Genomic DNA, 72,089 nt, shown 5'->3' on the forward strand with positions numbered 1-72,089 from the left:
AACCTCATGCAAGGCACAAGTTTCTGGTTCAACACTTGCAAATACAGAAAACAAAAATTCTCTCAAGTGCTCAAAAACCTCTCTCAAGAATAAAGCTGTTGCAACCTCAAGGACCTGATCCAAGATTGATGATATCTTAAGTCCTTAGGGTTGTTGAGCCTTTGTTATATGTTCTTCATTGTAACTCCTATCCGGCTTTCTTAGAAACATTGATTAGGAACCCTTTGTAAATTCGTAAACTCCCTGAGTTTATGTTGTGGATAGGTTTAGTCATAAACAAAAGCCTTTGTAACTGTAGTGTGACAAAGTGGCTTGTGGTGGAAACATCACAAGTTAGTCAAAGCCTTTGTAACTATGATAGTTATAGAGTAGCTTGTGATGAGAGCATCACAAGTTAGTTGAAGTCTTTGCAATAGGGTTATTGTAAAGTGGCTTGTAATAGGGAGATTGCAAGTTAGTGAAGTTAAAAGCCTACAGGTGTAGGTCATGGTTTTTTGATCCCCTTATGTGGGATTTTTCCACGTAAAAATCCTTTGCCTTATTTACATACAACTTTACTAGCATTTACAGCAGAACCCCATAAAGGACCAAGTACTCTACTATTTGGTGGACTCACACAAACTTAGCACTATTCCAAACTGATATAGGACCAGATCGCTATATAGTTTGGTTCATCAGTATTTTCAGAGGAAACACATAAAGAACCCAGTTCTCTATACATTCTGGTGGACACACACTTTCTAACAATGCCTAATGTGGATGGACTTCGAGAGTTGATTCTAGAGGAGGCCCATAGTTCCCGGTACTCTATCCATCCGGGAGCCGCTAAGATGTATCAGGACTTGAGACAACATTATTGGTGGAGGAGAATGAAGAAAGATATTGTTGCATATGTATCTTGGTGTTTGAATTTTTAGCAGATAAAGTACGAGCATTAGAGACTCGGTGGTTTGTTTAAGAGGATTGAGATTCTCGAGTGGAAGTGGGAGCATATCACTATGGACTTCATTGTTAGACTCCCACAGACTTAGAGAAATTTCGATGCAGTGTGGGTTATTGTAGATAGGCTGACCAAGTCACCGCATTTCATTCCTATGGCAGTCTCTTATTCTTCAGAGAGGTTAGCTGAGATCTATATCCGTGATATTGTTCGTCTTCATGGTATGCCCGTGTCTATCATTTCTGACAGAGGTACGCAGTTTACCACACATTTCTGGAGGGCAGTTCAGCGTGAGTTGGGCACACGGGTCGAGTTGAGCATAACATTTCATCCTCAAACAGACAGACAGTCCGAGCGCACTATTCAAATTTTGGAAGATATGCTCCGAGCATGTGTTATTGACTTTGGAGGTTCGTAGGATCAGTTCTTGCCATTAGTAGAGTTTGCCTACAATAACAGTTACCAGTCGAGCATCTAGATGGCTCCCTATGAGGCATTATATGGTAGGCGGTGTCAGTCTCCAGTTGGATAGTTTGAGCAGGGAGAGGCTCGGTTGTTGGGTACAGATCTAGTACAGGATGCCTTGGGCAAGGTTAAGATCATTCAGGATAGGCTTCGTACAGCTCAGTCCAGGCAAAAGAGTTATGCCGACCGTAAGGTTCGTGATGTGGCATTCATGGTCGGAGAGCGGGTGTTGCTTTGGGTGTCGCCCATGAAGGGTGTGATGAGATTTGGGAAGAAGGACAAGCTAAGCCCTAGGTTCATTAGTTCTTTTGAGATTCTAGATCGAGTGGGAAAGGTGGCTTACAACCTTGCATTGCCGCCGATTTTATCAGCTGTGCACCTTATATTTCATGTGTACATACTTCAGAAGTATCACGACGATCCATCCCACGTGTTAGACTTTAGCACTGTCCAGTTGGACAAGGATTTGACCTATGAGGAGGAGCCGGTAACTATTCTAGACCGGTAGGTTCGTCAGTTAAGATCGCAGAATTTCCCTTCAGTTCGTGTGCAGTGGAGGGGTAAGACTGTTGAGGCAGTGACCTGGGAGTCTGAGTCTAATATGTGAAGCTGATATCCCCATCTTTTCTCCGACTCAGGTACTTTTCTTATGTTCGTTCGAGGACGAACGGTTGTTTTAGAGGTGGAGAATGTGATGACCCGAAAGGTCATCTCTTATTTTAGAAATCAAAACTGTGTCCCGAGGCCTTGAAAATCTCTTTTTGTCTCACCTTGATTTGCGTACATAATCTGGGTGTATATCCGGAAAGCTTTAATGTGAAAATTTGCGAAAAATGCTAATTTTGCCTTTAAAATTGAATTTAAGTTAATTTCGATCAATATTTTGGGTAAAGAGACCCGGACCCGTGATTTGATGGTCCCAGAGGGTCCGTAAAAAAATATGGGACTTGGGTATGTGTATTGAATCGAATTCCGAGGTCCCAAGCCCAAGAAAAGAATTTTTAAAGAAAATTATTTGCTGGAAAATGTAAAGGCTTTTAGAAGTGAATTGATGCGATTTCTTGATGGTATAGAGTCTGTATCTTGGTTCTGGAGCCCGGTACAAGTTTAAAATAATAATTTGGTTGAATTTGTGGAATTTGGTAAGAATCGGAGTTCGTTGGGTATAAAACGGACCTATAGTTGAGAAAATGGAAATTTCACCGTTCTTGGATAATTTCATGAATTTGAGATCTAATTCATAGTTGTTGATGTTGTTTTGATGATTTGATCGCACGAGCAAGTCCATATGATATTTCTAGACTTGTGTGCGTGATTGGCTTGGAGCCCCGAGGGATCGGGTGAGTTTTGGATAGGCCACAGAGTGAATTTAGACTTAGAAAATAGTTGCTGTAGGTTCAGAGAAGTTGCAAGTCTCTGAACTGAGCTTCGCGGTCCGCGGTGAATCTTCGCGACCGCGCTAGGGACTTCGCTGCCGCGGTGGGATTTTCGCGGTCAGCGGTGGGCAAGGATAAATCTCCGCAGCCGCGCTCGATATTTCGCGGTCCGTGGTGAAGCTCCGCGACCACGATCCTTTTTCCACGGTCAACGGTGAGGATCTGAGAAGGATATATCACTACAAAAAAAGTCAAAATTGTGACGGACAATTCCGTCACAATTCTGTCACAATTCATTGTTTGTGATGGAATTGTGACGGAATCACATACGTCTCATAGTCTTTGGTCATAAATCGTTATTGACGGAATTGTATTCCATCACAATTTTGTTGTGATAGAAATTGTGATGGATTATCCGTCATTAAATTTTGCAGCCCCCTGTACTTGATTCCGTCACAAACTTTGACGGATTTGTGATGACTCTGTCCATCACAGTATTTATGACCGATATTTTCTTGTGACAATTTTATTTATCCCACCATAACATTTGTGACACAATATTTCGTCACCACAAAAAAAATTGTCACAAATGTTGTCACAGAATATTTTTTTAATGCTTAGTAAAACAATTGTGACTCACTAAATCTGTCACGAATTTAACTTTTAAACTTTCAAATTTAATAAATTATAATTATATTTTATTAGCTAAAAGCATAAAATAATTAAAATGTCAATCAAAATATAACAAACATAACAAAGTTTAGAACAGTGGATTAAGTATCATGGAGTTGAAAATTTTTATTCTTCCTCCCCTTTTAGTAGTTGAATGGCGGATGGATCTTTGGGTCATTCAAGAACTACTATATCTGTTTTGTCACTGCTGGTTATAATTTATGCTATATATTACATTTGCTCTAGCCAAAATTTTGGTAGTTTTGATGTAGGAGAGGATTTACACATTCTTTATTTAGGTTAATCTTTTTTATTCTCATAAATGAATGCAGGAACAACTGGAGGTTGTGGTGGCTGCTGCTAACTCAAACCCGTCAAATGATACGAAAGAAGTCGATGTGAATAGCCTATACTTTGAGGTTGTGGGTGGAGCAAAGAAACGACGTGTATATGGTTTAGGATCTCAATCTTTGACTTTGTATCCAGACTCCAACTCTACCACTTCACGCACTTTACATCCGATACCGGATGCTGCTGAAGAACGCATTAAAGTTCTTGAGGAGGAGGTGTTGCATATGAGAGAAACTCAAGAGAGGATTCTTCAACAACGGTTAGAGGAAGAGATGCAGCAACGCATCGAGCAGGAGGTGCAGCAACGCGTCGAGCAGGAGGTTGCACTTTTGAGGCAACAAAGTGACGATCGATTTCGTTCTATAGAGGAGCAATGGAGGAGCATGAAGAGCGAGATGACATTATCATCCCGCCCATTTGTTGGTCCTACTTAGTTGATGCTTAACTGTTGAATATTACAAAATTTTTGTCAACTAATGAAGTAGGGTGGGCATCGGTCGGTTCGGTTATGAATATTATCGGTTTAGCATACCGATTATCGGTTTACAAATTTGATAAACCGATAACCGAACCGATAAGATATCGGTTATCGGGTATCGGTTAATCGGTTATCGATTCGGTTATCGGTTTACCCAATAAGATAACTAAATCTAGAGTTAAGCAAAAAAGAAAAGACAACTCACCGGAGTTAAGCAAAAAAGAGAAGAATTCACATATAGCATACTAAAGACTTATGCTAGGAGTAACTAGTAAGGTCTATGAAGAATGAAGATGAAGCAACTGAAGAGTGGGGTTGAGAAAGAATAGGAGAGAATGAACTGAAGCTCTAGCATTTGTATATACTTAAGGATAAAGTCATAATTTTATTAATTGTTATTGGGTTATCGGTTAACCCATTAACAAAATTGGCAAACCGAAGCCCGAACCGATAACCCAATAGTAAAAAAATTCTAAACCTTTATCGAACCGTTAACCCAATAACCCGATACCGATAACCCAATAAAAAATTAACGGTTCGGGTTATCGGTTTTACCCGATATATGCCCAGCCCTATGATTGAAGTGTAATGTTGCAACTTTTGTTAGCTGAATTTGTGAACCTTGCATATTTAACTTCAAACTTTTGGATGATATATTCAATGTCACAAAATTTGACATAGAAATAAATCAAAATGAACTACAATATATACCAAAAGATATATGAATTGATCATATGTCAGTTGTTTTTCCAAAATACAATTATTTTTAACCTTTTCAATTTAAAGATAAACAATGGAAAGATGAATCTTAGGTCAGCTAAGAACAAGTCATGAAGCACACTTGTTATGACCTTATACTCACTTTTCTCGTACAACAAGAAGTAAAGTAGTATTCTAACATTAATCTTCTTTAGATTAGCAATACAAAAAATATAAGTTTTTGCACACAGTTAAATCTCCCCAACTTCCAAAATGTCATTCCATTATTTTCTTTGATGTTCACAGATGTAGTAAGGCTTAAGTTACGTGGAAAACTCCACCCTTTTAAAATAACAAATTGTTATTCCAACACTCGATTCCTCTAACTCAAGCAACAAATGAAGTCAGCAGTCCATTCATGACAAATACATAAAACATCAAAAAAAAAATTAATTTTTAGGTATTGCTTCCCCGGAAATAGACTTCTTATTGTGAGGACGAGTTTTTGTTGACAAATCACAAAATAGAGGCATCTAAACAACCTTCCCACATATTGCAAGGGAAAGGTTAGGGAGACCAAACCAGTTCATAGACAGAACCCCATCAAAAAGATAGAACATGCTGCTAGGGGCAGAGCTAAAGTTATCCAAAATACTATCAAGCCTAGTATGGACACAGACAACTCAATCCACATACATACATAGTATGTAAAGGGCATCGCTCAACAAGTAACTTATTGAACAAAACACACTTGTTCCTTTCAATTCTTACTGAAGCTGTAGTTATTTAGCAGTATAATTCACCTTTTCTTTCTTCATATAAACTCCTGATTTCATGTGAAAATAGACCTATACAATACAAGGAACTCACTTGAACGCTCCTAGATTTAGCATCAACAAAGTTGCCATCCTTTCTTTGATGCAGCTTCTTGAATATATCCCACGAATTTGGTGGACGGCGTAGTTTTACTGCCTGTAAATATAATTATATATTATAACTAAACATATTAGTAGGCAATTACTCTACTAAAAGGTCAAAAGAAATACCAAGTCTCTAGTATGCTCCACTGTAGACCTAGAACCACCAGTATGCTTGCTAAGACCAGTACTCGGACCACCGGTCTTGCTGCACCGGTTCTGAGCAGCAGTACGAGATTTGTCAAGCCACTTCTCGGAGGACCAATGTGCATTCCAGCTATCCCATATATCCTGTAGAACCCAAGTAGGCTTGACTTTACCTTTTCGCCAAACATACAATTTCTTATTGTACAATGTGGATGCTACTTTATTCCATGTGTGTTTAATTATGGCATTCTCCGCAGCAGTCCACTGATACAATTTCTAAATAAAATATTTATCTCAATCAGTGACATAAATATACACATACATACAAAATATTTACTCATAGTTAAGCTTTTAGTAGCAACCAATAACTACCATAAATTCATGCCAATAGAAGTCCCGAGTGAATTGAGAAACACCCTTCCATGAGTAACCAGTGGCATCTTGTCGCTCCTTAAAGGTTTCAGTGATAGTCTTCGAGATAGCATGACCATTAGGAACGAATCTGGAGCAAAATTGAAAATAAATAGTTTCACATTTTGTAATATTTGCACTTAAAGAGATAAAGAATATATACTGAAAGCACATTTTCTTACTTTTCTCCCTCAACTGAAATGATTGCTCGGCTAGATGTGCATGATCCAGTAGTAGATCCAATAGAAACATCTGGAGCACTAGGAGTACTAGGAGTACCAGGAACTGATGATGGCGAATTGTTCATTCTTAGCGAGCTGCACTGGAAGGTTGAATTCACAAAAAGAGATTAACAATGGGAAACCTAAATATGCATTAATCAAATCCAAGCAAGTTCCAATTACTTTACACTTGGTTGCAGATGTAAATATACATAAATATTTGGCATACCAGCACTCATAACCCTTAACAGCAGTTACAAAACATGTCCATACAAAACAAGGATGTACAAAATAAATTACAGAATAGGGAAATTACATAAGTTGGCACCCGAACTATGGCCCAAATCCCGCTTACACACTTTCGGTGGACCATAATAACCTTACACACGCAACCTTTCTAAAGTGTGCCTAGTACACACCTTCTTTGACCAGGTCTAAGCGTGTGTAATACAAACTGGACCAAGCGCGTGGACACTATTTCAAGACAATTTCTGTCTTTAATAAACGGTCAAAAACACATTCCAATGACCCTTTTAAAAAGATTAAAAGGGCCTTAACCCATTTCTATCTATATACTAACCCAATTTTCATCTTCTTCTTCCTCCTTGAAAGCTTTAAATTGAAGAAAATTTTATCTTCTTGAAGCCAAAATTTATTCCTCTTCTTGAAGCTCGAAGCCAATATTACAGTCTTCTTCTATTTCTTCCTTCTCTTTTTTGACATAAGGGTTAAATTTCTAGGGCTCAATTTTAAGATTTGGGAAAATGCATAATCTGAGAAAATTTTGCTATTGTGGTGAAGAAGCTGTGGTGATACAGTCATGGAGTGTTGATAATCCGGGTCGTCGATTTTACGGATGTCCATTTTATGAGGTAAATATCAATTGTACTTTTAATCGATTTTATATTCCGTAATAATTTTGTCTCTTCAATTTTTCAGAGGGACAGACGATCGGCATGTAATTTCTTTATGTGGTTTGACCCCCAACTCCAGAGCACTTGAAAATGGTGATTTTGGGGCTGCTGAAGAAAAAGAGGGCATTTGATGCATTGTTGAAGGAAAATAGAAACCAAAGAAATTGGAGGAGATTGTGTGTGCTGATTTTAATTGCAATTGTGTTGAAGTTGATTGTGTTAGGTAGTTCTAAAGATTGTTATATAGTGTAAGAAAATGAATGAAGTTTTTTGGTAGATTTTGTATCCCTTTGTTAGAAATGAATGAAATCTTTTGGCAATTGTTAATGTTGTTTTGTTTGAGTTTGTTGCTGTGTGAGTTAGAATGATTTTTTTGGCAATTGTTAATGTTGTTTTGTTTGACTTTGTTGCTGTGTGAGCTGATAGTACAGTTAAAACACACCTCAAATTGTGACTGATAAAATACTGAAACACAGTCAATTAGTGGCTGATATACAACTCAAATGCTGAAATTTTCCAGAAATAACAGCATACAAAAATGACAGCACAAATGCTTAACAACATACCAAAATAACAGCATTCATACAACACTAAAGACACATCTGCCCAGAAATTATCAAACAACACTAAAAATATATTTCATCATAGAATAAAGGTGTTTATTACAATCACCTAATAGCAGCAGCCTGCCTTAACAAAAATATACGCTGCCCAGTTTTACAGCATACCAAAATAACAGCAGGCTGCCTTAACAAAATAACAACACTAACAACAAACCTAAATAGCAGTTCCAAATTAACCTAACAGCAATTCCAAAATAAATTACAGTTCCAAAGGGAAATTACAACAGTTCCAAAATAAATTAATAGTGACAATAACAGAATTCAGTGGTTGTTCTGGGATTGCTGGGATGATGAACTTGCTTGACTTAAATTGGATTGAGATGTGGCAGTTCTGGAACGAGTTGCAGCAGTTCTTTCAAGTTGTCTTCTAGTAATGGCTGGTCTACCATTCCATTTTACACCACTTCTTGGCTTGTATGCACACTCCAGAATATCTGCCGAGGACCTCTTTTCACCACCATGAGAGACCACTCTTGGCTACCTCCACCAGACTGCCAAAAATAGAAAATATTCAGTAAAGTTGTTAAAGCAAACAAGATATAAAATTAACTTTGAACTACTTACAGAAAAACTTGTGAACCCACTGCTTGATTGAAATAGTCCAAACCCAGAACTTCCCCTACCACTACCAGTTCCTCTTCCTCTACCAGCAGCAGCAGGGGCAGAAGTAGTTGAAGTACCAGTTCCTCTTCCTCTACTAGCAGCAGTTCCTCTTCCTCTACCAGCAACAGCAGGGGCAGAGGTAGTTGGAGTTCCTGTTCCTCTTGCTCTGCCTCTTCCTCCACATCTTTGGATATATGAAGCATTTGCTGGAGTAGAATCTGCAGGCCTTGCTTTCTTAGGGCAGCTCCTCTTGTTGTGTCCATATCCACCACAGTTTGAACATGTCATCTCCATACCCCTTCTTGAAAGCTTTCCAGAAGTAGGATGTTCAGTTTCTTCTCTTCTTCTCTTCTTCTTTGGTCTACCAGGCATCTTTTTAATTGGTGGGGGTTCAATTGGTGGATTGGTAGATGTTGGCCACATTTGCATGTTTGACACAGGCTGGATGAATGTTGAATATGCCTTCAGATAGGTGGATTTGTGGTACCAGTGAGATATGTAGTTAATTGGGTCAAGGTTCTTGAAATGCATAGCAGCAATGGCATGAGCACAAGGGATACCCTTCAGCATCCATGACCTGCATGTACAAGTTTGAGCTTGCATATTCACACAATGCTTCAGCACCACTCTTAATGAGGTATCCTCAACCTCATAGCCATATTCACCATTCCACTTGATTGTACACCTCATAGATTGTGCCATGTTATCTTGATACACCTTCATAGCAATTGGGGATATATCACATATCCATGTATCTGCAAACTCCCTCAACTTTCCTATTCTCTCCATCATCTTCACTCTAATTTTCTCCAACATTGTGATAATTGTCTTGTGCCGAGCAGTAAGTATCCAAGCATTAAATGTCTCGTACATATTATTGTCAATTATATCACATTTCCTGTCACAGTTGAAGTATGCTCTACACCAGGTTTCCTTGTTATACCTCAAGAGGCTCTCACATATCCCATTCCCAAGCATATTCAAACTGTCCAGGTGAAAATTCAGTTCTGACACACATGATGCTCTAGCACACCTCCAGAAGTTATTTCTCCTCTCTAATCCTCTCCAATCTTTGGTCCAGTTTGCTAATATATGTCTGGTACACCACCTATGTTCACTTTCAGGCAACACTTCTGATACAGCTTTAAGCAATCCCTTAAACATAAAAAGAATTGAATTAGTTGCCAACAGAAACAGAAATTAGAAAAAATAAATATTGACAGAAAACAGAAACAGAAGAATATATTCACCTTTTGCATATCAGACATGATAGTAAGATCCCTTCCATCTTGAAGCTCTAAGTCATGAGTCACACACTTCAAAAACCATGTCCACATCTACATCTAAAGTCAATAAGAGACAGTAAATCCATATCTACATCTAAAGTCAATGTTTGACTACCACCCACATAACGAGCAAAGTTACCAGAAACTAATACCCCATCATGGTACCACCTGAGGGTAATGATTTTAAAAGACATTATCTGCAAACAAATAAGGGACAAATAAATGGACTTTCCACATGCAATAATTGAAAATAAAGAACTACAAATGAAATATAAAAGTGGAGACAAAGACAAGAGCATATCACATTGTTCAAAGCAATGGTATTACAATAATCAGTTAAACCCTAACTTTACACACGGTTTGCAAACACAAGACAAATCTCTTTTATAAAAAAACTATCTGTAAAGGCAACAAGACGACAACTTCACAGTGATATCGATAATGACAAAAGATTCCCCTTTTAAAAAATCCGATAACCTTAAGCAAAATAGAAGAAATTTCAAAAAAAACCCTAGATTCAACCCACCCACTACTAAAATAAACGGGTAATGCAAGGAGAAGAAAATTACTAACCTATTAACCGCATAAATCCATCGGAAATCCACGATGAAAGCGTAGCTTGAGATGGTCGCCGGAATCGCCTTTACAGTAGCTCCTTCTAGATGTATCGGATTTTGAGTACTGACTTGGGTAAGTTTGGTTTTAACGCTTTTACCTTGTGGGTCGGGTAGGGTCGGGTTAGTTATTATAAGGTAATGGGTTAAAATTATGTAAAGTCAAACGCGTGACATACACGGATGTCTTATTAACAGGATCTGGTCAAAGGAGGTGGGTACTAGATACACTTTAGAAAGGTTTCTTGTGTAAGGTTATTATCGTCCACAGAAAGTGTGTAAGGGGGATTTGGGCCAAAGGTTGGGTGGTAAACTATGTATTAAGCCAAAAAGGAAACATGCATTGTGGATGACTTTTAGCAAATGCAACGAACTCCTCAACCCCAACAACAAATCTAGGATTAATGAATCCATTTTCCAATCTAGCATACATCCACTCACGATTAGAATTCATATTCTATACTCTGACAAGACAATAATAAAACATATGTTATAAATTACATGATGATAATTAAACCATAAAAGCATACATAAGATTGTAGACTCGAGCATAAAACTTAAAATTTTAAATTCAAATAAATATTTACACGTACAAGCAAAGAGAGTTAAGATCGATGTTACAATCAAAGATAATAATTTTCATTTGCTTTGCTATGTGAAATACTACTAAGAGTATAAAATTTTAAGAAACTACTAAAGTTTCTTCAGTTACCCACAATTAAAACCCTTATCTTTATGCTTTTGTAGATATTTGAATACTTGCAATACAGTTCTTTTATTTATATATATACACCAAAAATTACAAATAAAAAATTTGTCATATCTTAAAACCCAAGCTTAAAATAAGATACAATATCTTAGAAAGAGTACTTATCAGTAAAGACTTAACTTATTCTTTTATTTTACTAGTTGAGAAACTAACACATGTAGGTTTTTCACTTCACAATTTATCTATTCTGACACTTTTGATGAAGACCCACTAAGATTTTTCTATAAATTTCAAATATTTAGAGTTGGGATAAAATAAAATTGAATAAAAAATATAAATAATTAAACGCCTGGTGTGCAATAGTTTTTTAGTTTACCTTGAAGATTTTTGAGCTTTAGTTGAAGGATCTAATAGAAAGGGCAGAGAAAAATTAAGAAGGGATGATGCTATTCACTTCAACAAACTATTTTTTCAAGCAACGCCTACCTGGGAATGGAGCAAACCAAAGCTGAAACAGATTGAAATAAAAGAGAATAAAAAATTAGCCCAAAAATTTCTAGACTTATGAACAAAGAGAATGATAAAGAAGCAAACCTGAAAAGAATGAGGGAGTCGACTAGCTTGTAGTGAAGCTTGTTGATGTTGTTTCCTGCATAGTATTTCTTATCTTGTACTTCTTATCTGGTATAAATATGGAAGGATGGAAGATCAAGTTTTAACTTTTCCACTCTTAGATATATATTATTCTCTTTATCAGCTACCTACAGCAATAACATACGTAAATATAAATGATATAACTGAAACAGAAATTAATTCGAGCCCATTAAATTCACAGTGTTTCCTTAAGGAATTTAATCCCCTCCTAGTACCCAAGGTTATGGATTATTTCCTCCCATGATAGAACGAATTATACACTGGTGTAGCGGTACTTCAAACCCCAGTATTTCAGCGAACGCAAAATTCGGCAGCAAATCACACTTACAGTTGCTTTGTTTGTAGTTTTAAAACAATGCAGAACAAGGGAGGAAAACTCAGAAGTCAAATGGAAATTCTGAGAGGAAGGAATGCAATGTATAGCCGATGTTGAATTCTTACTGAAGAGGATATCAGATTGCAATTCATTTTTCCCGTTATACACAGTGTATACAGAGTGTAGTTTGAATGTTATACAGAGTGTAGTTTGAATGTATACAGAGTGTATATCAATTATATACAACGTGTATATCAATTGTATACTGAGTGTTTCGAGTGTTTTTTTCCGGTGTGTTCTTCTTTCTCTACAACTTTTGCTCTATTTATAGCATTTATGTGAGAGAAATCCGCCCCCTCCATGGTGGAACAAGCATTAGGATATCATGGAGGAAGCACTTACATGGTGGAATGAACACTTGCTTGGTGGGAGGAGCACTTGGCCATGGTGGGAGGTGCACTAGGCATCTTGTTGTTTTTTTGGTGCAACACAATACACGGATTGGAAAACATCCGTTACAAACACGGATTATATCACATTAATATTCACTATTAACAAATAAATTTGGTCCAAATAATTAATCAATCGATCGATCATTTGAACAAATCCAAATCCAAATCCCATTTCCCATTCACTCTCATTTTAAGACTATTTCATCTTAAACAAAAACTCAACAATCCCCCACATGAATGGGGAATGGCTATATCACGGAAGTATGCATGAAAAACTTGTGTGATTTGCAAGCAAGGATTAATTGCATCTGGATAAGTAGGTTTCCCTTTGAACTTTCCGTAGTGAACTTATGTCGGATATACTCGGTCAATCGGTAGATTTGATATCTTTGAACCGTCGAACTTTAGTGTATACCTAGACAACCATAAGTCACACAATCAATCCCTTAACCGTCTTTAGTTCTCATTGTTGTGTTCGTTTCAGCCATGAACACCGCCTGATTTCATAAGTGCATAGAGAATTGGCCTTGCAAAATTCTCCTTGAAGCGGCTAACACTTCACACTTACATAGGTGATTCCTAAACGTGTCATCCCGTAGATACACTATTTGATATACCCCGTACCAAATTTAGAAATCATTAAAAACCCTTAATGCTTTATCTTTGGTACTGAACATTGTCGCATCACGAGAATGGACTAAAAATTTTTGTTGACAATGTTGAACCGTCATTAATAACTTTGTTTGATCTCCTTGAACCTAGATCTTGGGATCCCCAGTCTTCTAGGTAGAGTTACCGCCACAATGACTTGTTCTCGGCCATAGTCCCATTCCCTCGATGATTTCTCAACTACCTCTCTAGTTAGGCCTTTTGTAAGTGGATCCGACACATTATCACTTGACTTTACATAGTCAATCGTGATAATTCCTCTAGAGAGAAGTTGCCTAACGGTTTTATGTCTTCGTCGTATATGACGAGATTTACCGTTATACATAACGCTCCCAGCCCTTCCAATTGCCGCTTGGCTATCACAGTGTATGCATATTGGTGCCAACGGTTTGGGCCAAAATGGAATATCTTCCAAGAAATTCCGGAGCCATTCAGCTTCTTCACCGGCTTTATCTAAGGCTATGAACTCAGCCTCCATTGTAGAGCGGGCAATACATGTTTGTTTGGACGACTTCCAAGATACCGCTCCTCCACCAATAGTGAATACATATCCACTTGTGGACTTCGAATCAGTTGAACCGGTGATCCAATTTGCATCACAATATCCTTCAATCACCGCAGGATATTTACTGTAGTGCAAATCAAAGTTTTGGGTATGTTCTAAGTATCCCAAAACTCGTTTCATTGCCATCCAGTGAGATTGACCTGGATTGCTCGTGTATCGACTTAGTTTACTTATAGCACAAGCTATATCTGGTCGTGTACAATTCATGATGTACATTAAGCATCCCAACACACGAGCATAATCCAATTGTGATATGCTTTGGCCTTTGTTCTTTGCTAGTGCAAGATTCACGTCAATTGGAGTCTTTGCAACTTTAAAGCCCAAGTGCTTGAATTTTTCAAGTACTGTCTTAATATAATGAGATTGTGACAATGCCAGGCCTTGAGGAGTCTTTTGGATCTTAATCCCCAGAATTAAATCTGCAATTCCCAAGTCCTTCATATCAAACTTGCTAGTTAGCATACGCTTAGTAGCATTTATGTTGGCAATGTTATTACTCATTATCAGCATATCATCCACATATAGGCAAACAATGACTATGTGATTTGGAACATTTTTAATGTACACACATTTATCACATTCATTTATCTTAAAACCATTTGACAACATTGTTTGGTCAAATTTCGCATGCCATTGTTTGGGTGCTTGTTTTAGTCCGTAGAGGGACTTAACAAGTCTACATACCTTCTTTTCTTTACTTGAAACTACAAACCCTTCAGGTTGTTCCATGTAAATTTCTTCCTTCAAATCTCAATTTAAGAAGACTGTCTTTACGTCCATTTGATGAATTTCAAGACCATAAACTGCAGCTAAAGCTACTAGCATTCGTATGGACGTAATCCTTGTAACTGGGGAGTATGTATCAAAGTAGTCAAGACCTTCTCGTTGTCTATACCCTTTGACAACAAGTCTTGCCTTGAATTTATCAATAGTGCCATCATCTTTCATTTTTCTCTTAAAAATCCATTTAGAACCCAAAGGTTTATTTCCAGGAGGAAGATCAACCAATTCCCATGTATGGTTGTTCAATATGGATTCTATTTCACTATTGACTGCCTCTTTCCAGAACAATGATTCCGAAGAAGACATAGCTTCTTTAAATGTTCGAGGCTCATTTTCCAATAAGAAAGTCACAAAATCTGGTCCAAACGAAGTAGACGTTCTTTGACGTTTACTACGTCTTGGATCCTCCTGATAAAATGTACTTTCTTTTGTTTCTTCCTGAGGTCGTTTAGATCCTTCACCAAACAACTCACATTCCTTTTTATACGGATATATATTTTCAACGAACTCAGCATTATCTGATTCTATAACCGTATTATTATGAATGTCAGGATTTTCTGATTTATGAACCAGAAATCGATATGCTTTACTATTGGTCGCATATCCTATGAAAACACAATCAACTGTTTTCGGTCTTATTTTTACCCTTCTGGGTTTAGGAACTTGTACTTTTGCCAAACACCCCCACACTTTAAAATAATTCAAGTTGGGCTTCCTTCCTTTCCATTTTTCATATGGAATGGATTGTATTTTGCTATGGGTACTCGATTTAGTATTCGGCTAGCCGTAAGAACAACTTCCCCCACAAGTTCTGTGGCAATCCAGAACTTATCAACAATGCGTTCATCATCTCCTTTAATGAACGATTCTTTCTTTCCGCAATCCCATTGGATTGGAGCGTGTAAGGGGCTGTTGTTTGATGAATAATTCCATATTCTAAACATATTTGTTCAAAAAGAGATTCATATTCACCACCCCTATCACTTCTTATCATTTTGATTTTCTTGTTAAGTTGCGTTTCAACTTCATTTTTGTATTGCTTGAATGCGTCTATTGCTTCATCTTTACCATTAAGTAAGTAAACATAGCAATATCGAGTATTGTCGTCAATAAAAGTTATGAAATACTTCTTTCCACCGCGAGATGGTATTGACTTCATATCACAAATATCTGTGTGAATTAAGTCTAAAGGATTTGAATTCCTTTCTACCGACTTATAAGGATGTTTAACATACTTAGATTCCACACATATTTGACATTTTGATTTTTCGCATTCAAACTTAGGCAATACTTCCAAGTTAATCATTTTTCGCAAGGTTTTATAATTGACATGACCCAAACGTACATGCCATAAATCATTTGACTCAAGTAAGTAAGAAGAAGCTGAAGTTTTATTATTAGTTTCAACAACTATTACATTCAGCTTGAAAAGGCCCTCAGTAAGGTAACCTTTTCCTACAAACATTTCATTCTTACTAATCACTACCTTGTCAGATACAAAAACGCACTTGAAACCGTGCTTTACAAGAAGTCCAGTAGAGACTAAGTTCTTCCTAATCTCGGGAACATGAAGGACGTTGTTCAAAGTCATGACCTTGCCAGAAGTCATCTTGAGAAATATCTTACCGTATCCTTCAATTTTTGCTGTAGCAGCATTTCCCATAGAGAGCGTCTCTTCGGGTCCAGCAGAAGCATATGTAGAAAATGCTTCCCTCACAGCACAAACATGGCGAGTGGCTCCAGAATCAATCCACCACTCCTTTGGGTTTCCTACCAGGTTGCATTCAGAAAGCATGGCGCACAAGTCATCAACATCATCATGCTTTTCTACCATGTTTGCTTGACCCCTTTGCTTGTCTTTCTTCCGAGCACGACACTCCGTAGATTTGTGTCCGGTTTTCCCACAGTTGTAGCAGTTTCCACTGAACCGCTTCTTGCTTGGGTTGTATTTCGGACCAGAAGCCTTCTTTCTCTTTTTGTTATCTTCAACAATATTTGCTCCCATTATTGTTGAATTTCCACGGCCTCTCCTTTCAGCAGCTTTATTGTCCTCTTCGATTCTCAATCGAACAATGAGATCTTTAAGGGACATCTCCTTTCGTTTGTGTTTCAAATAATTTTTAAAGTCCTTCCACAATGGAGGCAACTTCTCAATTATTGCTGCTACTTGGAATGTCTCATTGATGACAAGATCTTCAATGAAAATTCCGTTAGTAAAATTACTAAAAAATTTACTTTCAACATTAGCATTCATTTGAAATATACCTTCAGCAAGTAGATCATGAATAATCACTTGTAATTCCTGGACTTGGGTAATAACAGACTTGCTATCTACCATTTTGTAGTCCAAAAATTTTGCAGCGACGAATTTCTTCATCCCGGCATCTTCAGTTTTGTATTTCTTTTCAAGCGCATTCCACAATTCTTTTGACGTCTCCATGCCACTGTATACATTATACAGATTATCCTCCAGTCCGCTAAGAATATAATTCCTGCACAAGAAGTCAGAATGCTTCCACGCCTCAATCACGAGAAAGCTATCATTCTCTGGAGTTTCATCTGGAAGATCAGGAACATCTTCCTTGATGAACTTCTGTAGACATAACGTAGTCAAGTAGAAGAACATCTTTTGCTGCCAGCGCTTGAAATCCATCCCGGAAAATTTTCCGGGTTTCTCTGCCGGTGCCAACGCCGGAGTTCGACTTGTCGATGCGTTGGCAGTCATCATCGGAACAGCTTGATTTCCGTCATTCGCCATTTTTACTGTAAAAATGACACAAACAAACATTTAATAAACGTTTAAAACTGGAGTGAAAAATCACGTAGATTTTAATCTCCAACAAAACGCCACGAAGGCTTTACTCTCCAAATGGGAGTACACAAAACCACAAAGGTTTTAAGTTTCCAGAATAATAAGAATAATACAAATACAGAAATTAAAATTATTAAATTCCTTAAGCTTGTTGTTTGTTGTTTCCTGTATAGTACTTCTTATCTTATATAAATATGGAAGGATGGAAGATCAAGTTTTAACTTTTCCACTCTTAGATATATATTATCCTCTTTATCAACTACATACAGCAGTAACATACGTAAATATAAATGATATAACTGAAACAAAAATTAATTCCAGCCCACTGAATTCACAGTATTTCCTTAAAGAATTTAATCCCCTCCTAGTACCCAAGGTTATGGATTATTTCCTCCCAGGATAGAACGAATTACACACTGGTGTAGCGGTACTTCAAACCCCAGTATTTTAGAGAACGCAAAGTTCGGCAGCAAATCACACTTATAGTTGCTTTGTTTGTAGTTTTAAAACAATGCAGAACAAGGGAGGAGAACTCAGAAGTCGAATGGAAATTCTGAGAGGAAGGAATGCAATGTATAGCTGATGTTGAATTCTTACTGAAGAGGATATCAGATTGCAATTCATTTTTCCAGTGTATACACAGTGTATACACAGTGTATATCAATTATATACAAAGTGTATATCAATTGTATACTGAGTGTTTCGAGTATTTTTTTTCCGGTGTGTTCTTCTTTTTCTACAACTTCTGCTCTATTTATAGCAGACATGTGAGAGAAATCTGTCCCCTCCATGGTGGAACAAGCATTAGGATATCATGGAGGAAGCACTTACATGGTGGAATGAACACTTGCTTGGTGGGAGGAGTACTTGGCCATGGTGGGAGGTGCACTAGGCATCTTGTTGCTTTCTTGGTGCAACACAATACACGGATTGGAAAATATCTGTTACAAACACGGATTATATCATGTTAATATTCACTATTAACAAATAAATTTGGTCCAAATAATTAATCAATCGATCGATCATTTAATCAAATCCAAATCCAAATCCAAATCACATTTCCTATTCACTCTCATTTTAAGACTATTTCATCTTAAAAAGAAACTCAACAATCCAAAACTCAACAGTTGAGGATGACGATGGACCATGTATTGAAGAATCGATGGTTGAAGGTGAAGGGGAAAAAGAGCCGATGGTTGAAGGTTAAAGGGAAAAGAGACCTCTGTAAATTTGGGGGAAAAGAAAATAAGGGTTTTGGACTAATATTTGATGTAAGGGGGGGAAATACGGGTGGGAAAACCAAAATGCAGTCCAAAATTTTCTAAAACCAGCGCCATACACATTGGTCAAAACTATTACCAATTTTAAGTTTTTTTGATTTTGTGACGGATTTAGATGTATGTCACAAATTTGTGATGCATTCGGCCGTCACAAAAATATAATTTCTATTAGCTATATATTTTTAATAATATTGTGACAATTTTGTGACGGAAGTTCGTCAGATTATTTTATCGCCATAATTTCGTGACAATTTAGTTTTGCCATCTCTAAGTTCCGTCACAACTTTGTTACAAATCCGTCACAAATAGAATTTTTGTAAAATATTATATCTTTTCAGCAAATTTTAGGCTATGTAAGGATGATCCATCACAAATCCGATAAAATTCCGTCACAATTTTGTGAACAACTTGTCTGTCACAAAATTTTCGTCACAATTTTGACTATTTTTTGTAGTAACGAGAATTTTCAGCCATTTTTCATTTTTCAAAACCTTAAAACATAAGAGGCGATTTATCAAACACTCTTTCTTCCCCAAAACACAAGTAAGTGATTTTAAACTCATTTCTTTCAATCCTTAACTTCTTTTTACAAGATTTCATCCTAGAATCTAGGGTTTTTATGGTGGAATTGAGAATTTTGGGTAGAACTTAGGAACATAAAAATTTAGGGATTTAGACCTCAAATTGAGGTCGGATTCCAAAAGCAATTGTATATTCGGGCTCGGGGGTGAATGGGTAATCAGATTTTGGTCCGAATTTCGGGTTTGGACCAAGCAGGCCCGGGGTCAATTTTTGACTTTTTGGGAGAAATCAATGGGAAATCTATTTTCATGAATTATAATTGGTTTATTTAGCATATAGTAATGTTATTAAGTAAATTGTGACAAGATACAAGCGAAGTGGAAGTGGAACCGAGGGGTAAAGCGGTAGTTGGGGCTTAATTTGTCTGTGAAATCGAGGTAAGTGTTTAGTCTAACCTTAGCTTGGAGGAATAAGAGTTGTGGTCTTATTTGCTATGTGTTAAGTGTTGAGTACGACATATAGGTGTGGTGACGAGTATCTATATGTTGGTGTCAAGCATGCCCGTGAGTCTTATACTATGATTGTTGTGACTCCGTTATGTATTGTCTGTGCTTAATATGATGATTTCAAATGTTGAACAAGGCTTATGAAAGTATTCTTGGTAATAGACCATTGTGGAGCATTGACTTAAGTTGAGACTTAGGTTGTGACATTCAGGTTGGAGCATTGGCTCAAGTTGGCGTCTCCTTCTATCCTTTCCATTCTGTTTTTATTTATTTCAGAGACAGACTTTTATTTTTCTATTCAGACCACTGATTGTAATATTCATAGATGGTCCGTGACATTCTGACACCAGTTCTGGGTAGGGTTGTATTTTGGATTTTCGTACTAGTATTTGGTTAAATTATCAGATTTCGTCTTCTGCACTTCTTTTATTATTATTATTATTCCGCTGTTGATCACATGTTAATTTGAAATTGTTAAAAGGTTAAGGAAAAAAGGTAATAAAATCTATAACACTCGGCTTGCCTAGCTTTCACGAGTAGGTGTCATCACAACTCCCGATGGTCGAAAATCCGGATCGGGACAAAATGAATTTTTAAAAGATAAATATAAGGTTTGAACAAAAGCTACTGGGTCAGCTGAACTCTATGTGGCTCCGCCCCTGACTGTAAATAACATTGTTCTAAAAGAATAACAAGTATATATTTAATAAGTTGACACTACTTGCAGGTAAAGCTAGGATTTAAAGCTTATAGTTTTGAGATTGTAATATTTTTAAGTTATTGAGTTCTTAATCAATAATTTATACACATTCAATAAACTTTTTTAAGATAAATCCAAAATTTGAATCAAAGTCCCTTGGTTCGCCGAACCTAGGGACTAACACGCTCTGCCTTGTTAATACTCCCTCCGTTTCAATTTATGTGAACTCATTTGACTGAGCACAGAGTTTAAGAAAAAAGAGAAGACTTTTGATCTTGTGGTGTAAAATGATGCACATATATTTTGTGTGGCTATAAATCATTGTGTAAAGGTAAATTATTTTCAAATAAGGAAAGTGGTTATTCTTTTTGACACAGACTAAAAAGGAAATAGGTTCACATAAATTGAAACGGATGGAATATATGTTTAGTTGTTAGAGAAAGTAAAGCTTTAAAACTACGTTATAATTTATACGTAAACTCACTTACAAATTAATAAATTGTAATTATTGAGCGCAAAATTTTTAGTACGCCACAGTGCGCTAAAACACTCCACAGTCGAGACCAGAAAGTTGTAAGATTTGACAATAAGCCACGTCCCAATAAAAACAAAACAAGGCCTGGATTGCGGGGGCTTAAGTCAAGTCGATTATCGATTGCTTCTTATTTTTATGTTGGATTTTAATTGCCAGCTGAAATAACATCATTCTTTGACTTGTTTGTATCTCTTTTGCAAATATATATGTGGATGCTGAGGCTCAGCCAGCTAATGTTATTTCCTGTCAATCTGGGATAGGCTTATGAGCTTATCTTTTAACACTAGATGAGTTTTGGCCCGTGTTGTAAAGTTGGAATAGTCAATTATGATTTCTTTATTTTGACATGAAATTATAGGAATAGTCAATTATGATTTCTTTATTTTGACATGAAATTATAGGAAAAAGAGATTGAAGCACCCTGAGTAAATGACAAACCAAATATATAGAGCACTACTATTTACTTCATAGTATTAACATGCATTTAGGAGCAAAGTTCTCCAAGCTGTAAAAAAGCTGACAAAATATCTATTTGTCGATATTGAGCGGTTGCAAAACGACACATTCTTTACGTCCATGAGAAATTCATATTGCTTACGTTGTGCGGTTGCAAAATGCCACATTCTTTACTTCAACGAGATTAACTTATTTACACATACACTATTTATCTATTAACAAAATATAATGCAGCCATCGTGCAATGGTTAGCCTCATTTTTGCAATATTTGACAAAGTATTAGTACCTGTAGAGATTATTTGTTAGCCTTAGCTCACCTCATTTCCATTGTAAAAATAGAAAAGGGTATAAACAAAAGGAGTAGAGAAAAAGAATAGAAACATGAGAATTGAATTAGTTGGTAGTCAAGCATTACAGTTTCGAACAGGAAGTCATATTGCTTTTTTATATAGTTTGATTGAATTTTTACCTTTAAACACATGTGATACTCTCAGTGGGATAGCTGAACAACTAATAAAATGTAGATGTTTTATTCAATACTCTTTATGCAAAGTTCTACCTCATTTAGAGCAAAAACAGAATGAGAAAACTAACCAACTTTCCATGCCACAGAAGTTCTATATCAAGTCTTCTCCTAATTTAATCAATGTGAAATCAGTATCTAAGAAAAAGAAGCTTTCACGTGTGGCAGAATATTTATCATGCTATGTGCACTATAATGCAACATAAAATGGGCATAGAGTTATCAACTTATACACAAAATAAAGGTGAAATGATACGAACTACAGTGTTCCAGAGCACATACCATGTTCTTTCAATACTTTATCCAAATACTAATTTGCACAATTTTACCTTCTTAGCAAAGTGATTAGTTTTCTAACCAGCCTTTCTAGAGAATATTGAGAAGAAAAACTAAAATCTTTTAACAAAAATCACTTCGTCAACATTGAGAGAGATACATGATCATGTCAATATGGTTAAAAATAGTTTAGTTGCTCACTTTTTAGAACAAAGTATCAATTTTTTTCTGTCGTTCAAGCGATTAAATATTCGCCACGTGCCAAAATATAGGAGCAGATAGACTATCTTTAACTTGCACCTTCATTCTCTTCAGGCTACAGTTAAATTCAAGAAATTTTGACACTGATAGCGGCAGTAATTGATCAAGATCAAAACAACTCATTTTTTTTCTCCAAAAATTAGTAATAGATCAAGTAAATGAGTTGTGTAGTTGAAACTGCAGGTTCGCAGGGTTGAGCTAGTTGGCGGAGATTACTTAGTCTATTTCTGAATGTGGATAAACTTTAGTATTAGTCAGTTATTGGGCATGATATTCTATAATGCACATTTAGAGTGTAGTTGAAGAAATGCAAGCTGCTCTTGTAAGCAAAGATATAAATTGTATTCTATATTCTTGAATAAGTTATATGCAACCATGTTTCACACTGACTCGATGCTAAGCACAATGTGTCAGTTATCGATTTGTTCTGACTATTTTAGTTTCTAAGGTTTAGCATTGTGTGATAAGAGATAATCTACTAAAAACAATAAAATATAGTAATATGAAACTGACATATAAATCTTTTATCCCCGAGCATCTGTTTCATATCAAGAAGATTCCTTTTAGTACTTCGCTAAATTTTAATTTAATTGAATGAAGCTACATCTTTGAGGTTCAGAATTTTATATATATACATGAAACCTAAAGTCCTACTCCATAGGATGTCATTCCTTGACTATTATACAACACCTAGATAATGCATCATTTTGTGTTAAGCATTCTTTTATATAACCTGTAAAGAGACGCTTCCGAGAATAATTTAGTTATATTTACGATAAGCTGTAGGTACTTCGAAGGAAAATTAACAAGAAAGCCTTGAAGTTGTGGACAATAATTTTGTGCATATGAGGGCATGTCTTTGATTTCTAGTGAACTTTGGTGCACTTATGAGGACTTGATTAGTATAGATGTTTGAGTGTTATTTGTAGAGAACCAATTTATTTAAGGCTATATATATTTTTTATGCCACTTCCATACCGATAATTTTCCATATCTATCAAACAAAAATGATTAGTCAACGCATATTAAGGAATTACTAAAATTGTATTGAGTTTTAGGCACAAAATTGCCGAGGATCTCATAAAAATTTATTATTTTATTTCAGAAGAGGCGAGCAAGCTACGCCCTATAGTGTAGTATAACTCATTATAAGAAGCTTTCTAGTTGCATCAATATACAAATTAGACTAATCTATCAAGCTTCATCCATTTCCAACTTATATATGGAGCTTTGAACGCACAATTGTTAGTGCTACTAATGAAAAGAAAATTCCAGTATTGAAATAGAGAGATGGGGCATAGTTCAAATGGAAGACCTGATATTAACGCGATTTTGTCATACTTTTTCACCAGAAACATCAGCACTCAAGACAACCTTAACCTGGCGTTCAACACAAAAGATAACATGTTAGAATTAAACCTAGGAACTCTTGTTATCTCAGCAGAGTAACAAGTAACCAAAAAAAGTGAGCAAGCAACTAAAGATAGATCACCTCATGAAAATCACTCCGATATTGCAACCTGGAATAGGCCTCAATAAGTCCCTCAATGAACTTTGTCACAATATCTACAAATCATTGCACTTCAGTATGTACAATAAATAAATATTTAGTCTTTCAATAGATAATATAAGACCTGTCGTACCTATTATATAAGCATAATAGAACCATACATCATACGCACAAATGTATATATATAGATACTGAAACAGAATCGTTTTCTCTCCTCAATACGAAAAAACTAAGAAAAAACGAAAGCCAATAGAAGAGCAATACTTATTGGGTTCCGAATTGCTGAACAGACAAACGAACGTACAACTACCACCACAAAGAACAAAAAGCTAAATTAAATAACACGAAACAAACAAAGTAACAAAAGCATCAGTAATAGACATTCGCAGACAAAAATCTGGAGAAAGGTGAAATTTAACAGCTACAGATAAAGCAATAAAGGACATGCAGCTGAGAAATCAAGAAGAGCCTAAGCCAATAATGTAATACTATTGAAGTAAATAAAATCCTTATCTTCTGAATATGCCCCTTATAAGAAAGTGAATATCGGGAAGGCCGATACTGAAACAAAAATGAATTGTCGCTATAACTTTTTATAACCATAGGCTTTTCTTATATTAAATTGCAGTTCTCCATGAAAGCTAATTGAAGATAAGATTGCACTCACTTGAACACATGGAGCATCCAACAGATTGAGGAGTTCGTCTCCCTCATGACTTACTTTCAAATCCCAAAAAATAATACGATCAGAACTTCTATAAAAACAAAAAAATAAAAATTATAAGTCATATATGATAAGGAGGGAGAATCAAACAGATTGAGGAAAAAATGAGCAGATTTAGCCGAAAATTAGTTTTCCAAACCCATAATGAGAAGTCCGCCATTGTTTCCTACAAAGATTCAAACTATGAGGTTTTTTAAAAAACCTACAGAAGTGCATACAGATTTAAAAACAAATAGGAAGATCTGGGAAAAAATTGAAAGAGCAGCTAACCTGAAAATTTAACACCACAGTTGAGAAGAGGAACAGAACTGAAAGGTGGGTAAGAAAAGAAGATGAAAAGAGGCGGTGGCTGAAAAGCTCAATAACGGAGTTATAAACAGGTAAGCACTTCTATGACTAAGCGAAATGACTCTTCTACCCTTGGTCGACCATCTTCTCATTTCTATATAATAGAAATTTTTAATATGTGCAATAGGATACTAGATATTTTTATGGTGCAAATAATTGCTATACATTTGAATATCTTCTCAATGCTTCCTTCTGTACAAAATATGGTTGCATTTGGTAGTTAGTGAAAAATATTTTCAAAAAAAGATATTTATTAAATATTAATATAATATTGGCATATTGAAGAGTTTTTTGGTGAAATTCTTGAGTAATAAATATTAATAATAATGTCAGTGTTAATTGTAGCAAGTAATATAAAATTCGAAGTTAAGATAGTTGTACAAAAAATGTTTTTGCCCATAAGTGAGGAGAGTCTTTCCTCTTTTGATGAAAAATGTTTTCCTGTAACCATGACTTCCTCATAAAAGTTATTCTCGTTGGAAAATAACTTTTATTATAAAAAATACACTCTAACATCGTTTACGGTTGTGGCACATCCATTTAGAAAATTATTTAATGGAATTAATTATAAGGGTTATTAGATTAAATTTGTAAATCACCTTTTAACATCTCCTCTAGTTACTATTTATCTCTTTTCAGTATTTTACATTATTTTATTGGATTAAGAGTAGAATTAAAAAATAATAATTAATGCTTTCTTAATTTCCTAACGCAACACAATTTGGGCCAAATTGATTTGACTTACGTACAATTATTTTGGACCGGAAAAGACTAAAAAGAGTACTGAATATTATATTGGACTGGAAAAGACTAAAGAGTACTGTTTATAGAAAGCTTCAAATATATGCGAGAAATTAAAAAATAGTCAAATTTACAAGTGATCATTCAAAAATAGTCACAATTTCAAAAGTAATCGAAATTTAGCCACTTTTTATATAAAGATAAATCTGAATAAAAATACTGTTCAAAATTCAGAAAATACTCCAGCATAGTATACTGGAACTCCAGTATATTATTCCAGTATAATATACTGGAACTCCAGTATATTATTCCAGTATAATATACTGGACTTCCAGCATAATATACTGGAACTCCAGTATAATATACCGGTCTAGCATAATATGTTGGAAGTTCATACACAGGTGCTCCAATCTCTAGTATATTATGCTGGAACTTTCCGTGTGTTGGAGTTCCAGCATAATATACTGGAAGTTCAGACACAGGTGCACCGATCTCCAATATATTATGCTGGAACTTTCCGTGTTGCAGCAAAATAATGGTTACTTTTCAATAACTTTGCAAACGCTGGCTATTTTTCAATGACCAGTCCGAAAACTGGCTAGCCCGTGCTATTTTTACCAAATATATTTGGTGGACGTGAAATATTGGGCATATGTTTAATAATAAAATTATAGTTAATAATAAGATTATTTTTCTATCCGGTCTCTAGCTATTAATCTAGGAGGAGTTACGTTGTTCAGATGCCTCTTAACTGAATCTCCTTTAATTAGTTTAGTTTGACTGAAAATTATACTGCATAAATACAATAAAATAAAATTGTGTGTGTGTTTGTTTGTTTGTTTGTATATGTACTTATATTTAAATACTATACATAAAAAAAGGTCAGTATACTGGTAAAGGATGCTCAAATATTACTTTAGGTTCGAATGTTTGAATTTTAAATGTGGCATTCTTATATTTTTCTGTTTGAGTACCCTTATAATTAGCATATATATGAGTACAGTGTAAATTTATCTCTAGTGTTAAAACATATGCTGGCACAACTTCTTCATATCATGTCTTGCTTTTCAGAAGTAAATTTCTGTATACAAAGAAAGTGATGAAGTTTGCCAATTGCTGTAAGTCGGGTTGGTTCGAGTTTTTCAATTACCAAATCAAATCAATTGTATCGGGTTATTAAATTTAAAGATCAAACCATACCAATAAAAGTCGGGTTTTTTAATTTCGGTTTTTCTCGAATTTTTTGAATTTTCATTTTTTTTTTTCATAAAGTCTTCGTAACATAAAATATAAAATTTGTGCTCTGATTTTTTTAATCCAAAAAAAAAATAGAGCTATATAAAATATTTTTCAAGAAAATAACATAAAATATGAAATGAGTCATGTTATTGTACTAAAATATTCAATAATAGAGATAGTAAAATAGCATATAAAATATTATTAATAAGCCATAATAAAAATGAACATAATCTAAAATTACTAAGTTGCTAAAATAAGTACGACTAATAGGTACTATTATTTACATGACTAAATACTAAAAAAAACGTTATGCATTTTATCTAAACCATGGAAAAACTAAAAGATAGATATTCAATACTATTGTCATTTCTAGTACAATTGAATTGAATGTCTTTTATTAGCATTAATATTGATTTGATTTCAGTTTCGACTGTCACACCGCGAACCCGGGGGCGAGACCGGCACCCGGTACCTCATATATCCTTGCGTACCAATTTACAACTAAGGGACTCTGAACATATAATGTCATACTTGGCCATGAGACACATTGCAAGACAAGTTGCGAAGCAAAATATAAAACTGAATGGAAACTAACGCTAGCTAAACATCAATATAAAGCTGGGCCGGCAAGGCCATCATAATTACTACAACTGACAAACCAACAAAATATACATACAAGTCTTACAAGCCCAATATACTGCACTAACTGATAGGATATGTCAACAAGCCTCACTGATGGATGTACCGTTATCGGAACAAGGCCTCGACCTACCCATAACATATATATATCTATACACAAGATGTACACAAAACTTCTAGACCCGGTAACTCCGAAGGACGTGGAGCTTACTGATAAAGCTGAACTCGGGCAACACCTACTGAGGAGGTCTACCCGTCTGTCTGTCTGAACCTGCACGCATGAAATGCAACGTTCCCAGAAAAAGGGACGTCAGTACGAAATAATGTACCGAGTATGCAAGACAATAAAATAACTGAAAGCTGAAACTGAACTAATAATATAATAACTGAAGCAATTGGGAGTCAAAGATAATATGAAGATATGCTTACCTGCTGATACTGACTCAACTCTCTCAATATAGTAAGTAAAATAGTTGTCCGACCCTATAAGGCTCGGTATATATATATATATATATAACTGCTCTGCCATAGTAGGCTCGCTCATAGGCGCTCGACCATATTAGGTTGTGTATCTCGGCCGACTGGGCTCGCTTATAGGCGCTCGGCCACGGTAGGCTCGGTATATAACTTACCATCTGATCAGAGGTTGCCCAATAGGGGCCTGCCCATCAATTATAACTTGATAGTAGTGAAAATACTGTGATACTGTATATATATATATATATATATATATATATATATATATATATATATATATATATATATATATATATAAGAGAGAGAGAGAGAACCTCTTCTTTTTTGACTGGAAGGAGACAATACTCAATTGAATATAAAGTTCCGACGGGAGAATACTGTAACTTATGAGACTAGGATAATGTACATAAATTCGGAAATATGAATTTCTTTTTATGCCTCGTTATCAAGCACATGTAATTACGAGATCATGCCAAAATGGAGGAAGAACTTAACCTTAACATATCTGAAATAGGAAAAAATCCGTATAATATTCTTGGGAAAGATTGCACCGTGCTCCCTTAAAATCGTAAAATTTCACGTTGCTTAAGATGCTATGAAATCAAGTGTTCCATCGTGGATCATTTTGGTGTTGCAGTAGGAAAATGTTATGAATTCTCTTCATACATTCTAACGTCTGTTTGTAATGTTTGTAATGTTTGTAATAGAAAGAACATTATAAGATTAATTACTTGAACATGTAAAGGCCAAATGAAGCCAAGATGCAAATCTTCTAAGTGTGTCTTGACACGTAGAAGAATGTAGTGTCTTGTGTTTAACACGTTATTTTGCCACCTTTCAATTAGATTTATGATTCCCTTTTTTTTTGCGGGGGGGAAGGGGGGTGACACGTAGTGGAATTAATCCTTATTCAATAATTCCCTAATTAATTAGGCAATATCCCACTACCCAATAATTAACCAATTATCCACAAAATTAAGAAATATCTCAACTTACTTAAAATACTACTCACTTTTAATATACCTTGTACATCTTACTATCATGGTCATGTAGTACCTTGTATTGCACTAGTCTATAAATACTAGGTATTATGGCTCGTACCGTATTTTATTCTAAATCAATAACCTTCGACGAAACTCATTTTCTTTGATTCGTTTAATCCTTATCCAATAATTCCCTAATTAATTAGGCAATATCCCACTACCCAATAATTAACCAATTATCCACAAAATTAAGAATTATCTCAACTTACTTAAAATACTACTCACTTTTAACATACCTTGTACATCTTACTATCATGGTCATGTAGTACCTTGTATGACACTAGTCCATAAATATTGGGTATTATGGCTCGTACCGTATTTTATTCTAAATCAATAATCTTCGACGAAACTCATTTTCTTTGATTCGTTTACCTTTTATCTTTTACGGCACTTACTTATTGCTTGTTATAAATAGCATAAATGCTTATAATCTCAAGAAAATCTCACCCCCGAGTCTACATCAATTAACTGAAGACGAAACTTTAACGTACGAAAACGCGAGATGTAACATGGACTTTATTTGAATTACTAACATTTATGGAGTATAAACTTATTGGAGCATTCAATAATTATAAGTCCAGACTTGAAATAATATTTTAAAAGATAAAATTATGAAAAAGTTTAAGAATATTTATAACTTATACTATAATAAATACTTTTATGTATTAAATATATTTAAAACTTCTATACATGTAATGTCAGATTGTTTGGTTTCGATTTGACTTATTTTAGTTAAAACCATACCAAATCAATTATTGTCGGGTTTTTTTTTCAATACCAAACCAATTCAAATCGAACCATAATCCAATTTTTTTTTCTCGATTTGGCTTGAATTATCAGTTTGGTGAGGTTTATCAGTTTCATTTGTACACCCCTAATAAAAGGAAGAGACTATAAAAAGAAATTCATAGTTTGAAGTAGAAAATCAATGCTCTGGTAAGTTCAATAGTAGCTTCTATGATCTTCAGATTTCAATGTCAAATATTTTATCTTCCTTTATTTTCCTTTTCTATTCTTTCGACAATTCCAAATTTAATTTCTGTACCTGTTGTACTTCTAAAATAGTAATCTGTTCTGAACCACAGCTTTACAACAACAACAACAACGACCCAGTATAATCCCACAAGTGGGGTCTGGGGAGGGTAATATGTACGCAGACCTTACCCCTACCCCGAAGGGTAGAGAGGCTGTTTCCAGGAGACCCTCGGCTCAAAAAGCAACAAGAGATGATATATTAGTACCATAAAAATGCGCAATAAAAATAACAACAATATATAAGAGATATGAAATATGAAATACAGGATACTAAATACGAACTACGAAATAGATGGCTGGTAAGTACAACTAGAAGGTAAAGCCCAGCATCGATAGACGACCAATGACATTCCTAGTCTAACTCCTAACTGGATAGTCTCCCTCTATTGTGCTGTAGAAATATTCACTCTCTCCCCTAACCTACAACCTTAATGCTCGACCTCCATAATTCCCTATCAAGGGCCATGTCCTCAGTAATCCTAAGTCGCGCCATGTCCTGTCTGATCACCTCTCCCCAATACTTCTTAGGTCTTCCTCTACCTCTCCGCGTGCCCACTACAGCCAGTCGCTCACACCTCCTCACCGGTGCATCAGTGCTCCTCCTCTGAATGTGCCCGAACCATCTGAGTCTTACTTCCCGCATCTTGTCCTCCATGGGGGCCACACCCACCTTCTCTCGAATATCTTCATTCCTAATCTTATCCATCCTTGTATGCCCGCACATCCACCTCAACATCCTCATCTCTGCTACTTTCATCTTCTGGATGTGTGAGTTCTTTACCGGCCAACATTCAGTTCCATACAACATGGCAGGCCTAACCACTGCTCTATAAAACTTACCTTTTAGTAACGGTGGCACTTTCTTGTCACACAAGACTCCCGACGCTAACCTCCACTTCATCCACCCCACCCCTATACGGTGTGTGACATCCTCGTCAATCTCCCCGATCCCCTGAATAACCGATCCAAGGTACTTGAAACTACCTCTCTTGGGAATGACTTGAGAGTCAAGCCTCACTTCAACTCCCGCTTCCGTCGGCTCAACTCCAAATTTGCACTCGAGGTATTCCGTCTTCGTCCTACTCAACTTGAAACCTTTAGACTCAAGAGCATGTCTCCAAATCTCTAGCCTCTCGTTGACGCCGCCTCTTGTCTCGTCAATTAGAATAATGTCATCAGCAAATAGCATGCACCATGGAACCTCCCCTTGAATATGATGAGTCAGTGCATCCATCACCAGGGCAAATAGGAATGGGCTGAGCGCAGACCCTTGGTGCAACCCCGTAATAACTGGAAAGTGTTCAGAGTCGCCTCCTACTGTCCTAACCCGAGTCTTAGCTCCATCATACATGTCTTTAATCACCCTAATATAGTTACTCGGGACCCCTTTATCCTCTAAGCAGCTCCATAAGACCTTCCTAGGAACCTTATCGTACGCTTTCTCCAGATCAATAAACACCATGTGGAGATCCTTCTTCTTATCTCTGTACTGTTCCACCATCCTCCTAATAAGGTGGATAGCTTCTGTGGTAGATCGTCCCGGCATGAACCCGAACTGGTTGTCTGAAATAGACACCGTCCTTCGCACTCTCATTTCTACCACTCTCTCCCAAACTTTCATGGTATGACTTAATAATTTGATGCCCCTATAGTTGTTACAACTCTGGACATCACCTTTGTTCTTATACAGCGGGACCATTGTACTCCACCTCCACTCTTCAGGCATTTTATTAGTCTTGAATATAACACTAAACAATGCAGTAAGTCATTCCAAGCCTGCTCTACCCACACACCTCCACAGTTCAACCGGAATTTCGTCTGGCCCGGTAGCTCTGCCCCTTCTCATCTTACGCATTGCCTCCAAGACTTCATCGATCCCAATGTCCCTACAATTACTTACTTCATGGTGACTGTCGGCATTCCTCGATTCCCTAAGTATAGTATCCTGATCCCCTTCTTCACTTAGAAGTTTATGAAAGTAGGTCTGCCACCTCCTCTTAATCTGGTCATCTCCCATCAAAACTTTGTCGTCGTCATCTTTTATGCACCTCACTTGGTCCATATCTCGAGTTGTCCTCTCTCTCGCCTTAGCGAGTCGGAATAACTTCTTCTCCCCACCTTTGTTCGTTAGTTCCTCATACAGATGAGCAAAAGCTGTCGTCTTAGCCTCCATCACTGCCATCTTTGCCTCCTTCCTAGCTACCTTATACCTTTGACTATTCTCTCTCTTCTCCTCCTCGTCAGTGCACCCTACTAACCTTAGGTAAGCCGCCTTCTTTGCTTCTACCTTACCTTGGACAACTGCATTCCACCACCAATCTCCTTTGTGTCCACCATAGTGGCCCGTAGATATCCCTAACACCTCTCTCGCCGCCTTTCTTATACAGTCCGCCGTCGTCGACCACATTGTGCTTGCGTCCCCACTACTTCTCCAAGCTCCCATTGCCGATAACCTTCCTTCCAACTCTTTAGCTTTATCTTTAGTTAAGGTGCCCCACCTAATCCTGGGGCGTCCTCGTACTAACCTCTTCTTCCTCCTTATCCTAATACAAATGTCCATCACCAAAAGCCTATGCTGCGTTGAGAGGGTCTCACCTGGGATAACCTTGCAGTCCTCGCACAACCTTCTGTTGCATCTCCTGAGGAGGAGATAGTCAATCTGAGTCTTCGCCACCGAACTTTGGTAAGTAACCAAATGTTCCTCCCTCTTCGTAAAACTCGAGTTTGCAATGACTAGATCGAAAGCCTTGGCAAAGTCCAACAGCGCAATGCCCCCTCCGTTCCGCTCTCCGAAACCAAATCCGCCATGCACCTCAGTGTACCCACCTGCAGATAACCCAATATGACCATTGAAATCTCCTCCTATGAATAACCTCTCAGAAGGCGGTATACTACGAACAATCTCATCCAACCCCTCCCAAAATTGCCTTTTAATATCCTCATCCAAGCCTGCTTGTGGTGCGTACGCGCTAACGACATTCAAAGTACCCTCACCCACCACCAACTTAATAGTCATTAGCCTATCATTCATCCGCCTTACCTCTACCACGGACTCCCTAAGATGGCTATCTACCAGGATACCTACTCCATTCTTACCCCTCAGGACACCAGAGTACCACAACTTATACCCATCCACGTTTCTCGCCCTCGATCCGACCCACCTAGTCTCTTGGACACACGCTATATTAATCTTCCTCTTCTGCAGGATTTTCGCCAACTCTATGGATTTACTCGTTAGTGAACCTATGTTCCATGACCCGATTCTCAACATATAGGCTCCATTGCCCCCTCTACCTCCCCTGCTACCCAACCCACCCCCTGAACCCCACCCCACACTCTGCCCCACCCGAGGACATGCCCTTATTCTATCATCCCAGACTGCAGCCACTACACCTACAACAATCTAGAGAAGACTCGTTAGTGCACAACGTACACAAATCAAACTAGAAGGAAACACGTGGTAACTAGTATCCTAGTTTAAAGGTTTAACTATTGCGAAGTAAAGTAACAGTAATTTAGCTAACACCAACAGGGAAACAGTAAAACAGGAGGTACCAACTCCCGATAACAAAACCTGTGGCTGATTTGCTGTGCTCGACGTAGTTGTATGCTCCCGCCCACTTCCTACCACCCTTGCTAACACTCGCCCAGGTTACTCTCCTTTGCCAGTGCTCGTGCGCCCAACTTGTCTCCAATACTCCGAGAATTCCTGAAAACACAGAAAATACCACGACCCAAAAACTAGAAGGAGCTATCGCCGCTACCACTGGTAAGCAAAGGAGCAGAGCAGAACGATTGCTCTTTTTCAATTGAAACAGATGCACCACTAAATGGGAGGAAAAATCAGCTAAATAAATCAAAGTAAAATCTGAAATCAAAAGGTGAAAACTCAGAGGCAAACCAACAATCACAAGCCCCAAAAATCTGTTTCGATTTCTTGCTCCCAGGAAACACTTGAAAATCAGAAACAAGCTCCCAATTTCTGGAGAGTTTTGAATTTTTGATTTCTACCGTGTGTGTTTCTTTGAAGAAGAAGAAGAAGGAAAACATCGAAAATGAGAAATTGGTGGTCACGGATGTTGACAAATTAGAGTGAACATTGTTTTAGATTATGTTGCCTATATTATAAGCAACATAATATTTTATTAGCTTTTTCTTGCAACTTTTTCATTTAATGCCATCTCCGAAATTGTGCTTTCCTTTTCTTCCTCGTTTTTAATTTCCTTCTCTAATTTTTCGTGGTATATACGAGTTTTTGTATATGCGATCAGGAGGTCATTGATTCAATTCGTGAAATTAAACAAATTCTTGCATGCCGAAAGCTATAATAAAACTGCATGTGCGATCGGGAGGTCATCCGATGCAGTTTTATTTGAAGAATACGATGTTTGGAAAGATTGTATCGTACTGTCACTTTAAATATCATATTTATTTTGATTGTTATTTAAATTTTCTTGTATTGTATCGTTAAATCCATCGTTACGTAACGACGAAAAGTAAGTGACACTTTATGGAACAACGAATTTGGCATAGTGACGTCGTTTCCTTACTTTTTTCTTTTATCTTGCTCTTCCTTATTATTAAATTAATCTTAAATTATCCTTTATCCTACTTTTTAATATAATAATTCCACTATATATCCTATTTTTTCTTAGTAGTGTTGCAAGTTTATTCTTCATATTGTTGGTGAGTGACATCGCGAAATGACGGCAAACGATATAATCTATCCAAATGTTGTATTCATCAAACAATACAATACAATATGATACATTATGAACGACATGTAACAACAATCCAATCAAGCTATAATGTGATTCGTTCTTTTCTCAAACCCCGCACATAACAAAAACATAATGCATCAAATTGTCCATTAAGAAGTGGTTCATGTTCATTTCTTGTATGGTTAAAGTTAACGATGCATGCATCTGTCAACAGGTGAATTAAATAATTCTAAACATTATTACATTTAGCTTCAGACTTACTGTTTAACGCGACAATACAAAACCTTAAGGATTTGTAGGGTTGCTATAGGAAATTATTTGTTTAATTGTTTACAGTGTTCAATTAAAAGTAGGTCAAATAATGTACAGGGTCTATGAAAGAGCTTAAAATGCGAAGTGGATTTTGATAAAATAATTCTTAAATAGACATACTCTGTTAGTAATCTGTATTTGCAAAGTAATTCTGGAAATAAAATAACGTAAAAATAAAAATATAGAAGAAATAAAGTTTAAACAGTGTTTTCTTAAGGAACTTAATCCCCTCCTTGTACCTAAGGTTGTGAATTATTTCTTCCAGGATATGACTGATTATACACCGGTATAGCGGTACTTCAAACTCTAGTGTTTCAGCGAATACAAATGGCGGCAGCAAATCACACTTACTGTTGTTTTGTTGTAGTTAAAACAATGCAGAAGAAGGAAGGAGATTTCAGAATTTTTGTAAGGAAAATCTGAGGGAATGGCCTGGTATTTATAGCCAATAGGTTGGGTTCAAACGAAGAGATGTTACTCTTCATGATGATTGTTCGCGTAAATTGGTCATTACGTAAATGGCTATTTACGCAAAATAAAATGAAAAAATCATACGCGGAGAAAAATTAAATTACCATTACAAAATGGCTAATTTGGATTAAAGTAATATTACGTTAATATTAATAAATAAATTTGGTCCAAAAAATTAATCAATCAATCAGATCATTTGACCAAATTCAAATCCAAATCCAAATCTAAAGCCGAGCCGAGCAAGCGAGCGACGACGACGACGGGAGGCTTGCCTTCTTCTCAACTCTTAAAGAGCTAGAAAAAGAGCAATCATATATATACCCATCAAAACTTTTTTCCTCCTCCAATATAGGACACTGTCCCTTTGTCAAAAAGGAAAATTCAAATATTTCATTTCCCCCTCCATTCCCATTTACTCTATGTTAAGCTAAACTAAATTTAAACCCAACAATCCCCCACATGAATGGGGAATGACTAATCACAAAAATATGCATGAAAACTGTGTGATTCGCAAGCAAGGATTGATCGCATCTGGATAAGTAGGTTTCCCTTTGAACTTTTCGTAGTGAACATATGTCGGATACACTCACTCGGTCAATCGGTAGATTTGATATCTTTGAACCGTCGAACTTTGGTGTATGCCTAGACAACTATAAGTCACACAATCAATCATTAACCGTCTATTAGTTCTCATTGTTGTGTTCGTTTCAGCCATGAACATCGTCTGGTTTCATAAGTGCATAGAGCATTGGCCTTGCAAAATTCTCCTTGAAGAGGCTAACACTTCACACTTACATAGGTGATTCCTAAACGTGTCATACCATAGATACACTCTTTGATATACCCCGTATCAAATTCAGAAATCATTAAAAAGCCTTGATGCTTTATCCTTGGTACTGAACATTGTCACATCACGAGAATGAACTAAAATTTTAGTTGACAATGTTGAACCATCATTAATGACTTTGTTTGATATCCTTGAACCTAGATCTTGGGATCTCCAGTCTTCTAGGTTGAGTTACCGCAATAATGACTTGTCCTCTACCATAGTCCCATTCCCTTCGATGATCTTTCAACTACATATCTAGTTATGCCTCTTGTAAGCAGATCCAACACATTATCGTTTGACTTTACTTAGTCAATTGTAATAATCCCCCTAGAGAGTAGCTGCCTAACAGTTTTATGTTTTCATCATATATGACGAGATTTACCATTATACATAATGTTCCCAGCCCTTCCAATTGCCGCTTGACTATCACAATGTATGCATATTGGTGCTAATGGTTTGGGCCAAGCTCAAGAAATTTCGGAGTCATTCAGCTTCTTCACCGAATTTATCTAAGGCTATGAATTAAGCCTCCATTGCAGAGCGTGCAATACACGTTGTTTAGATGACTTCCAAGATACCGCTCCTCCACCAATAGTGAATACATATCCACTTGTAAATTTAGAATCATTTGAATCGGTGATCCAATTTGCGTCACAGTATTCTTCAATCGGTGCAGGATATTTACTGTTGTACAAAGCAAAGTCTTGGGTATGTTTTAAATATCCCAAAACTCGTTTCATCGCCATAAGGTGAGATTGACCTGGATTTTACTCGTGTATCGACTCAATTTACTTATAGAAAAAGCTATATCTGATCAAGTACAATTCATGATATTTATTAAACATCCCAACACATGAGCAGAATCCAATTGTGATATGTTTTGCCATTTGTTCTTTGCTAGAGATTCACTTCAATTGGAGTATTTACAACTTTAAAATATAAGTGCATTTTTTCAAAGTGCAGTTTTAATGTAATGAGATTGCGACAATGCCAAACCTTGAGGATTCTTATGGATCTTGATACCCAGGATTAAATCGGCAACTCCCAAGTCTTTTATATCAAACTTTCTAGTTAGCATACACTTAGTAGCATTTATGTTGGCAATGTCATTACTCATTATCAACATATCATCTATATATAAGCAAACAATGACTATGTGATTTCGAACATTTTTAATGTACACACATTTATTTATCTTAAAACCATTTGACATTATTGTTTAGTCAAATTTTGCATGCCATTGTTTGGGTGCTTGTTTTAGTTCGTAAAGCAACTTAACAAGTGTGCATACCTTCTTTTCTTTACTTGGAATCACAAACCCTTCAGGTTGTTCCATGTAGATTTCTTCCTCCAAATCTCCATTTAAGAATGATGTCTTAATGTCCATTTGATGAATTTCAAGACCATATACCGAAGCTAATGCTACTAACGTTCGTGTGGACGTAATTCTTGTAACTGAAGAGTATGTATCAAAATAGTCAAGATCTTCTTGTTGTCTATACCATTTGACCACAACTCTTGCCTTATATTTATCAATAGTATCATCATCTTTCATTTTCCTCTTAAAAATCCAATAAAACCCAACGATCTATTTTCAGGAGGACGATCGACCAATTCCCATGTATGGTTGTTCAACTTGGATTCTATTTCACTATTGATTGCTTCTTTCCAAAATTGTGATTCCGAAGAAGACATAACTTTTTTAAATGTACGAGGCTCATTTTCCAATAAGAAAGTCACAAAATCTAGTCCATATGAAGTAGACGTTCTTTAACATTTACTGTCTTGGATCCTCTAGATTAGATGCATTTTCTTTTGTTTTTTCCCGAGGTCATTTAGTTCTTTCACTAATCGACTCATATTCCTTTTTATACGGATATATATTAATCACGCCCAACTATGCCTTATAAAAAAGACAAAGCGGTCACTGCAAATATATTCCGGTTAACAAGTCCGGAGTCGAATTCCACAGAGAATTAACCTAACAATCATAGCTAAAAGACTAACACAAATTCACATATTCAATCTTCTAAGATATTTATGTAATAGATTTTATGTTTACTAACTAAATATTTCGCAATGAAAATGAATTTCGCTACGTTTGCTATAAATTTTCCTAAGTCTTCTCTATCGATCATGAGTACTCTGACTGTCGTAACTCTCTTCCGAGTAATTACAACAATATACTAGACATATTCTCCCGAATTACACTAGCTAGCCTTAAGTACAACTCACTTAATTCGCACCCAAGATTTCGTTATCCCTAATCCCACCTTTAAACCCTCCGTATTTATCCCTCATATACGTTAGGAATGATGTTGTTCAACAACTACCTAAATATGCACTCTCTCCCGAGTAATGCACACTAAATAGGAATAGTTAATTGAGGGCCCTTCAATCAATAACAATAAGCATATAATTGAACAAATAGAGAGAATACTATGGAAAATCTATATTAACGTAACGAGAAAATCATCCTTTAACAGGTTCCATCAAAACCCTAGATTAGGAGTTTACCTACTCATACTCATAGTAACAATATCCTAAGTAATTTGCATAATTAAATTATAGAGTAAAGATAAAGCGATGTCGAAATCAATGATTCGAACTCCCAAGTAGTGTTCCACGAGCTATTCTTGCCTCCAGTTGCAAAAGTCCTTCAAAGTGGTTTAGGTCTATTTATATGTTTGGTACAAGTCCTAAACATGTAGGTCAAATCCTAGTCAAACCGGGATACAATTTAAGCTTTCAAAACTCGAAATGGACCTGGCCTTAGGCCTGGCGTTGCCACGCTAACGCCAGGTTGGGCCTGATTTTAAGCTGGCGTCGACAATGCTAAAGCCTGGTTGGGCCTGGTTTTAAGCTGGCTTCGCCAGGCTAAAGCCTGGTCGAGTTGCCTTTTGCCCGGCTTCTCTTTTTTACCGTTCTCGAGCGCACTTGCGACGTTTAAGTATCCCTTTAGCTCGACTTTCATCTCCAATTCACCTACACATAAAATAAACTCCATTACACTAAAACAAAGTATAATTGATCATTAAAACATGTAAAATGCAAGGCACGTAATGTGCTTACCTATGAATTATAGCCACACATCAATACCCCATACTTAAATATTTGCTCGTCCTTGAGCAAGCAAACTACACTCATGGACACAACCTATTAAGCAATTCCCTTAACTCATTATACCAAGAATCTTTAAAATAGTTTAAGCACAAAGGCGTGACATACTCACCTCAATAATCAACTCACAAATACCATGCCTTATTCACAATTCACTTACTTTCTCTAACATGGAGGTCAACAACATTACCTTTCCTTTATGAATCATGTGCCATCACCCAATCAAAGAGCTTAGTTCTACACACAATGAATTTTAATAACGTAGGAACTCAAGATAGGAAACATTCAATCGTTCTCAGAAATAACATTCATATGCTCCAAATGATGTACCATAAGCTTGCCCGTACTGTAATACTCCACTAATCGAATTCATTAAGTCTAAGATCACAATTCACTGAAATTTCATCTTTGTGAGATCATTAATATTGTACTGAGGGCGACTTCAAAGAGGACTTTCATTGGTTGTAATGTGGGCTGCGGGTCGGGTAGGATATATTTGGATATAAGTGACTACACCTCCCTCAAGCACTTTAATACAAACACTTTAACCTTCAAGCCTATACTTATGTCAAACTAAAATTCCACATTAACTTCACTATATTTTACCTCCTACTTTAAGCACCAATACATCAAAAGCCACAACCATCAGGAATTATTTTTTCATCATATACTACAACTACTATATGTATATATATATACACACTACAACTACTATATATATTCTTTATTTTCTCCTTTTTTTCTTTTTCTATCCAAATGGCTTTTAGTGACACAGTTTTTCTTCATACGGTGCACCTTTCTCCTTATTTCATTTGTTCCACTCAAAAGCCAACCCACCTCCCCACACTATAACTTTTCTATAATTCATCCCAATTCAAGTGCTCATGAGAGGTGATAAGGTTCAAAGATATGGTCTATTCAAACAACGGGGTACGACTTGTAATGTGGTTACCAAGAAAACAGGATTATAGGCTCAAAAGGGGTTAACTATGATACATAGCATTTTAGGTGGATACTCTATATATATCTGGCTTAACAAAGAACTGCATATATCACTTCTCAGACTGAACAAGACTACTATTTTGCTTTGCACACACACGGGGTAAGTTCTAGATATCAAATGCAATGCACAAAATATATAAAAACCTCACACATACATGACACATAAACGACACTCCAGTCAAAGCAGTTAAGCAAATTTAAGAATCCACGATTTAAGGTATTTATCCTAGAGTCAAAGATTGAGCCTAAGCATCACAACTAGAGTACTGACTATTCTCAAGGCATCACAAAGCTTAGAGATATTGCTGCGATTAAATGCATAGCCACGTGGTTCCTACTCCTAAAAATTTAAAACTACCTACACCCGGTTCAACAAAAACCCCTTGGAAAAGAACCACAACCCAAAGAAATACCAAGGGGGAATTACTACACTACCTAAAAAAATCTTTTTGGTATTTTCTTTAGACTTACTTCCCTCAAGAAAACTGTTTAGGAGATCCATCGTTCGGGAAGAGTCCAACGTATATATGTTTTTTTTATGTTTTATAATTTCTGCCTAAAAACAACTAACTAGAAGAAACACAATAGTAATAAAAACCAAACAAATTTTAAAAATAAAAACAACTAACAAGACAAAACACAATAATAATAAAAACAAAATAAATTCTAAAAATAAAAAAAAACAAGCTAACAACTACTAATAGCTACAAGTTCTCACCCCACACTTAAATCATTCATTGTCCTCAGTGCATGCACAATTAGACAAAACAAGAAATAAAAAGAGTAGGGTGCAAGAAAACTCCATGGTCAAGCAGCGTCGTCATCCTTTGACGCTCTCCACTCTTCATCATGTTTGTCCTCTCCATCATCACCATCTCCCTCACCATCTGACTGCATTGACTCAGCTTTAGACTGCTCCGGTGTGCTGACATCCTCATCAGCGGGGAGTTTGTATCCCTCTCATACACTAACCAACTGCTAAGCATGAGCATTGAGCGGGTATCGCTACTCCAAATCAGTCCTCTACTCAGATGTGGCTAGGTGACCCCCTATCCGCAGCTGCAAATCTATCATCCCATAAAGATGGGCCATGAAACTGTCATCACACGCATTGCGCTCAGCACCTATCAATGAAAGCGTCCCAGCCTCATCTTTCAGCCGGAGATTAGTGATGTATGTTGATAACTAGGGATTTTGACGTGTTTCATGCTCCTTCTTGCTTACGCTTTGATTATAAATTCTTACAAAATAGTCCCAAAAGGCTCATAAGTTGTGCTTAATTGCAGGTTTGATCAAAAAAGTGATGAGATATCAAAGATTGGCTCATAAGGAGTGAAACCTGTACAAGTACCAAAGACAAGACAACTCAGGACAAACAGGCCTAGTGCGGCCACATTACACTTTGTGCGGTCCGCACTAGAGAGATTCAGAGACCTAGAATTAAACACATCAAAGTAGTGCGTCTGCAATACATATTGTGCGGTCCGCAATGAAGACACCGCGGCCGCACAACCATTTCATGCGGTCCGCGGAAGCAATGTTCAGAGATGTCAAGTACCAGGGTTCAAGCATGTGCGGTCCGCAGTCCATACTGTGCGGACCGCACTAGATGCCTCCGTGGATGCAGTCCATATCTGTGTGGTCCGCGGAGCCAAGTTTCACAGAGTTGAATTTGCAGAGTCAAGAGCTTAGTGCGGCCACACATCATTTTTGTGGTTCGCACTGACCCCGCAGGGGCATTTTTGTCCAGTTTTTCCAGCTTAGTATAAATAGAACCTTTTTCCATTTTTAGGGTATCAGACATCAGCTGCGCTCGTGAGACGATATTTCTTAGCCATTTTGGGCATTTTTACTTAGTTTTTATCATTGAATCTTTGTATTTACCTTAGCAATTAATTAATATATTTTTATCTTCATCTATTTCTCTATTTTTCTCTTCTAGTATGAGTAGCTAGACCCATTAGCAAGGGTTGTGGCTCAACCCTAGTATGGGTAATTGATGGGTGTTGCAATTTAGGGCTAGATTGACTATGAGTGTTTGCTATTTGGGTCAGTTTCATGGTTTAATTACTGAATTAGTGGTTGCAAACACTAGTTTGTGCTAAGTTGACTTGGGCTCTTCTTGAGAAAGAGAGCCTAAGTCTCCGAAATTGATCCAACAAGGAATTGGGATGGACTCAAGAGAATTGATAGTCACAATTAAAGGGTTAAACCTCGAGAGAGTAATACCCGACTTGAACCTTAGTTGTTTGAGCAAATATGCATACCCAATTGGTCTTGAGGAAGTCAATTGGGCAAAATCATTCTTTCTAACTAGAGGTGTGAGAGTGGGTAAAATTGTGCAACAGTTATAGCATATTCCCCAATCATGTCAATCATTCCTTAGGTTCAATTACTCGTCAATTAGCCACCTAGGAGGATGCCACTACCCTAGTGCCTTTTAAACTATTAGATAAAACTTGTAGCCATTTACTCTTAGCTTACTCTAGTTGTAATTATAATTTGTAGTTTGATAATAGTAGAATATAAAGAAAACCCAAAAATGATTAGAAGTGATATTTGGAACAATTACGCAATTCCAACCTAAATAGATACTCGACTCCATTCCTAGCTCTCTATGGAAATCGATCCTGACCCATAAAGTAGGTAAAATCTATTGCGACCCTCTCTTCCTACTTTTTGGTAGTGTGGAGTAGGCTGTGATCACTTTTTGGCGCCATTGCCGGGGAGCTAACGGTTTTGGCCATCTATTTAGTTAGTTTTGTATATTGTTCTTCTCTCCTTCTTTGTTACTTACTTGTTTGTGTCATTACTCAGGTACTAATATGGCATTGAACAACACTAATGACCCTCTTGGAAATGTGCTTGTGGGGGAGGAGGTAGATGATGTTGAACAAGATGAGGTGCCTCTTGTACCTTAAGGACAACGTAGAGGCCGAAATGCCCATGCTAATCCAAATGACAATATTCCAGACCCTTCTCCGCCACCTCCAAGAGTGGCTCGCAGAGTATTACCTAACCAAGGCTATGCAAGTGCTATTATCCCACCCCGAATTCGGGCGGGCAATTTTCAGATAACCAATGTGATGTTGACCTTACTTGAGCAGCGTGGGTACTTCACGGGTGCTGCAAATCAAAATGCCTACAAACATCTCAAGGGGTTCGTAGATACATGTTAGGGGAGCAAGCAAACGAATATGTCCGAGGATGCGCTGAGATTGAGACTTTTCCCGTTCTCACTTCGGGGGAAGGCATTATACTGGCTCGAGAGACTCTTCAACCATTCCATCACAACTTGGGATGAGTTGGCGGATAAGTTTATTGCCAAATTCTTCTCTCTTAGTCATATGGCGGCACTTTGAGATGAAATATTAGCCTTCAAGCAAGAGCCCACGGAACCTTTGCATGAGATTTGGGAGCATTATAGAACAATGGTGAAAGAATGCCCCAACAATGATATGGTCGAGGCTACGATCCAACAAATTTTCTACCGGATCATTAACACTACAAACCAATGCATAGTGAATCAACTTGTTGGGGGCAATTTTATGAAGCTGTCATACAATGAGGCATGTGATGTACTTGATGAGATGGCTGACACTTCTTCTGCATGGCAAAGTAGGGCCAATGTTCCTCAAGGTGACCCTACGGTTATTCATTTGCATAAGGAATTACATGATCATGGGCAAGCGATAGCTGAACTTACTACTACTATGAACCAATTGGCGAAGGCGCAGTTGCAACAAGTCCAAAATCCTCACCAAGTCAATGTCATGGAAGGTGTTAATATGCTTAAGAGAAGGCAAAGAGGGCAACAATCTCAAGGGAATTTTGAACAAAATGACAACAATGATGGTGGTTTTTCAAATGAGTGTTATGATGACTAAAGTGAAGAGGTTCAATATGTTAACAACTATCAAGGCAATAGAGGCAACTCTTCGAACTAACAATGGCGACCCCAAGGAAATTGGGGCAATCAACAAGGTGGTGGTAACTGGAAAAACAACAACCAAAATGGTAATTTGGGGAACAACAATCCGGGCAATCAAGGGAATTAGAATGGGAATAACAACAACAATTGGAACAACAATGGTCAAGGTGGGTTGAACAATAATGGAAACCAAGGCAACCGGGGGCAAGGCTTTCAAAGGCCCCTGATGTACCAACAATCAAACAATCCGCCTCCGTTTCAATCTCAAGGGTCTAGTTCTTTGGGCAATGATATGGGTAGAATTGAGATTATGTTCGATCAAATGATGAAGAAGAACCAAGACTCCGATGCTCAATTGGCTTCCCACAATACCTCAATCCAAAACTTGGAGGTGCAACTAGGCCAAATCTCTCAATCTTTGAACACTCGCCCAAAGGGTGCTCTACCAAGTGATACGGTAGTGAACCCGAAGGGTGGGAACAATCATGTGATGGTGGTTACAACAAGAAGTGGGAGAGGCAGATATGTGAATGCCTCAAGAGAAAAGCAAGTTGTGGTTGATGATGTTGAGTTGCGAGATGATGATGTACCTTTGGTACTTGAAGATGTGGTTGACAATGATGTAAAAAATGATGTGAGGATTCATATTGATGAGGCCGAGGTGGAAACTCAAGATACCGTGAACCCGTCTAGGGAACACGTGATTGGCATGCCCGAGCCGGTGGTGCCCAAAGCCAAGGCACATTTTCCTAGGCCACCTCCGCCTTATCCTCAATGGTTAGCAAAGCAAAAGAGTGACAACCAATTTAAAAAGTTCATTGACATGATGAAAAGCCTTACAATCAATGTGCTTTTGGTGGAGGCACTTGAGCAAATGCCGGGATATGCCAAGTTTATGAAGGATTTGGTGACGAAGAAGTGGTCAATGAAGTGTGAAACAATTAAAATGACTCACCAAGTTAGTGCTATCGTGCATTCTATGGCCCCAAAACTTGAAGACCCCGGAGCTTTTACTATCGCTTGCACTATCGGAAGTGCGGATTTTGCCAAGGCCCTTTGTGATTTTGGGGCTAGCATAAATTTGATGCGATACTCAGTCTTCAAGACCTTGGAAATTGGACAACCTAGGACAATTTCAATGAGACTTTAAATGGATGATGGATCTATGAAGCGACCTTTGGGCATAATTGATGACGTGCTTGTCCAGGTGGACAAATTCATATTACCGGTCGACTTTGTCATTTTGGATTGTGAAATGGACTTTGAAGTCCCAATTATTCTAGAGAGACCTTTACTTGCAACGGGGAAGGCATTGGTTGATGTTGAAGTGGGTGAGCTAACTTTTCGAGTGGGGGATGAAAAGGCCGTCTTCCATGTTTGCAAATCCATGAAGCAACCCAATAGCACCAATGTGTGCTCATTTGTGGACATTGTCACAGCTATGATAGTGGATAATACAAGTGCTATGATTAACATGGAGGATCCTCTTGAGGCCGTGATTCTAAATATGGATGTCAATGACGATTCTAGTAGAGTGGAGTATGTGAATGTTTTACATGGTATGGGCTCATATTCTTATGAGCCTAGGAAGTTATCTTTGGATCTTGAAAATCGAAAAACTCCACAAACAAAGCCATCAATTGAGGAGCCACCGGTGTTGGAGTTGAAACCACTTCCTCCACACCTCAGGTATGAGTTCTTGGGCTCAAATTCTACTTTTCCAGTTATTCTTTCTTCTTGCCTAACTAACATACAGGTTGACGCCACTTTGGTGGTCCTTCAAAAGCGCAAAAAGGCAATTGGTTGGACTTTAGCTGACATTGGGGGAATAAGCCCCGCATTATGTATGCACAAAATTATCTTGGAGGATGATACAAAGCCTTCCTTGGAGCATCAAAGAAGATTAAATGAGGCGATGCAAGAAGTGGTGAAAAAAGAGGTTATCGAGTGGTTGGACGCCGAGGTGGTCTACCCTATTTCTGACAGCTCTTGGACTTCTCCGGTGCAATATGTACCGAAGAAGGTGGCATGACCGTGGTGACAAATTCCCAAAATGAATTGATTCCTACAAGAATAGTCATAGGTTGGAGGGTTTGCATGGACTACAGAAAATTGAACAAAGTGACCCGCAATGATCACTTCCCTTTGTCATTCCTTGATTAGAGGTTGGACCGACTTGTTGGGCATGCTTTTTACTGCTTCTTGGATGGGTACTCAGGCTATAACCAAATATTGATTGACCTTTGCTTTCTCTCGCATGCCCTTTGGGTTGTGCAATGCACCAACTACATTTCAGCGGTGTATGATATCCATTTTCACCGACATGGTGGAAGATATCTTAGAGGTGTTCATGGATAATTTTAGTGTCGTAGGGGATTCTTTTGGTGTATGCTTACATAACCTTGATAGGGTGTTGGCCCGGTGTGAAGAAACGAATCTTGTTCTCAATTGGGAGAAATGTCACTTTATGGTGGAAGAAGGAATTGTACTTGGGCATAAAATTTCTAAGCATGGGATTGAGGTTGATAAAGCAAAGATAAATGTGATTTCAAGGCTCCCTCCCCCTACCACCATTAAGGGAGTCTGAAGTTTTCTTGGGCACGCATGGTTCTATCGGAGGTTCATTAAAGATTTTTCTAAAGTAGTTAACCCCTTGTGCAAGTTGCTAGAGAAAGATGCTAAGTTTGTTTTTGATGAAAAGTGCATGGAGGCTTTTGAACTTCTCAAGCATAAGTTGACCACTACTTCTATCATTACCGCGCCTAATTGGAGTTTGCCCTTTGAGCTCCTGTGTGATGCTAGCGATGTTGCGGTTGGAGCAGTGTTTGGTCAACGTGTGAACAAAATATTTCATCTGGTGTACTATGCGACCAAGACAATGAATGATGCTCAATTGAACTACACGGTCACCGAGAAGGAACTTTTGGCGATTGTGTTTGCAATGGAAAAATTTCGGCCTTATCTTATGGGGACTAAGGTGATTATTCATACCAATCATGCCGCACTCTGGTACTTGATGACAAAGAAAGATTCCAAAGCTAGATTGATGCAATGGGTGTTACTACTTCAAGAGTTTGATCTAGAAATTGTGGACCGGAAAGGTAGTGAGAACCAAGTGGCGGACCACTTGTCCCGTTTGGAGGAGGAGGGGAGGACTTGTGATAGCCTTGAGATCAATGATTCATTTCCCGACAAACAACTCCTTGTGGTGTCAATGAATGATATGCCATGGTTTGCCGATGTTGCCAATTACCTTGTGACCGGAATAATCCCCTATGAGCTCTCTTTTAACCAAAGGAAGAAGCTCAAGCAGGATAGTTTGGATTTCTATTGGGATGCGCCATACTTGTTCAAGATTTGCACGGATCGTGTGATCCGAAGGTGTGTCCCGGAGGAGGAGCAATTGAGTATCTTGGAGGCTTGTCATTCCTCTCCCTATGGTGGACATCACGGTGGGTGAGGACTGCCTCGAAAGTTCTTAGTTGTGGATTCTATTGGCCAACCTTGTTCAAAGATGTGGGTGATTTTGTGAAGAGGTGTGATGAATGCCAAAGAACGGGTGGAATTTCAAAAAGGGATGAGATGCCTCTCAATACCATTCTTGAACTGGATATCTTTAACGTTTGGGGCATCGATTTCATGGGTCCATTTATTAGCTCTTATAGGAATACTTACATTCTTGTGGTAGTTGACTGTCTCAAAATGGGTTGAAGTTGTGGCTTTGCCTCACAATGAAGCCCGTAGTATTTTTGCATTTCTTAAGAAGAGCATTTTCACAAGGTTTGGCACTCATCGTGCGATTATCAGTGATGGGGGGTCTCACTTTTGCAATAAAGATTTCGACACGTTGCTTTCCAAGTACGGTGTCAATCATAAAGTTTCGACCCCTTATCATCCTCAAGCTAATGGTGAAGTGGAAGTCTCCAACAGGAAAATAAAGAGTATCTTGTCAAAGACGGTCAATGCTTATAGGACTGTTTAGTCGAAAAAGTTAGATGACGCTCTATGGGCTTATCGAATGGCTTACAAGACTCCGATTGGTATGTCTCTGTATCAGTTGGTGTTTGGAAAAGCTTGCCATCTTCCAGTCGAGTTAGAACACAAGGCCATGTGGGCTTTGAGGAAGTTGAATTTTGAATGGGATGTTGCGGCCAATCTTCGTGTTGAACAACTCAATGAGCTTGATGAGTTTAGATTCCATGCCTACTCCAGCTCATCCTTGTATAAGGACAAGATGTAGTACCTTCATGACAAATATGCTCGTGGAAAGGAGTTCAAAGTTGGTGATTTGGTTCTCTTGTTCAATTCCTGATTATGTCTGTTTCCAGGAAAGCTCAAATCAAAATGAAGTGGCCCGTTTGAAGTTGTATTTGTGACCCCGTTTGGTGCTCTTGATCTAAAGAACAAAATTGGTAAAGTTTTCAGAGTTAATGGGCACCGGGTCAAGCATTATCTTGGAAAGTTCGATGACAACCATGTAGTGGTGCTCCTTCATCTCAAGTGATGTGGTGGTAACATGCGTCGTGCCGCGACGTTAAATCAGGCACTTTTTGGGAGGCAACCCATGTGTTTTTCTTCTTGTTTTCCTTGATTTTCTTTGTAGTATAGGATTGATTTTTGGGCTAACTGGTTGTGAGATGTTACAGGGTTGTGTTGATGCAGTGCAAGACATGATGGAAAAATTGAACAAGTCTCTGAAGTTGCCAGTGCGGCCGAACTACACTTTGTGCGGTCCGCACTAGTGTGAGCCAATGTGAAGACTCTCTGAAATTTGCCACCTCGGCTGCATTGCATTTTGTGCGGTCCGCGGTGGAGCACTGTGGCCGCGTTTCTTTTGTGCGGACCGCAAAGGCTTGCTTTCTAAGGTTTGAACAAGATAGCCCAGTGTGGACCGCGGTCCATTTTGTGCAGTCCGCACGGGTAGGTGAGAATGGGCCCCAGGGGATTTTCTATAAATAGACCCTGTGGACCCCCTTTTAACCTTTTCGTAATTTTGAGACCTGAGAGAAATTAAACATTATTCCTTCTTCTTTGATCGTAATTGCTTGCTTGAATTTGATTAATTTCACTTCATCTCTATATCTGGTAACATTTCACTCAACTATTAATTGTTTAATTTTGTAATTTTATTTAATTTTCATTTCTTCTTAATAACTATTCTTCTTCCTCCCGTATTTCTCTAATTGTTAGATTAGATCAGTTTAAACGATAAACCCTTGTGGATTTAGTAGTTTTAAGTACTGGGTAATTGAGTAGGGACCCTAATTAGGAGAAAGTTTGAACATAAAAGCAAAATCTAGGAACCCTAACTTAGTGCCACTTCTGGGCACGTTGTGCGTACCGCGGTCCGCAGTACCACTTTGTACGAACCGCGGTGATGAACTTCTGAAAGGTGACTCTTGCCCAGTACGGCCGCACTGGCCTAGTGTGGTCGCGGTACCATTTTGTGCGGTCCAAACTAGTAAGATTCAGAGGGTGGGTATTCTGAACCCCACTCCTGTGCGGACCACGGTCGTTATTGTGCGGTCCACAGTGGTCCCTGTGCGGCCGCACTCCATTTTGTACGGTCCGCACTAGGCTATTTCTGCAACATGGCTGCAACTTTTCAATTCTTTCTGCAATCCTTTCTACATAAATGTTGCTCACTACTTCTATTGATACTAACAATGTAAGATGATTGTGTTTGCAGATAATGGTTAAACAACGAGGCAAGAGCTCAAAACAACCCGGCAGAGGAGGATCTTCCAGGGGAGGGAAACAGAAGTGGGCCAAACTCACTCCCCAAGCTAGGAAAAACATCAAGGACATGAGGAAGGCCATAAAAGCAGCTGACAGAGCCATTGACAAGTTGGGGAGTGAGTACGAGCCCTCTCGAGAGATCTCTTCGGACTCGATCCCAAAATATATCCTGTATCCGGAGAGAGCCATACACAGAGACACTCCTCCCTCTTCCCCCGATGCCCAAACATCAGTGAACATTTCTTCTGGGTCGTCTGAGGGATCAGGTGAAGGTAGTGAGAAATACTCCACCTCTCCCACAGCTTCATTATTTGGAGAGGGTGCTGTAGGAGATGAGGAGGAAGTATAGGGAAGTGAGGAGGCAGCTGGAGGTGGTGAACCTCAGGTGGGAGGTATTTCCAGAACAAGAAAACCCGATGACTGGGAGGATAGGTTCGTGAGCGAGGTGGCATACCACAAATTTCGGGAGTGGTGGCCGGTGAGAAAATTGATTTCGGAGAGGAGCTTCATAGATAGAGACCTACTACCCCACAACCCCAACGTGCAAAGACAGTTTAGGACTAGAGTGGGTTGGGAGCATTTTATGGATAAGTGTGTGGACGCTAACGAACACTTGGTCAAGGAATTTTATTGCAATGTAACCCACGTCAAAAAGGGCACCAAAGTGACCAAGGTTCGAAACTTGAAGGTTATATTTGATGGGAAGTCGATAAATGAGTATATGGGCTTCAATGTGGAGGACAAGACATTGTATATGGCAAAGTTGGAAATGGGCGAGGAGGTCCGTCCATGGCTAGTACAGTACCTGGCAATCCCAGGTACCGTTCCTGAGTGGGTAGCAGCTGGGATCAAAATATTGCAAAGGAATTTGAACTTTGAAGCGAGGGGTTGGGAGACCTTCATTTGCAGCCGGTTGGACCCGACCACTCATAACCAGACCTTTCCTCTCCACCGGACTATTTTGGTTATTTTTATTATGGCGGGGTACCCCATCAACATGGGGAATATGATGTCTCGAATCATTTCTATAGTGGGTGCCGAACATGACCGAAACTATCCTTTCCCCAGCATCCTCACTATGTACTTCCGGGACTTGATGGTGGACAAGAGGCCATATGACATTAAGGTCAAGGCGACAACCCCATTCTCATGGTATAGCTTGAAGGGGAATGACAACCCCAAGAACAAGAACTACAAAGCCCCTGCTTCTGCCCCAACTGGCCATTCTGAAGAGCCAGTTGTGGTAGAGGTCCCTGACGAGCCTACCTCCACTGCTGACATGCCTCCAAGACCTTCCACATCTTTAGCCTCCTCGCCCTTCCACATCAGCAGTCCCAGAGATCCCATCTACCCGGGCACATCCCATCACTGCCCACTGGATGAGCCAGGCCCTTATGAGTATAAACAACTGGATGTAGACTGCCCCATCTAAGTTGTCCACATTGACTACCACGGTAGAGGCTCAGTTAGCTCCCCCAGTCCCACAGGTGCCCCAGTCAGTAGAGGATGCACTCAAGAAGATACTTGAGAATTAGAAGAAAATCCTTACCACTCAGGATGCATTAGCCAACGCAGTTTCTTCACACAGCAAGGCTCTCAAGGAGCTTGCTCGGGAGCACAAGAAGCTTAGGAAGACATGGGCCTCCAAGGAGTCCGTGAAGGAGCTGCGGGCAGATATTGATAGACTGAAGGCAGACCAGCTGCCTTTGGACCTGTTACTTGATGATCCAGTCCCAGCAGCTCGTCCACAGTCGGAGAAGACCCAGAGGCCTCCGAAGAGGAGGAAGATCCCTAGAGCAGATGATGCCATCATCCAGCTGGAGGACCCACCAGAGGCGTCCTCCAGTTAGCCACAGGATGTACCAGTACCACAGCCTGTCGAGGTCCAGGCCAAGGTCCCAGTAGTAGCAGAGCAGACCACCGGGAACCACTCTGAGGTTCCCGAGCACACAGAGGACCCAGGGACCCCCCCCCCCCATGATCCTATGCAGACAAACACGGCTTATGGAGTCTTCATATCCCTTTTCTATTATTTTTGGTGCTTATTTGGACTAGTTGGCATTGGGGACAATGCTAGTTTTTATTTGAAGGGGTGCGCCCTACATTTTTGGATGGTTGTATATATTGTTACATTTTATGCTTTCTTGATTTTCATCTTTGGTCTGTATATAATTTGATATTTAGCTACTTTTATCGCATTTTCTTTATCTTTCTATAGGTCTGTATATAAAATTACATCATTGTATATATTCACCCCCCGTTGTATATTCAAATCCCCTCCTGTATATATTCATTTTATTTTCAGTAAATTTTTCGTTCTTAGCTTCTTATTTATATTCGTAGCTTTTTGTTTTGTTGTGGACGTTTCCAATAAGCCTTTAGTTTTCTTAATACCTCGGTTCTTTCCAAAGGTAGAGTGTTGTGTGAACCGGGTGGCTCTTCCCAATGATAGATGTCGTGACAACCTTCTTAAGGGTTTGAGTCTGTTTTTCTTTTTGTTTTTAGTAGTTAGTAGTTAAGGGTGCCTCAAGCAACGCTTCACTTGGGCCTAGCACATTTGCCTTTGATCTTATGGTCAAAAACAAATTGTTGTGTTTAGGATGGTGAAAGTCGTGACCTTGAGACTCTTGCGTTGACTAATAATCATCAAGTGGTTTTTCGGGACCATTGTGTGCCCAAATCATATCTAAGGTTGTTGTGGGCCCCCGACTCTATGTCTTTAGCAATCTTTTGGCTTGTTTGGTAAGTAATTGAATTGCAAGTCCAAGTCCCGAGCCATTGGTCTAGAACTTGCCCAGAATGTTTGTTGAGGTGAAATCATAAGTGAATTTTGACTTGAGACATGATTATAGGCTCTCATATATCCAAATGATAGTTTGAAAAATTCCATAGCCTACCAATAATATGATCCCTAGTTAACCCTTTTGAGCCTTAGACCTTCTTCTTTTAAGAACTATGATACAAACCTATACCCGTTCTAAAAGATACCGTCTCTTGGCACCTGATCTTTCCTTTAGCACATGACAAAAGTATAAGTTTGGGGGGAGAGATGAGGATATTAATAAAGTGGTAAAAATCACAAAAATGAAGAAAAGGAAAGGCAATGAAATAGAAAGAAAAGCAAAAATACAAAAAGAATGTCTAAAGTGAAAAAGAATAAAAAGGTATTCAAGGAAAAAACAAAGAATGAAAGGTGTAGAAAGTTGAAAAGGAGAAAATGTGTTAAATGCATAAGAAAGAGTGACAATGTGTCTCTCTAACCCCTTAGAATTAAGTGAAATGACTCAAAGAGCCAAGAGAATGTTTGCCAAATGAATCAAAATAAGTGCTTAAGGTAAGATGAAACTCACTTAGACCAAACATTTCCTACCCTGAACCAAAAGCCTTCACAAAAGCCCTATATGATCTTGAGTTGAATGAAACTTACATTAGTGGATACTCACATAAGGGGCAAGCATATAGTACTTAGAGCTGGACTTGTGACTTTTTCTTGAGAGAGATGAGTGAATTTCCATTAACCTCAGTTTGTGAGCCAACATTCTGAAAAGGTAAGGTTTGCTTAGGGAGAGTTGAGGATGTGTGAGTTTGGGTTCCACAATGACCATCGTAATTGAGAGAGTTCTTTGATATGTTGAGTCAACTCTTGATTCTCTTGTGTCACACTTGATCCATGGTTTTTCAAAAGTTAAATATTGTTAATGACTCATTTGTATTGAGGGTAATTGTTAGTCCCAATTGATGCTAGTTGAGGTTACTTTAGGATAGCTGAAAATTCTTGGATTTTCCCTTAAGGGGTGAGTCTTATTTCGTTTGCATGAGGACAAGCAAAAGCTTAAGTTTGGGGGAGTTGATAACTAGGGATTTTGACGTGTTTCATGCTCCTTCTTGCTTACGCTTTGATTATGAATTCTTACAAAATAGTCCCAAAAGGCTCATAAGTTGTGCTTGATTGCAGGTTTGATCAACAAAGTGACGAGATGTCAAAAATTGGCTCAAAAGGAGTGAAACTTGCACAAGTACCAAAGACAAGACAACTCAGGACAAACAGGCCTAGTGCGGCCGCACTACACTTTGTGCGGTCCGCACTAGGGAGATTCAGAGACCTAGAATTAAAGGCATCAAAGCAGTGCGGCCGCAATACATATTGTGCGGTCCGCAATGAAGACACCACGGCCGCACAACCATTTCATGTGGTCCGCGGAAGCAATGTTTAGAGAGATGTCAAGTGCCAGGGTTCAAGCCTGTACGGTCCGCAGTCCATACTGTGCGGACTATACTAGATGCCTCCGCGGCCGCAGTCCATTCTGTGCGGTCTGTGGAGCCTGGATTCAGAGAGTTGAATTTGCAGAGTCACGAGCCTAGTACGGCCGCACACCATTTTGTGCGGTCCGCACTGACCCCGCAGGGGCATTTTTGTCCAGTTTTTCTAGCTTAGTATAAATAGAACCTTTTTCCATTTTTTGGGTATCAGATATTATCAAACATCAGCTGCACTCGTGAGACGATATTTCTTAACTATTTTGGGCATTTTTACTTAGTTTTTATCATTGAATCTTTGCATTTATCTTGGCAATTAATTAATATGTCTTATCTTCATCTATTTCTCTATTTTTCTCTTCAAGCATGAGTAGCTAGACCAATTAGCTAGGGTTGTGGCTCAACCCTACTGTGGGTAATTGATGGGTGTTGCAATTTATATCTAGATTGACTATGGGTGTTTGCTATTTGAGTCAATTTCATGGTTTAATTACTTTAGTGGTTGCAAACACTAGTTTGTGCTAAGTTGACTTGGGCTCTTCTTGAGAAAGAGAGCCTAAGTCTCCAAAATTGATCGAACAAGGAATTGGGATGGACTCAAGATAATTGATAGTCCCAATTAAAGGGTTAAACCTCGAGAGAGTAATACCCGACTTGAACCCTAGTTGTTTGAGCAAATATGCATACCCAATTGGTCTTGAGGAAGTCAATTGGGCAAACTTATTCTTTCTACCGAGAGGTGTGAGCGTGGGTAAAATTGTGCAACGGTTATAGCATGTTCCCCAAACATGTCAATCGTGCCTTAGGTTCAATTACCCATCAATTAGCTACCTAGGAGGATGCCACTACCCTAGTGCCTTTTAAACTATTAGATAAAACTTGTAGCCATTTACTCTTAGCTTCCTCTAATTGCAATTATAATTTGTAGTTTGATAATAGTAGAATATAAAGAAAACCCAAAATGATTAGAAGTGATATTTGGAACAATTACGCAATTCCAACCTAAATAGATACTCGACTCCATTCCTAGCTCTCTGTGGAAATCGATCCCGACCCACAAATCGGGTAAAAGCTATTGCGACCCTCTCTTCCTACTTTTTGGTAGTATGGAGTAGACTGTGGTCATCTGTTTGTCGGATGAGCTGATCGATAGTGTGGTCAAATTCAAGCTCTTCCTCAACCCTCTCATGCTGTAAGAACCGAGTCAGGAAATTAGGAAATAGCATCCGATCAATTTTTTTACTCGTTCTCACCGATGCCATCTGGTGGCGGATCAGCTAACCCACATTCACCCTCTGCCCTGTCATAAGGAAATATAGCACACATGTCCTCACACGGCTCAGAAGCATATCATGATTGCATGGTAAGAGCCATGTGTTTATCAACTTGAGCCACACCTGAGCCTCTGCCTTTATTTTCTTCTTAGGGAACCTCTTGTGAAGATTTGTTGCCTTGTCCTAAACCAATGCAGCAGTAGAGTTGACCCCACATAGCGTGTGCCTCATCTCTCTATAAGTAGGCCTGCGAATGAATTGCTCCAATGGCTCTACAGGAACAATTGGAGAACTTAAAAAGTTACATATGGCCTCGGATGAAAAATCTATCAAGCATTCACAGATTACTGCCAACTCCTCAGTGTCCTGTGGGTCAAACCCCGCATAGAATTCCCTGACTAAGTTACGGTTGATGTCCCTTGTGTTCTTAAAAACATAGCTTAACCCCAAATCCTTGATGCCTTTCCAAATCGCCGGATACATTGCTTTTACGCTGCGTTCCTGGATAGCTCCCTCTGGATGTATATGTTTAGGTCTACAACGCTTGTACCAATCCCTCATATATGGAGGTATGTTATTTATGCCAAACTCCCGTTGGACTTGGGGTTGTTGACGTATGGCAGCTACAGCTGCCACCGCTTGGGCACCAGTCACACTAGAGGCAGCTTCTCCCCTCTTTCTTTTCTTTGGAGGAGGTGCGGAGGTCGCCTTTGCTTTATCTTGGGCCGTTGAAGTAGTCTTTCCCTTTCCTGTGTCTTTTCTGGGAGGCATCTTGGTTCCTACACAAATGAGCAGTAGTCAGATAACGCTACATTACACACCACATACATAATCTTCCCCAACTTGCCGAGGTTACTCAGACTTCATCTCGTATTTTATTAACATTAGAATTACACCACAACAGATGGGCTACCCGTGATCCACCCCATACTTAAGATTTTAATGTGGTGCACGACTACATAACACTAGTTTATTAATCCAGGAGACTCGGGCTCCAAAGGGGACTAGGAATGCCATTGAGGCATTACGTCAAACACTTGACAAACACTAGTGCCATGGGAGTTCTTATGGAATTGAGGGATTGCCTCATCCTCCCAAATCGGCTTGGGGGTTCCGTATTACCACATATTTTCACAATCTCAGCACCATTCCTAAGGGGTTCATGGGATTGGGGCACACAAACACAATATGACCATGAAGAACAACCACCCATAATGAAGAACAACTAACAATGAAGAATAACCAACAATGAAGAACAACCACCACTCAATACCTGTACCCAACTCAAAATTACAAAGAAAAGGGATAAAATCATACCTTTGAAGCTTTCTGAGGAGTAGGTTGCCTTAGAATCTCGGATGAGTGTGAAAGACTAGCAAGACTAAGCTTGACCTCTATGTGGATGGTAATGTGCTAGTGATTTTGTGTGTGTGAGCAAGCAATTTGTGCAATGTGTTTGTGTTCTTGTGAAATTTCTTGTAGAGCTTGGTGTATGTTGGTTGAAGTGAAGTTAGGGTTTGCTTAGTAGTGTATTCAGTGTGTGAGGGCGTGTTTGTGAGGTTTATTTTGACCAAAATAAGGAGAAATGACTTAAAGAGGGCCGAAAATACCTACATGGCATTGGCCTGGCTGACCCTGGCTTTAGCCAAGCGATGCCAGCCTAAGGCCCGACTGACCCTGGCTTTAGCCAGGCGATGTCAGGCCCAGCCTAAGGCCTGCTGACCCTGGATTTATCCTATCTTTGCGTGACATTTAAACCCTTCTTGACCCGCCCAAACTCACTTGCAAACTTGTTAGTATAAAAAAATACAAAAACAAAAATTCTAACTACATTAAAAATCAACTACGAATTGGGTTGCCTCCCAACAAGCACCTTAGTTAACATCGTGGCATGATGCATACAACAATCCAATGGCTTGCCTCCCATGCATCGCCTTATTTAATGTCGCGGCACCACGCAGATAAGCGCATTTAAGATACGTTCAACATTGGAGGCTCGATCAAATATGTCATTGACACTACCTTTGCTTTATACATGCCCACATAATATTTTAATCAATGCCCATTAACTCTGAACGTGCGAGAGTCATTTTCTGCAGCAATCTCTACGGCACCAGTAGGGTAAATTTCAACCACACGAAATAGCCCTGACCATCTTGACTTTAATTTTCCCGAAAATAACCTCAGTCTTGAGTTGTATAGCAATATCGTATCTTTGGGTTTAAAACTCCACTCAATAATATTTTTATCATGTACCATCTTCATTCTCTCCTTGTATAGTCTTGTTTTCTCAAAAGCGTGATAGCAGAACTCATCAAGCTCGTGCAACTCTGTGACTCTACTTGTTCCTGCAGCTTCAATATCGAGATTCAACTATCTCAACGCCCACCAATCTCTATGCTCCAACTCTACTAGTAAGTGACACGCCTTCCCAAACACCAACTTGTATGGCGACATGCCGATTGGAGTTTTGAAAGCAGTTCAATATGCCCAAAGTGCATCATCTAACTTCCTTGCCCAATTCGTTCTAGTAGCATTCATAGTCCTAGTCAACACACTCTTTATATCCATGTTTGAGACTTCTACTTGCCCACTTGTTTCCGGATGATATGGGGTGGCCACCTTGTGGCGTACATTATACTTCTCTAACAACTTCACAAAGGCTCGATTACAAAAGTGAGTGCCTCCGTCACTGATTATTGCCCTTGGAGTGCCAAATCGGGTGAATATGTTCTTTCTCAAAAAACCAATTACTCCTTTTGCATCATTTGTAGGGAGTGTTGCAGCCTCCACCCATTTGGACACGTAGTCTACAACGACGAGTATGTACTTGTTGCCATATGAGCTGACGAAAGGCCCCGTGAAATCTATGCTCTATACATCAAACACTTCTACCTCCTGAATTGGGTTCATAGGCATCTCATGTTGGCGGGAAATATTCCTGGTTCGTTGGCATTCATCACACCCCTTTATCCATAAATGTACATCTTTGAACAATGTTGGCCAGTAGAAGCCCGACTCCAAGACTTTCACAGCTGTCCTTACACCCCCGAAGTGCCCACCATATGGTGACACGTGACATGCCTGCAAAATAGAAGACTGGTCTATCTCGAGGATACATCTTCGGATCATGTTATTAATACAAATCCTGAACAGATAAGGTTTATCCCAATAATACATGTGGCAATCACGAAAGAACTTTTTCTTTTGGACAGAGGAAAGGTCATAAGGAACAATACCGCTCGCCAGGTAGTTTTCAATGTCTACATACCATGGCGCTTCCTCAAGACTTCTGGCTAATAGTTGTTCATCTGGGAAAGTTTCCAAAATCTCTTCTACCTCTACCTCTACCTTCTTCTCAGCTCCTCCCAGTCTAGACAAATGATCAGCTATTTAGTTCTTTGTTTCCTTTCGGTCATGGATTTCCAAATCAAATTCTTGCAGTAGTAGCACCCATCGAATCAGGCGCGATTTTGACTCCTTCATCTAGATTAAGTACCTGAGAGCAACATGGGCATGGTCAGTATAAAAAATTACCTTCGAGCCTATCAGGTATAACCTGAATTTGTCAAATGCGAACACCACTGCCAGCATCTCCTTCTCGGTCATAGTGTAATTTAACTGGGCTCTACTCAGCATTCTACTTGCGTAGTATATTGGATACATGATTTAATCTTTTTGCTGCCCAAGAACTGCTTCCACAACATAGTCACTCGCATCACACATCAGCTCAAATGGTTTCTCTTAGTCAGGGAAAACTATGATAGGTGTTGTTACTAGTCTCTTCTTCAATTCCTCAAATGCTACCATGCAGTCATTAGAAAACACAAAAGGGTGATCTTTTTCAAGCAATTTACACAAAGGGTTAGCAATTTGGAAAGATATTTCGGGCATGCCTTATTTAGATCCTTATAGCCTACGCACATGTGAAATTTATATTCTTCTTCAGAATTACTACTACGTTAGCTAGCCAGTCAGGATACTTTACCTCTCGGATTGAACCGATATCAAGCAAATGAGTTACCTCTTCTTTGATGAATTTGTTTCTAACCTCGGCGATAAGACACTTTTTCTGCCTTATCGGAGGGATGTTAGGATCCAAACTTAGTTTTTGCACGGCCACTTCCGGAGGGATACCTGTTATATTCGCATGTGACCATGCAAAATTGTAATCTTAGGCTAGTTTAAATATATATATATATATATATATATATATATATATATATATATATATATATATATAGCTATACCAAATCATATGATATTATCTAGTATAATTACCTATTGTTATATGATGATTTGAATAATTAAAATAACATCATTTAATATAAATTAGAAGTCTATCCACAAATTACTATATATTGATAATCCAGCATGAAATAATACGTAAAGTCGCTCACGCATGATAATATTTCTCAACAATTTCATCTCTACTTCTATCACACAACGCCTCCATATCAGTAAAAGACTTGCCTCGCATTTCTAAAAGAATATAAGAAGGCTCATCTCCTTCATCAAGCTCTGCAGTAATGTCTTCATTAACATAATAATGGAATTCTGTATCGGTAGAAGAATATCGTTGGATGAAATTATGTATACCTATGGTAGTTCTAACTAGATGATTCTGAGTGTCAAACTTGAAAGATGACACTGAGCGTACAATAGAAATAATTTTAAATATATAAAAAAATCGTAAAAGTAATAGTTAAGTATGTCTAAATTCTAATTCAAAAAGAGTAACTAATTATTAACAACACATAATGTATAGTTTATTCTTTTAAAAAAATTTAAATTAAAAAAAAAACTAACTATTACCTAACCTTACTAACTTTGTCCTAAAATGTCAAGTGGCCTATTGTGAGGCTGCCACTTGACTTAATGTGGATGTATTTTCTTCTTCTTTTAATAATATATATAGTAGATAGATTATGCAATGCAATTGTAAATTTATTATCTATTTGTAGGTCATTTTTACAAATAAGATTTGATAACTATTTTAAAAATTCGGGAACTAATAACATATAATAGAAGAAACTATAAATGATTATTTGTAGGAAGAGAATTTATAATCTAAAGAAGGACGTAGATAATTTGCTTTAGTGTGAAAAAGGAAGAAGATAATTTACAAAGTTACAAGACATTACACAAAGAAAAAATCAAAAAGAAGAAAAATCAATAAAATTTTGGAAAGTCACAATATGATTCATATATATGATATCTTTAATTTTAATAGAAAGGTAAAAACTAGAAACAAAAATGAAAAGAAAAAACTTAATTAGTAAGGGATAATTTGAAAAATATAAATTTATGGTGATGATAGTTTTGTCTTGAATAAATTAATTTTCTACTTCCACTTCGAAGCTAGAATTCTGGGCTTCTTCCCAAAAGCAAAAAAATTTCTTTAGTTGCTTGCCAAAAGTACTTCTCTTTCTAATAAAGATATACTAAATTAACCCTATAGTTAAGAAACCAATAATCAGGAAGACTTTACCCCTAAAGATGACAAAAGGATATGCGTTGCACTTTATATCTCTTCTTATTATATATATATATTAGGAATTTTAAATTGGACATATGTTGACCTCTCCAATGTTCCTACTAGGTAGGGAAATGGACCATCGGATTTACAAAGACTAACATTAGCTGTTAAAGAAAAAGAAGTCTAGTGTAGTTGTCATGGATGATTAACACGTGTCATGAACTTAAACCAAGTGTTTTTAAATAAAGACATAGATTAAGACACTTATGTTAAAATAGCTCCGTATTTAAGAATAACATAGTTTTTTTCTTTCTTGATATCGAGCTGTCTAGCTTACGTAGCCAACGCACTAGCTATTCAGCAAATAACTTTTGATATAATTTAACTTAATTTTATTTTTTTAAAAGCAATAATGTCTAACTCAAATGTTTTACAAAAACAGACTTAAAATTTACGGAAAATGGCCAAAAATGTCCTTGAACTATTCGAAATAGTTCAAAAATATCCTCTGTTTGCTTTTGGTGCCAAAAATATCTCTGCCGTCTATGTTTTGGACCACAAATGCCCCTAAACCGTTAGTCTTGCCATTGAAGCTGACATGACAGTCCAACTACGTTAGATTTGCTTACATGGCCATCCACCTAAGCAATCCCGCATGACAAAATTATTTTTCAAAAAAATTATTTTTTTGAATTTTTTTATTAAAATACAAAATCAACATTTATTCCCAAAAAAGTAAAAAATATTCGGAAAAAGTATTTATTTTGGAATTTTTTTTATTAAATATTCGGAATAAGTGTTCGACCGTGAATTTTTTAAATTTCACTTAAAGTTAAATTTCAGAATTTTTGAAAATTTGAAAACTCCAAAAATTATAAGAACTTCGGATGAACCAATTAATACTTACAGTAGAGGTGTACCTTTTGTGAAGCTATAACTGATAAGTATCTAAAAATTTAGATCAAACTAATCGTAAATTCACAAAAGAGAACAATGGAATTTTTTAATCAAATCATAAAGCCCAATCAAGAATAATTTTTTCGGAATTTTTTTACTATTTTCGGATTAAGTGTTGATTTTGTATTTTAATAAAAAAAATCGAAATAAATAATTTTTTTAAATATTTTTTACTTTTTTCGAAATAAATGTTGATTTTGTATTTTAATAAAAATTTCCGGAGAAATAGTTTTTCCGAAAAAATAGTTTTGTCATGCTAGATTGCTTAGGTGGATGGCCATGTAAGAAAATCTAACCTAGTTGGATTGACATGTCAGCTGCAATGGCAAAACTGTCACGACCCAAAAATCCCTCCAAAGAAGTCGTGATGGCACCTAGTTTCTAAACTAGGTAAGCCTAACATTTACTGTAATAATATGGGTATTTAATAACTTTAAATTAAATTACTCTGAACAAAATATAATTCCCAAAACCGGTAGTACAAGTCATAAGCTTTTCTAAGAGTAGTTATACAAAATAAATACATCACTGTTCCGAACAAAAGGAACATATGGAAATAAGTACAATTGAAGGTGGCTCCGAGGACCGCGAAGGCTGCAGCAGGTTTACTTCGAATCTCCACCGCAACGAATAACTATTATTGATCAAATACCTGAATCTGTACACAAAAATGTACAAAAGTGTAGTATGCAGTTCTAAGTCTACCGCTAGTTTAATCGTAAATACTATAGTTAGGAATGCTCAAATGATCGTTGGGAGCCTAAATATCCCCTAGATGCTCAAAACTCTAGCATTCTAATCTATCTATCTATATATATATCTTCTATATATATTATATTAAAAGCACAAAGGCTCTTAGCGAAATGTCGTTCGCATTTTTTGCTCTTTAAGAATATATTTTATATTGGACAAAGTAGTAACTTTAGTTATTTTCCTAATATGTAGAAATGGTCATTAATTATTTTTCTAACATGTAGGGACAATCATTTAATTAAATGCCTAATATTTAGGACTTTGATATGAAAAATCATATAATTATCTTTTTGTTGTAAAAGTTTTTGTTTAAGAATCCTTGACGAGCACTTTTCTTTTCGTTGAAAAGTTTCAGGTTTAGTAGTGTTTTTTTTCTTTTTCTTTTCAGAACTTCTTTTCTTCGTTTAGTTATGTAATTTGATTATTACAATGAGCTATAATAATTTATTCTTTTTCTAATCCGTCAAAAATAATTCATATAATATTTATTATTAATTAAAAAGTTAAATAATTTGCATTTTACTCTTGAAAAGAAAATTTTTATTTTCTATAATATCACTTTAATTTTAATTAATTCATATAATATTTATTATTAAATGTATTATATGTTGGATAAAATTGTCAATACAAGTAAAATATTTTTCTTGAAAAGAATTGCCGTAAGATAGAAAAGGGAGAATAAAAGAATAGAAAGTAGGAAACTTCTTCTTACTTGATATCCCCAATGACAGAGAAGGTAAAAGACGGTCCTTTGATAGTTTGCAGGGAAAGTCAATATTTTCGAAGGAAAAAAGTTAAAAGAATAAGACAATAACTACGAAGGTCAAAATTTTCGTGGTTTATAAAGAAAAAAGAACAAGACAATAAGTAGAAAACTCATTAATTAATTTCCATATTAAAAAAAGTCAAATTTTGTAGGTTAAAAAGGAAAAAAGAATAGATAATAAGTAGGAAATTTATTCTTTAATATCGAAATTAAGGAGTGTAAAAAAAAAGCAATTAATATCCCAATTTTTATTTTCCATGAACACTTTTTTTTAGTTTTTTCGATGGTCACTAATTTCATCTACCTATAAAAGACTGTTTGTAGGTCGACTTCTTAAATTAGAATTTTAAAACTAAACTTTTTTTGAAAAAGGGGTTAAAAACTTCTAAAGAAGCTAGTATTTTATACTTATTATCATAAATTCTTGATAATAAGCCTTGAGGTAATTAATTTGTTTGTGCTTTGAGGTAATTTTTTTAACGTTTAGACTGTTTCTTGAAGTTTTGTAATAATAGACGTTCTTCAAATTTTGTAGTAACAAAAGTTCTTGCATTTTCTACATAGCCATCAATTCAAGTCTGTAATCTAAAAGACAAATAAATGTTCAATTTTATATAACTAGAATAGATATTCTTGTAGTTTTTTTAATAAGTACTTTATTTGTATTTTAAACATATTACGTGTGAGAAATATATGTGTTTAACAAATTTATTTCGTGAGCATGTAATTGTTGTTTTACGAAAAAATCTGTAAAAAAAAAAAAAAGCATTTACATGAAATTAGAAAGAATGAGCTTAAAATATGATAGGTTACAAGTACCTTGGGCATAAGTACTTAACCTTATGTTTTGATGATCTAACAAACTTACCATCCAGAACCAGATAAGGAATATTACACATTTACAAGACCTTGAGATCACAAAGTTTCAGGTTGGGATCCAGTGTGGGATATAACTCAATTCTTCAGAGTGGAAGGAACAGCTGAGGGAACATGTGCCTACCAGTTCCCAAGGAGACTGTATTAACTATGAAGTCAACTCTCCAGTAGGAAAGTTGCTACCTGCACACGCTATTGTACAGGAACAGTGCATCAGTCAACTTTCTGTGGAAGGATTTTTACCTACCTTGCTTACATCACTGTAAGTGATGTCACACACGTATAAATACAATCAAGGAAGGTAAAATAACTTACTTCATGAGAGAACTAGATAAAGGACCTGACGCATGCCTGGTACAATCATTCAAGTTAATCGACTCAAGATAATCTGGGCAGTGTGCCTTTAGATTCATAAGAACCAGATTAGGGACCTGATCCCTTGGTGTTCCCCTGACAGAAGTATAAATCAATTGTACAGCTGGAAAGCAACTGCAGAAAGTGACTGCCTACAACTGTACACGCGAGAGTGCAGCAGACAGTGCAGCAGTCACTTCCCATTGAGAAGAGGCATGTACTAACCAAGACTTGACATCACCATTGTGAATTGACATCACTATGGTAATGTCTTTTGTAGTATAAACCTGGTGCAAGGCACAAGACATTCTTCCCAACACTTGCAAAATCAAAAAAAGAAGACATTCTCTCAAGTGTTTGCCACAATCTCTCTCAAGAACAAAGTTGTTGTAACCTCAAGGACCGGATCCAAGATTGAAGATATCTTAAGTCCTAAGTTTGTTGAGTTTTTGTTATTTGTTCTTCATTTATAACTCCTATCTTGCTTTCTTAGAAGCTGTGTTTTAGGAAACCCAAAATCAGAAACCCTCTAAATTTGTGTCTTGACTAGAGTTAGTCGAGTTGTGAAGCCTTTGCAATAGAGTTATTACAAAGTGGCTTGTAATAGTGTTATTACAAGTTAGAGTGATTGAAGTATTTGTAATAGAGTTATTACAAAGTGGCTTGTGGTGAGAGTATCACAAGTTAGTTAAAGTCTTTGTAACTAGAGAGTCACAAAGTGGCTTGTAGTGAGAGTACCACAAGTTAGTTGAGTTGAATCCTTTGTAATAAAGTCATTACAAAGTGGCTTGTAATAGGTGTTTACAAGTTAGTGAAGTTGAAAGCATACAAGTGTAGGTCGTGATTTTTGTCCCCTTGAGTTGGAATTTTTCCACGTAAAAATTCTCTGTGTTCTTTATTTACTGCCGAGCTACTGTGGGGACAATTGGAGAACATGATTCCATATACTGGTTGGTTTTACAGTCTGTTGTTTACAGTGGAAACTTATAGAGAATCTGGTTCTCTATACATTAGGAATTTATCATGTGTTCCATTTACATACTAGTTCAGTAGTTAGCACTGTAGGAACTGATATAGGACCAGATCACTATACAGTTTGGTTCATTAGTATTCTAAGTGGAAACTCATAGAGAACACGGTTCTCTATACAGTCTGGTGGACGCTTAGTTTCTCACAAAATATTTAAGAATAGAGCAATCAAACTTTATATAGAAAGACTAGTTACTTTAGCCCGTGCTGAGCCCTGGCCCAATTCCAAAAGTTAAAGCTTGCAGGAGTATTTGAAATAAGAAGAAATAATTATTTTCTTACTTTGGACTTCTATTGTATTTTAAAAATATATATTCCAATAAGTTCTTGAGTCCAACTGAGCCTTAACGTGTTAATCTTGTTTGACCTGTAAATTTGATCTTGTTTTCTAATTTTTATTTGAGAAAATTTAGCAAGTGGAACGTTAGATGTAACTTTTAATTTGGTAATTGATTCTACTAATGGAAAAAATCTGATGCACATTATGAGCCCGTTTGGACAAAAAAAGTTTTCTTTTTTTTACGAAATTCTTTACTTTTTTCGAAATCAGTGTTTGTTCATAAAATTTTCAATTTTCACTTGAAGTTACATTTTGAAATTTTTCGAAAATTTGAAAAATTCCAAAAAGCTGTTTTTAAAATTTTTAACTCGGATCACTCATAAAACTTCAAAACAACCCAAAATTATATTCATGTCCAAACACAACTCTAGTTTTTAAATATCATTTTCACTTGAAAAATTTTTTCACTTTGTTTTTTTGAAATTTAACAATTCTTATGTCCAAACGCCCACTATAAAATGAGATATTTATAGTGTGTTGTCGTAAAGATAAGTTGATTAGACAATTTGATATAAAAAAGGACGGGCCGGATAGGCCAGTATAGTGCATGTAATTTATTTTAATGGTACTTAAAAGTTTTCAAAATTTCTTATTAAAATTTAACTTTAAATCATTTCGATTTAATTTTTCATTCTAGTTTGATTTCTACAATTGTCTTGAAATAACCTCTACCATACAAAAATAGAGGTAAACTCCACTTTGTAGGATTACATTAATATGTTGTTGATGTTGTACTCTTAATTGTATATTCCTTCTCAACTTTCCCCCGGAAAAAATATATTTGGTTCAAGAAAGCTTAAGTTTTTTCTTATTTTCACTAAGTGATCATTTTGATTTATCTATATGTAACTCTAGATAAATGAAAGCTTGCACAAAAATAATCTAACATAATATTTATAATAGGCTGGTAAATGTATCTAATATTCTAATTTCTTTTCTTAAATTTTGTTTACCAAGCACTTGTTACTAAGACTCTTTAGAATTGAAATTACTGAACATCATTGTAAAAGATTTGAAAAATAATTTGTTAATTTTTTTCAAATTAATAATTTGATCCCTTTAAAAATACATCATGCAGCGGGTATATAGTACTTATTAAAGATGTAATGGGGCCATGAGTTTATAGGAGAATTCAAACAAATGCAAAGAGAACCAGACTACCAGAGGCAGAGAGGTCTCAAATGTGAAAGGTAAATGGGACTCATAGGTAGAAAAATTCGGCGGAACAGAAGCACAAGTTCAAATGTAGTGCTGGTTTTCTTGTCCTGATGTAGATACGTACATTCATAAAGCAAAATGGTACAACATTCTTACACCACTGAAACCATTAGATAACCCTAATTTTTCCAAGATACCCCATGAATACAGTCCAAAATTAAGCTTAGAAACTCAAAGGGTATTGTTGTCAATTCACTGGACGACCCTAAGCTCCTCTCTTAGGCTCCTCTATAATAGTAGTAATATAACAAAGTAGTACAATTGAAAGTGTATATGGCTGAAGAATACATAAGAAATAAAATTAACATCATTATTGGAGATGCTAGGAATATGACTGCCACCAAAAGATTATAATCTTAAAATATAATTCATTAATAATTAATATAGGATCTTAAATATGTTTGCACTTTAATGATCTCTAATGTTTCTTCAATTGGATATAAGACTTGATCTCATTGACAAGGAGGGGTGTTTTTTTTTTTAAAAAAATATTTTTTCTATTTGAAGTCTAACTTTAGCTTTATCATACGAGGATCCAAGCTTTTCAAGGTTTTTTTTTTTGGTCAATCCTCTATTTTTTCTTAGCTTTCCTAATACCAAAAAAGAAGTTTGTTCTACAAAAAAAGAAAATTGTTAATTAATTGACATTGTTTGTGTCTTATAGAATGAACTTAAGAATATATATCATTCAAAAAATATTGGAAAAAACTCTTAAATCTTCAAGAGTTTATGTATACTTGCTAAAAGAAAACATGAAAACTTTTAAAATAGTAATGAAATATAAAAATAAAATAAATTTTTAGTAGAATATATCAACCAAGATGATTGGGGACTTTTTAGTGTCATCATTTTCTTTATTGAGTTAGCTAAATAAAATCAAGAAACATCATTTTGAAGAACTTTTTTTTTATGTAAATATTTTATAGCTCAAAGACTATTCGTTAATATAATATTAACGTAATTTTTAAAATTAGTACTTATTAAGAGGGGATGCACGCCCAATGCGTATACCCTGAGACTAGTTAATGAAAAAAGCGTATTCTTTTTGGTGTTTATATTGGCTAAGATTAATTAATTGGCTTGTGGACTCAACTTCTTATGGGTAGGCCTGGCCCAGTAATATTTTCCAACAGAAACAATATCTGTGTTCAAAGAGCTATACATTGAGGAACGAAGCCAACTCTTTTTCTTTGAACTAGTCTCTCCGCGTGTGTCCTTTGCGTAAGTTGGTTAAACTTTATAAAAGCCACATAAATATTAGTTTAAAAATTGTATTTCAATTATATAATAAAAACTAAATGCAAGACATAAAAAATAATAAATGTCAATCCTATTTAACTAACTCAATAAAGGAAAAAACTTTGTCCAAAGAAATCTTGAAGAGCCTAAATTTTAATTCTACATAAAATAAATTATTAATTATGATTATGATTTTATCCAAAATAAAATGCACTTACGAAGAATAGAAAAATTGATCAATATTTCATATTTTCGTAGTAATGCTGAAGGAATATTTCGTATACTCTACTCCATAATTTTTTAGGTTGTATGGTTCCTTAACTTTTTCCCCCCACTTTTTGTTAGGTTTATTTTTAGAAATTCAGTAGTTATTTATATACTTTCGGAAAATTTGTTTTCCAAATGACATATAAAAGTAATGAAATAAGTAAGTAACTAATGTTTCCAAAGCCACAGTCCTCGTTGTTTTCCAATATTGGCTCTTATAAGTTTTAGAGATATTTAGGTTACATATTTTTATTACGATGTAACATAAATGTATGTCTAATTAACGTGAAAGACATACTCATAATGACAGTCTGATAATTATTTTGCATGTTTCGAATAAGTAATATATTTATATAAGTTCTATTTTACTTGGCTTTAATTCCTAAATATTAGGAATTGTTATATAATTCAAATAACTAAAAATTTAATAATCAAAATTTTAGTTAATTTTAAAGTCCTAAATAGTAGGAAAATAATTTAAATTATAATTTTTTTTAATATTAAATTTATTTTTAAAAGATAAAAAAGGCGAACGACATTTCGTTAAGGGGTTTCGTGATTTTAATATAATATAAATATAAATAAATAGATAAATATAGATGAACCAATGAGGTTGAACCAAGAAGAACCTTTAACCAGAGGAAAAGACCTGCTTGTTTCATAACGTGGGAAGAAGTTGGGGCAAAATATAAAATTGACCAGTACACTGAAATTAACTACATTTGTTAGCTAAAAAAATTATAATATACTTATTTTTGGTAGGGGCATTTGCATCTATATCCGCTTTTTGGGTTACGTTTTAACTTGTGCCCGCTTTGCAAAAAAAATTGTAAGCGTACCCATTTTTTCACGTAACTTCAGCATATGGGCCTGAAGTAGCAAAGACAATCACGCAAACTTCAGCATTCTAGTAGATGTGCCTAAAGTAGCAAAAATTGCTGAACCAAGTGTGCTGAAGTTTTTGTTTGTAATTGCTAAACTTAAGCATAGTAGCTGAAGTTTTGTTATCTATTTGCTGAAGTTTTTGTTTGTAATTGCTGAACTTAATTATAGTAGCTGAAGTTTTGTTCTCTATTTGCTGAACTTCAACATGTTTTAGCTGAAGTTTTGTTCTATATTTGCTGAACTTCAGCATGTTTTATGCTATTATGTAATTAATTTTTTGTACATATATAAGTTTATCATAAGTAAAATTAGTAACTTAAAAAACTAGATAATGATTTAGCATAACAGGTTAAAATGCATTGATAATGTACAAAGCTGAATCCAAAAAAAAAAAAAATAGAATGTGATTTAAAGGAAATGTACCTACATTTACATACATGTACATACTTACTTTAGAAAGTTATTTATAATTTATTTTTAAATAATCTGATAAACATACTCAGTAGCGGCTCGATGGAGTAAGGGGCCTAAAGCCAAATCATTATTAGAGGCCTTTGGAGGCAAATATTGTTAATACTATTTCTCCCGGAAAAACCGCATAATGTTTGAAATTATGCCATAATGATTATTGACATAGCAAATAGTTGATCACATTATTTTCTTATCATTATAGAAGTAATTATATAAAATATACTTATCTTATATATAATATGAGTAAAATTTGGGGCCCTATATTTTTGGGGGCCTAACGCCATGGCTTTAGTAGCCTTGGGGTTGAGCCGCCACTGAACATACGTATGCCAATCATCCCCATAAACTGAAGTTTCATAGCAACACCAACATCAGAAGAAAACGAAGGAGGAGAAAGAGGAGAAAAATGGCTGAAATTGTTTAAAAAGTGAGTACAAGTTAAAAAATTTTTAAAAAATGGGTATAGGTTAAATGTGGGCGACCAAGTAGAACACCCCGTGCAATTTTACTTTTTGGTAGTACCTACAAATATATATTGCTTTCTTCTAAAAAGGCCTGGGCTTCCCTAAGGCCCTAACAGAAGCCCATATCAGCCGTGTGGTATTCATTGTGAAGAATTTATAGAGTCCCACACCGAAGGGGAGGTGTAAAAGAAAGCAGCTGCAACGAATATAAAATGAGCTCGTTCAAAACAGATCAACTCACGCAGCCACGCGATGAGCACAAAGCGAACTATTCTTTCGCCTTTTACTAAAGAATATTGTGTGCGCGTCGCAAATAGTGGCATACGCCAATTTTTGGAGGGTTACAATGCAAGTTATAATTTTCTTTTATCTTTCAATATATAATTATGAAACAATTTTGATAGTTACTATAAAGTAATTTCAGTTTATAGCATGTTGTAATTTAGTAGGTGTTTGGATATATGAATTGTAAAATTTAAAAAAGTGGTGAATTGTTTTTTAAAACGAAAATGGTATTTGAAATTTAGAGTTTCAGTTTGGATTGTTTTGAACAATTGATTTCGGAAAAAAATGAATTTTTTTTGGAAAAATCTTCTATCAAATTTTATGTCCAAACGGGCACTTAGATTGCAGCTTTGATCAACTTGAACAATAATCTAGAAGGCTAAATTTTACATCAGATTCTAGTGAACTAGGGAAAGCACAAAGCTGAAAACCGCTTTAACCAACAATAGCAAAAATAAAACTGGAAATCAGAAGGAAAGGTTATGCTATCCATTGTTGATGTTTGAACTCTTTGGAAATTAGTTAATTCCTTTGGGGTGCCTTGCTTCAGTGGTTTG

At 36.9% G+C, this 72,089-nt stretch overlaps 1 protein-coding gene, 2 long non-coding RNA genes and 1 other non-coding gene across 10 annotated transcripts; 2 read left to right on the top strand and 2 right to left on the bottom strand.

Annotated features, from left to right (window-relative positions):
* Positions 1 to 5,359: 5,359 nt before the first annotated feature.
* Positions 5,360 to 11,932, bottom strand: LOC104220844 (uncharacterized). Its single transcript, XR_011400645.1, has 3 exons — positions 11,803 to 11,932; positions 6,028 to 6,189; positions 5,360 to 5,953 (listed from the first exon to the last, which is right to left on the bottom strand). It is a non-coding gene; the product is annotated as an uncharacterized lncRNA (long non-coding RNA).
* Positions 11,933 to 21,728: 9,796 nt separating this feature from the next.
* On the bottom strand, positions 21,729 to 25,321 carry LOC104225538 (uncharacterized). Of its 7 annotated transcripts, XR_011400351.1 has the most exons (6): positions 25,242 to 25,321; positions 25,111 to 25,137; positions 24,915 to 25,002; positions 24,230 to 24,303; positions 24,053 to 24,117; positions 21,729 to 21,963 (listed from the first exon to the last, which is right to left on the bottom strand). It is a non-coding gene; the product is annotated as an uncharacterized lncRNA (long non-coding RNA). The 7 variants fall into 7 exon arrangements; XR_011400348.1 differs by lacking the exon at positions 21,729 to 21,963 and having other exon boundaries at positions 23,816 to 24,117; XR_710623.2 differs by lacking the exon at positions 21,729 to 21,963 and having other exon boundaries at positions 23,816 to 24,117; positions 24,230 to 24,318.
* A 20,048-nt stretch (positions 25,322 to 45,369) lies between these two features.
* On the top strand, positions 45,370 to 46,029 carry LOC138871871 (uncharacterized). The gene has a single exon (XM_070149782.1). The coding sequence runs from the start codon at positions 45,370 to 45,372 to the stop codon at positions 46,027 to 46,029; it is 660 nt and encodes a 219-aa protein (XP_070005883.1).
* Positions 46,030 to 71,490: 25,461 nt separating this feature from the next.
* On the top strand, positions 71,491 to 71,607 carry LOC138872307 (U5 spliceosomal RNA). The gene has a single exon (XR_011400767.1). It is a non-coding gene; the product is annotated as a U5 spliceosomal RNA (small nuclear RNA).
* Positions 71,608 to 72,089: the final 482 nt, after the last annotated feature.

The sequence above is a fragment of the Nicotiana sylvestris genome, chromosome 6, assembly GCF_000393655.2.
Source record: "Nicotiana sylvestris chromosome 6, ASM39365v2, whole genome shotgun sequence".
Taxonomy (NCBI): domain Eukaryota; kingdom Viridiplantae; phylum Streptophyta; class Magnoliopsida; order Solanales; family Solanaceae; genus Nicotiana; species Nicotiana sylvestris.

What these genes read in the sequence shown, in the direction of transcription:
- LOC138871871 (XM_070149782.1), top strand. Translation starts at nt 45,370, where the DNA reads ATGGTGGTTACAACAAGAAGTGGGAGAGGCAGATATGTGAATGCCTCA.